Consider the following 72,089-nt stretch of genomic DNA (forward strand, 5'->3'; position numbering starts at 1 on the left):
AATAGAGGCTATTTGCAGTTAACCATATATTTAACCTGTTTTTTGCCATTACATTATCCTTATGAGTCCTGAATGTTTTGTTGTTAGTTTGAGCATTAAACTTTAACTTGTAATTTTACCTAACTCTTTTGTTTTGAACCTGGAACTTTGCGGGACAGTAGTGATTTTAGTCTCTATTCCGTAACATAAATTTGGCGACCTCTTATCAGGATATTCAGGATATTATCATAAGGATATTGCTTGATATTTTGTGACTGTGATTTATTCATGATGTCTACTATTACTACACTTGATGAAGCCAAAGATTTTTTGTCAAATGTGCAAACAGTGTGTGATGTAGAAAACAGAACAAAGAATGAACTTAATCTTGTTGCTCAACAATTGGGAATTGTTGTTCGCTCTCATCATTCTAAAGATCAAATTGTTGACATGATTAATGAAAGCTTGTTTAATGTAACTCCTCCAGATGAGCAAACGCAGATTGAATTAGCTAAGTTACAGCTAGCCCTGCAGGAGGCTCGTGTTAAGGAGGCTGAGGCACAAGTTGAAATTGCTAGAATTCAGGCAGACCATGAGTATCGCATGAAACAATGTGGAACTGGATCATCTAGCTCTGATGATTTTGATGTGGCTAAAAATGTTAAACTTGTCCCTCCTTTTAATGAATCTGATTTAACAAAGTATTTTCAGTTGTTTGAGAGGGTAGCTACAGGTTTTAATTGGCCCAAAGAGTATTGGCCAGTACTCCTTCAAACTGTTCTTACCGGTAAAGCTCAAGTAACTTATGCATCTTTGCCTCAGGATCAATCTGATAATTATGATGTAGTTAAGAGCTTGATTCTTAAGGCCTATGAGCTTGTTCCTGAAGCCTATAGGGTAAAATTTAGGACAACTTATAAGCAAGATAAGCAATCCCATGATGAGTATGCAAAAATCAAAGAAGATCTGTTAGAGCAGTGGTTAAATTCTAAGAATGTGGATTCTGATTTTGATAAATTTAAGCAGATGATTTTCCTGGAGGACTTCAAAAGGTGTATTAATAAAGATGTAAGCCTATATCTTGATGAGAAAAGAATAGATAATTTGTCTGATGCTGCAGTTTTAGCTGATGAATATGTTCCCACTCACAAGAGATATTCTAAAGAAAAAGGGAGAGTAAGTACGTTGCCTCTACTCAGAGTACAGGTAACAGGAAAGAGAATAAAGATGATGTTTCTCAGGAAGTAAATACCAGCTTCACCTCTAGATTTCAGAAAAGTAAATGTACTTACTGTAGTAAGCTTGCTCATACTACGGAGAAATGTTTCAGGAGACAGCGTGATGTGAACAAAAAGGAGTCTTTAAATATTCAGTCAATTGGTCTAGTGTCCACCCTTGAGAGTTCCCAGAATTCTTTAACTGAGTTAACTGAACCTGCTTTGAGGGGTAAATTAAATCCTCATGATGAAGCTTCTCTTTTGATCAGTAACGTGGGTGACACTCTCAAGAGTTCATGTCCTAGTTTCCTGTCTGATGGTTTTGTCAGTCCTCTGGACAGTAATGACAGGAAATCAGTTAAAATATATCGTGATACAGGTGCTTGCCAATCCCTTATGCTGACCAGTGTTCTAGGCTCTAATGTTAATTCCTCTGATGAAACTGTAATCTTACAAGGTGTAGGGAATAATTACTTCTCTGTCCCTCTGTGCAGAGTGAATTTAGAGTCTGGTTTTGTTTATGGTTCCGTTATGGTTGGGTTGGTTGAGACACTCCCAATGTCAGGTGTAACTTTCTACTTGGAAATGATATTGGTGGAAGTCAAGTGTGTCCAGCTCCTCAGTTGTCTAGTGAGCCAGTGGCTGCGTCCCATGATTGTGATGTCCCTGATGTGTTCTCTGCATGTGCTGTCACTAGGGCTAAGTCTAAAGTTACTGGTGACTTAGAGGATAATGATGATGATGATGTTATCCTAGCTGACACTTTTCTTGCTAATTTGGACCACTCACCAGATGAGGCAGTACCCCTTAGTGTTGATAATTTGTCTCGTCAAGAGTTGGTTGAGTTGCAGGTTGCTGACCCTGAGTTGAAAGGTCTAGCTAATTGTGCTTGCAGTGAGGAAGAGTCAGCCAGTGCTTCTACTTGTTATTATATAAAGTCAGGAGTACTTATGAGGAAGTGGAGACCCCCAACAGCATCAGCCGACTGTGAATGGGAGGTTGTACATCAAGTTGTCATCCCTCGTGTTTGTAGGCAGGATATCATTAAAGTGGCTCATGATTCCAGTTTGGCAGGACACCTTGGAGTGAGGAAGACTGTGGCACGCATTTTGAAACACTTCTACTGGCCAGGTATCTTCAGGGATGTTTCCTGGTATTGTAAGTCTTGTCACACCTGTCAAGTTGTGGGGAAGTGTAATCAGACCGAAAAGGTTGCACCTCTAGTTCCCATTCCTCCTTTTGAGGTGCCATTCACCCGTGTGTTGGTGGATATTGTGGGCCCTCTTCCTAAGACTTCTTCAGGATTTTCTTATGTGTTGACCCTGATTGATATAGCTACTCGTTATCCTGAAGCCATTCCACTTAGAAATATCTCAGCAAAGAACGTGGTTAAGGAAATGCTAGGGTTCTTCACCAAGTTTGGTCTGCCCAAGGAGGTACAGTCAGACCGGGGAAGTAATTTCATGTCAAATGTTTTCAAGCAGTCTCTGAAAGAGTTGGGCATCACCCAGATCACGTCTTCAGCTTACCATCCCCAGACCCAAAGAGCGTTGGAGAGATATCATCAAACACTCAAATCGATGCTCAAGAAATACTGTTTGGAACATCAGAAAGACTGGGATAAAGGTCTTCCATTCGTTGTGTTTGGCGCAAGAGATTCTCCAAATGAATCACTGGGCTTCTCACCTTTTGAACTACTGTTTGGTCATGAAGTAAGAGGACCCCTTAAGTTACTCAAGGAATGCTGGCTGTCGGAGAAAGATGACGTCAACCTGCTGGAGTATGTGATGAAGTTCAAAGAACGGCTGTCCACTGCTTTACAGCTGGCGAGAGAGAATTTAGGAGCTGCTCAGGAGAAGATGAAGACTTGGTATGATAAGAAGTCCAGGTTAAGCCACTTTCACCCAGGAGATCAGGTTTTGATTCTGCTACCGGTGCATGGGCAACCTCTTCAAGCCAAGGTTAGTGGTCCTTATTTCGTGGAGAAGAAACTCAGTGATGCCAACTATGTCATCGCCACGCCAGATCGTAGAAAGAACAAGCAACTTTGTCACATCAACATGCTAAAGTTATATCACAGGCGGGACGAAAATAATCCAGTCTGCACTGTAGCTGTTCCACCCGAGTCTGCAAGTGAAGTTCTCCCATGCAGCATGAGCCTGAGTGATAGTTTGGGGAAGAATCCTGATATCATGAATGATCTCCAGACTAAGCTTTCTCATCTACCTCCCGAGGAAAGGCAGGAATTTTCGGCATTACTGCAGGAGTACCCGCAAGTGTTCCGTGCCACTCCAGGAAAAACCACTGTGTTGATGCATGATGTCGATGTTGGAGACGCAAAGCCAATTAAATAGCCTCCTTACCGTGTGAACCCAGTGAAAGTTCCTCTCATCCAGAGGGAGCTTGGCTACCTGTTGGACCACAAGATGATTGAGCCCTGTCAGAGCGAGTGGAGTTCTCCTGTCACTCTAGTCCCTAAGCCAGGTGGGTCACAGTGGCTTTGCATCAACTACAGACGTGTTAATCAGATAACCAAAACAGACACTTACCCTCTCCCTTGCGTGGAAGATTGCATAGACAAGATCGGAAAGGCTAGGTACATAAGTAAGTTTGATTTGTTAAAGGGATACTGGCAAGTACCTATGACTGAACGTGCTAGGGAGATCTCATGTTTTGTAACACTAGGAAAGACTTTTGCATGTTCTGTAATGCCATATGGTATGAAGAATGCACCAGTCACATTTCAGAAGCTCATGAATGTTGTAACAGAGGGTTTGGCAGGGTGTGTTCTTTATATTGATGATGTATTAATCTTCAGTGACAACTGGAAGGATCACCTATGCCATGTCAGTAAATTTCTTGAGCGTTTGGTTCAGTCTAATCTTGTAGCTAATTTATCAAAGTGTGAGTTTGGTCAAGCTAAAGTTCAGTACCTTGGGTACGTAATTGGTGATGGACATGTTGCACCACCAGGAGCTAAGGTTCAGGTTATAAGTGATGTTCCCAGACCTAAAGGTAGGAAAGAGCTACAAAGATTTTTGGGAATGGTAGGTTATTACAGGAGATTTGTTCTTAACTTTTCAATTCTTGTATCACCACTTACAGACCTACTGAAAAAGGGAGTTAAATTTGTCTGGACAGATAACTGTGAATCCTCTTTCAGCAAACTTAAAGCTATCCTATTAAGTCAGCCAGTGCTCCCTACTCCAAATTTTGCTAAGCCTTTTAAGATGGCTGTTGATGCAAGTGATACAGGAGCTGGGGCTGTTTTGCTGCAAGAGGATGATCAGGGTACTGAACACCCTGTATCTTACTACAGTAAGAAGTTCACTCCACCTCAAAAGAACTACTCAACTATTGAGAAAGAAGAGAGAACCTGTATTTTTTTTTTTTTTTTTACACAGACCTACCGAAAAAGGGAGTTAAATTTGTCTGGACAGCTAACTGTGAATCCTCTTTCAGCAAAGAAGTGGGGGACGGAGGGACGTTGGTTACAAGATTGTGACAACGTGAGTTAACTTTTACCTGGTCGTGGTGTAGTGGTATGCTGCCTGGCTCTCACCTGAGAGTCCCGGGTTCGATTCCCGGCATATTGGTAATTTCTCTGATGATTATTGAGAAAGAGCTTTTGGCCTTCATTTTGGGTTTACAGCATTTTTCATTCTATTTGTGTTCTGGTTTTCACCCCATAGTCATTTATACCGATCATAACCCACTGAAATTCCTTAGTAAGTTTAAAGATAAAAATCAGAGATTGACAAGATGGAGTCTACTTTTTCAGGAGTATTCATTAGATATACAACATGTCAAGGGGAAAGAAAATGTTACTGCAGATTGCTTATCTAGACTTTAGACAGATTGTTTTAGAGTAATAAGAAATTTCCTTTGTAAATTTCTTTTTCTTTGTGGGGAGGTGTTACATAGCCTATGATTTCATCATCCTTTGTGTAATTCTAACGTACAGTATGCTGCATGTTTGATCACGAGCGTGTTCTACCTCACTCCCCCCTTCTACCCTTATAGTAGAGTAAGTCGTTCTTTCTGTTGTTCAGAGCAGGATTGTCAACTCTTTGTCCCCATGGCTTCATTTGCGCATCCTTCTTACAAGTTGTATCAAGCTCTGCCGGCCCCTATATAATGAGCTCAGTCTCTACATTAATTGCCACTTAGATCTACTCCTCATTTTGCTCACATCTCTGTCCTCCCCTGTACAGTTGTTATTATTGTGAGTGCTCATGAAGTCTCCAACCATCTAGCAGCTGTGTAATTTGAGTATAAGTGTTATCGCATTTTTTCCTTGTACTGTATAGCATAAGGTGTTGATTCGTAGGCCTAGTGAGGTTTTTGTGATTCATGTATTTTTATGTCAGTCATTTTTGATAATATTTTGTGTCTGTAATAATATATCTTACATTCACTGAGTATTATCCGGTTTTCTCATTTTATCAGGGCTGACTTAGATAAATTTACTCTTGCTAATTTCGTGTTAATAGAGGCTGTTGCAGTTAACCATATATTTAACCTGTTTTTTGCCATTACATTATCCTTATGAGTTCTGAATGTTTTGTTGTTAGTTTGAGCATTAAACTTTAACTTGTAATTTTACCTAACTCTTTTGTTTTGAACCTGGAACTTTGCGGGACAGTAGTTATTTTAGACTCTGTTCCGTAAGAATTTATATATATATATATATATATATATATATATATATATATATATATATATATATATATATATATATATAATTAGAGAGAGAGAGAGAGAGAGAGAGAGAGAGAGAGAGACTGTATTCCGTGCTGATTTTACTCCAAAATTTGACAAAACGCAGCTTGCCCTTGATCATCATACCATGTGCTCTTCATCCTGTCAACCCACCATCACTATGCTCGGCCAGTTTCTTATTTCTGCCATCCACCTCCCTGTGCCTGCAAATTTCTCCTCAAGGGTATAATCACATGCTTTGCTAGTCACATAGTATGCCAGCCTCACACGTCACATACTCTGCCAGTCTAACCACAAACATACTCTGCCAGTCTATCCACCAACATACTCTGCCATCCTCACACTGGCAGTATAACCAACAACGTACTCTGCCAGTTTCACCACCAGTCACATACACTGCCAGTCTCGCCAAGTCATATACTTTGCCAGTCTATCTACCAACATACTCTGCCAGTCTCACCACCAGTCACATACCAGTGCATTCCCTCTCATTACCTTCAAACTCCCTCTCATCTTGCCACTATTCTTTTGCCTCACCCACATCTTCGCTCTCTTCCCTCACTAACCTTACACCTGTTCGCCTCTTCCAGCGTTTAACGCAGTACCTCCCAGCGATAAAATGACCCCCAATCAAATACCTGAAATCGCCAAAGTTGTCCTAATTAGCCATTGTAATTAAGCACATATGATTGGCCTCATTATGCCTCGGTATTTGACTGTAAGTTATACCGGCCTCATCTGCATATTGATTTCTAAAAGCGATAATTAAACGAGCAGTAAGGAATTCCATGAAAACCTGTCTTAAGGCAAAATCTTAGAGACTTGTTCTAACAACAAAAAGAGAACATGGAGAGCAGGAGGGAGGGAGAAGGAAAGGGAGAGGTATAGGGAGGGGAAGAGGAAGAAGTAGAGAAAGGGAGAGGCGTGAGGGAAGGAAGACGTCTGTTGAGAAGGGAAGAAGGTCGATGCACAGGTGAAAGTGGAGAAAGTACATGAAGGAGGACTGACTGTGCAATATTGGTGAGTGTAGACAGTGGCTTGTTAGATGAGGAAACCTGCCAATTGAAAATGTGTAGAAGGAAGACTAGAAACATCGTTCAGATGCTTGTAGCTTCTTTTATTCAGGAAATTAACTCGTTGATTGATTATGTGTGTGTGTGTGTGTGTGTGTGTGTGTGTGTGTGTGTGTGTGTGTGTTTGAGAGGAAATGAAACAAGTGTAGATAGCAGCTTGGGTGTAATAAATACTTGTTTATAGTAAAGGTAAATACAGAAGAGTTGGTGTAAGGTAAACAGTGACCCAGTGCAGATGATTGATGACACATTTATGGAAGTGAACAGAACGTTGTCTGCAATTTATATGAATCCGATGGACACATGTCAAAGCAAACAATGACGCTGTGACAAGGATACATGGAACAGCAGGTGGATTGTTTACTGTATGTAGCACTGAGCACTGGAAGCCGTGACAAGACACTGCATTACCCACTTCACTGCGGTTACCTCTCTCTCTCTCTCTCTCTCTCTCTCTCTCACACACACACACACACACACACACACACACACACACACACACACACACACACACACACACACACACACACACACACACACACACATTCATTAGAGAATACACATCTCTGAAAGACAAGTGTACTATGTAGGGTTAGCGTACACCTCGTAGTTGTATGTTTGTATGTTAAGAAAAATGATGACTTACTTAGAACAAAGAAGCTGAAAGTCATTTTTTAACAACAAAGTTGTGTTCACATTAAAGACAAACGTATGACACGTGTGCAACTTTTTTTTTTTCCCCTATACCTGTGAAATATATTCCAGCTGCATTTGCTTCATAATTTGAAAGAAGTATGAGACAGTGATTTATATAAATGGCAGCACAAAGAATAACATTCTCAACGCAAATGTTGTTACCAGCAAGGCAACAAAGAAAAGTGAAACATCGAGAAGAAAACAAATATTAAATCAGACCCAACTTGGATTCTCATCCACTAATGATCAGTTACCAGTCGTAACCAAAATCTGTTTTCTTAAGAGAGACAAGCAAAGGAGAGATCAGAAGCTTTCCATGTCTCTTGCACTTTTTGCAGAAACAGATCTTAGATAGACAGGGAACTAATCGGTTAAGTATATCTTAAGCAAACACATTATAGGCTATCCATATACCACTGTCAGACCTGAACCACAGCTGCAAGACTATAGAAGAGGGTAGCGGTATCAAACAGTCCCATTATACTTGTTTCGAGGCATAGAAAAACCAGAGGCAAGTCTGCCATAGTCTACTGTATATAATTGAAGTTGCTGGAAACCATGGCAACGCTTACATGACAGAAAAACCTCCGGTCACTTTTTGGGTCTGATCCATGGCACTATTTCACACGGTCGTCTCCGACCCATGTCTTCTGCACCATGCCACCAGGGCAACAAATAATTAAACTAGCCAAGAGAGTTGAAAATAACACCGTCCTTAAATTGATCCCTAAATTATGACCGCTAGACTTGTAAGGTGTGAGGGCCTACGGGGAAGATGGATGAGGGGGAGCGGGGACAAGCTTCTGATATGCCCCTACTAATAATGGGCCAGACTCCAGTTCAATCACTTTAAAAGTCTAAGATTTTCGTCCATTAACATATTATTTCATCTGGCTTAGTGGCAGGATCGCACAACACTAAGACATTACATTCTGTCCTTAACACTTTATTTTTAATTATTTTTTTTATGTGCTCGACTCTGGGCATAGGCCTCACAGCCTGCTCTCAAGGCCCAGTAGTCCTCCTACATATCATACACCACTACATGTCACCACTTCGGCGCTAACACCCACCGTCCATATTGAATACATCCCAGGGCTGTCTCATACAGGACTGGCGTATTGGTATTAGCGGGGGTACTTTTACGACATGTCGGCGGGTCTTCTGGAAGATCGGTAAAGTCTGCTTTTCATGTAGTTCAAATCCTTAAACTGTTCCCAGCCCCAGCGGGGATTTGAACCCGGGTCTGGTAGAACCGCAGGCCACCTCTTTACCGATTGTTGTTATCATTCAGCATTCAAGATGGAAAATGACAGTAATAGGCAAAGATGAATTGGGTAAACTATAGCTTAAGCAACCAAATCACAGGCGATCCATATACCAGTGTCAGACTTGTAAGGTGTATGGGTCTATGGGTAGGATGGACGAGGGGAGGGTGGAGATAGAAGGGGACATGCTTCTGCTCTGCCCCCGCCAAGCCCCACCATTGTCCACAGCCAGGGGGGTCAAGTAAGATCACCAGTACTGATAAACTGCCGTCTTACCCAACACCACCAATGACCACTACCTACCAGTCCCTTCACCCTTTTCCCACAATTTAGGTTGGGACAACTCAAGACGATTCTTACTCACCTGAGAGGCTAAGAGCGTAAATATAGGGTACCATTAACCTTTACACAGTCGGGACATTCTTTAAGTTATTCCAGCTGACTCCAGACGATTTTATTCTGCTAAAAATGGATCCCACATGCTTGCAGACTTGTTATTACGAAAAGCTTTGGTCAAGGAGAGAGAGTTTGTGAATCGGAAAATAGTGTTGTTGCCGCCCTTCTTGTGGCCTCAGGTTCATCTGCAATGTGAACCCGGTGGACTGCAGGCTTAAGCTGGCTATCTGCAGTCCGCCATCCTTCCTTCAGTGCATAAGGAAGTATTAGAGGGACGTTTGTATAACTAGGCAGTTTAGTCAGTTAGTTAAGTAGGTGCCACCACATGAAGGCATTTGTTTTCAGCTACAGATAATAGTGATCCAGTATAGCTACAGTTCGTCTAACTTTACTGGTGGAGAGTTTTGTCATTTAGCAGCATATTTCACGTAGCTCAGTGATAACGCACGACATTACTACAGCTCTACATCTTTTCCATAGCACTGTTTCAAGATTAGCATCGTATTTTAATGTTAACATCTTGTTACACCTGAGCTTTCAGGCTCAGAACTCATAATTTGTGTGCCCGTAGGAAAGAAATCCTTGGGAAAGTAAAAATTTGTGTCCTTTATTAAGCCAAATAACCCTTCACCCCTCTACATCTTTTATATATATAGGTTAAGGAGATAAAGAGGGTGAAACCGAAGACAGTGACAGATGATAATAGTATGGTTTAAGTTATACCCCGTTGATCCATCACCTCCCGCACATCCTGCACCCTACTTTTCCCCTACTTCTGGTTGTGTTAAAACTGCGTTTTGGATATTAGCTGAATACCTTTACTTCTATCCCTAGAATATTTTATACTCTTAATACCTTTTTAAGTGCACTGTTTGTATATATGTCAGTACTGCCTCCAGCCATAATATCCCTCCTTTATCAGTTCTCTATTAGTGAGGGGTTAATGAAAGTTAGGTCTGACCTTACCAGTTCGGAAAATTTCAACGCAGCGGAAAAAAAGTCTGTTGGCAGCAAGACTAAAGTATACAGCACGAGATCGTTGCCAAAGGGTCAGTTTAGTAGCTGAAAAGTAACTGAACTGCTTGATGGGAAATTACAGACACAATACTGTTTATCCCACAGGCATTATGAATACATTTTTGTGTGGATAATTTAGCCTGTGAGATGGCGTCCATGGTTTAGAAGGCTTGAATAATGAGGATATGGATATATATGGCCCTTTTTTATTGGCAAACTTGTTGTAGCTCTCCGATAAAGCTCTGTGTTTCCATTTCCTTTTTCCGGATTCCTTCAACCTCATGCATTGCTAGGAAAAAGTGTTGGGCAGATGATGATGATGTTGCAGAAAAATTATTCAGAGGCAAGGTAGCATAAGATGAGTGGGGTTAGTGGAAAGGAGTGGGTGGGGTAAGAAGGTGGTATGTAGTGGGTCAGGGGAGGACGAGTACACCCCTCAAAGATGACATGAGGGGGATTTTTTTTTTAACGTTTAAGGTTTTATTTGAGGTGAGTGGATAGGAGTGAGCGGGCTGGTGGTAGGTGGTGGAGCAGGGTGAGGACTAATACACCCTGTGAAGATGGGTGCTGTAGGGTTTTCAGTATGGTTATGATGACGGTTCATTTCAACACTTTTCCAAACATAGCGACGAAGAAGAACGACGAAGAGGAAAGTCAATGCTCTCCGCTCTCATGTACCTGGCGTCTCACAATATGGTAATAATGGGCTTGAACTCGAAGACTGAGGGTTTAGAGTGTGTAATATTTTCTCTTTTTATTCTTAATCATTCAGCAAACAGACTCTGCCGTCAACCAAGCTGCATCCTTGTCCACTATATACCTTTAAGTGGAAACTATTTGTAACCTTTATAAAACATTAGGTTGCTAATTAACAGGGTAATATCGTATGATGATACCGTAGTAGTAGTAGTAGCACTGTATGTGAACCCTGTGCACGCCAGGAAGCTCAGCGTTGGAACCCGCCATCCTCCTTTCAGGAGGAAGAGAGAAAACCTTAAACGTTAAAAAAAAAATCCCCCTCATGTCATCTTTGAGGGGTGTACTCGTCCTACCCTGACCCACTACATACCACCTTTCAGGAGATTGGCTGGATGGGTTGTGGGGGGAGGGGGAGTTAAGGGACGTTTCTGTATCCGACAGGTCCTCAGTATGGGTGCATCGGTGCCACCGTGAAAAGGCGTCCGACCAGCTCTTTATGATTTCTGTCGTCATCAGGTTAATAATTTCAGTACAATGACTTTTTTTTTCTGATACCTACGAACTATATTATTCAGCTCTGAGGAGGCCTTTGGTACTAAAAGGGGTTAGTAAAGGATGTTTCTGACCTCTCCAATTAGGAATATGTCCACTAAGTGCACCCGACAAAAAAAAAAAAGTGCTATCTTTACAACCCTCTGTCTTACATTTTGCAAAAGTGATCGAAACGCATGAATGGTCTCCAGTAGCGCATATTTGTACATGTCTGCTAATTTAATCAGCACAACATGAAGAAAGAACTTTATGCAACTTACGAAGTAAACACTTCATTGAGAAATATTCGCTGAAAGAAAAACACGGTAAGCAACTGCACTTAATGTGAAATCATCTGTCACGTGTGAAAAGACTTTTTTTTTTTTTTTTTTTTTGAGCGAGTGGACAGTAACATCATGTGAATACAGGGGGATAATTATGAGAGTGAGCGAAGTGAGCGAGCAATGTTTACTCTCAATTAAGTTTGGAAATGAGCGGCCCGGCCTGACCTGGCCAGGCCCTACCTGACCATCACACTAAACAGAAGCTAATAGCTTTACTGCTGTGTGAAGTGGAGTTGAAATTCTTTCTGCATGTGATACTCGTTCAATAAATGTTGTTTAAGTTATGAACTCACCCTTAAATGCGTGGGAGCCCCTTGGAATCTCGAAATTTCCAAGGGGGTGTTCGGCAATCGGTGGGTGTCTCAATTACGAAATACATTTTAAAAGATTACCCGTCGTAACATTATGTTTTTCTTTTGGCATCAACTCTAGCAGTTAAATATCGGAGATTCCGTCTATACTTTTATATCAGAGAGAAATTGTGATGACATGGCACTCGCTCGCTCGTCACGCGCCCACAAAATGTACTTTACTGGTACTGCTATAAAGTCGTCATAGCTTTGAAGAGGCTAGAGATAAACCCTTGGCCTGGCACCACACCATTTTTCCCTACGGCCCACTGTTTAAGAATGCCTGATGGATGGGTCAGTTTGTCAAGGTAACACCCACATCCATCTTACTTAAGTAAGCCACTTACCCTCCATGGTGAGAGACTTGAGGATCCGCGGATCATCTTTGCTTCACATACCCACACCCAAGGCCCATATACACCTGTCCAGTCCATAACGCAGCTACATACACACACGTACCCCACCTGCAAGCATACTTCATGCTTCCCTACCATATACCCCATATTTCTCAACTTCCCCAGGCTACCATCACCTCTGTTTTTTTTCTTTCATTCTTCGTGTTATTTATTTATTTACTTTTCTTTTTTTGCCTTAAAAATTCCCCCACTTTTCCAGTGTTCTCAGATTCCCTCCAAATCAGCTTATATATTCGTTAAGTGATTTATCTCCAAATGGTATATTTACGTTTTGTGTTATTCCAGTTTCAGTGAATTTTTTTAATGTCAAATAAAACGCCTGATAATTTCTAGTCAGTTCTTCGAACTCGTTACATCGTGACTTATTTGTTCAGCATTTTCATTCGTTACTTTCCTTCCTTTCCAACTTTTCAGTACTCGGCGTCATGATTTACACCGATACTTCTAATTAAATTTCCCTTTTCCTCCTTGACACCATTTTCTTCCTTGTTATAATAGCTCTGTACTTTGAATCTGAATGCATACTTTCATGTTCTCACTCTTCCATTTATTCATAGTCACAGTTTTTATATTAGCCAATGTCATAAAACGGGCTTCATAATCTCCCTTTTCATCACTGTCCCCTCGTTCCGTCATGAGAATTCCCTCATCTTGATAGCTTAATTCAGTATATTTTACACTTTTTCCCTCATTCATTTCTTTTTATTCTTAGTCAAAGTTTCTTTGCAACACAAACACGCGTGGATAATCTTTCTCTGTCTTTCATTTTTCCTCATGCCATCCTTTGTTGATTAATTATGATGGTACTTTTTACTTCTTTTTTTTTTAGCTGCCTCCTTTTTCTTAAGTTTCTTTCATACCACGTGAAAGGGATTTATTTACTTTTTTTTGTCTTTTCTAACTCCACCTACCGCTTCCTTCCTAGTTATCAAGATTTCTTTTGTACCACATATAACGCATTTGACAGATTTTCGTTTTTCCAGCTCCCCCGCCTCTTCCTTTCTCTTCCACGCTAACTCCAGTTTGATAAACTTACTCCATAGTGTTTCTTTGTATGATTTTCCCTTCTTCAGTTTCCCTTCTATTCAGCCACAGTTTCTTTCGTATCAGAATAACTTATCAGACTTATCTATTCAGTTCCTCCTCATCCTTGTCTCATTAGCTCAGTATTTTGTTGTTCAATAAATTGATATTTTCACTATGCTCCTTATTTTATGCCAGTTTTCTTTACTGCACTCAGGAGCTTTACAAATTCTTCCTTTCCGCCTAAGTATTCCCTCCCTTCCTTAGACTTTCTTCATCTTGATGTATGAGTACTAGCTGGGAACTTTTTCCTAATTTCCGTGTCCTTCAGCCACAACATTTTTATAACTAATTATGTTTGAAAGTCTCCATTTGCCAGCCCACCCAACCATTATTTTCCACCTTCCTTTTAACTCCGGTCCCTTTTAGTCTGCGACTTTCTATTCCAGTAATATTATCTTTTATGTACTCACCCTTTACCCCCGCTGTTCACCTCAGTTTTCCACAGCTTCGTCTTACTCCCTCACGCTCTCCCCTCCCCACCAGCTTCCTCCCCTCCACCACCACCCACCCACCTTTCACCTTTCATCCATCTTCCAGACCTTCATCTCTCCTCTTCCCCCCCCCCTTTTTTTTTTTTACTTATTTTCACTCGCATTCCAGTTTCATTTGAGACGGTGCATTACTATCTTTTTCCAGTACGGGTTCGTTTAATTTCATCTTAATGGTGAAAATATAACCTTATTCTCCAATATTATATAATTCTCTAAGAATTTATCTTCTCACTTTCATTTTTTACTTGGTATTATTTATTTTAGTCCCTCCTCTCCTCTCTCCCTTCCCCCCTCCTCTTCTCTCTTCTTTCCCCCTCCATGTCTCTCTTCTTACCCCCTCCACGTCTCTCTTCTTCCCCCTCCTCTTCTCTCTTCTTCCTCCTTCTTCTTCTCTCTTCTTCTCCCCCTCCTCTTCTTCCGCCTCTCCTTTTCTCTCTTCTTTCCCACTCCTCCTCTCTCTTCTTCCCTCATCTTTAACTACAATCCATCCGCATCCCTTCCATCTCCAACGTGCTTTCCTTCTCCAGTCGCCTTCACCTTCCATAAATTTACTAATTTTCCATCCCTCATATTCCATAAATTATTCGTCCACACTGAAACGCCGTGGTCGCATTTCCTCGCATCTCATTCTTTCTACAACTTATATTCTTTTTGCGTCTTGCTTAATTTTACTTCCCTCCCCCCCTTTTTTTTTCAGTATCTGGATTAAGTCATATTCCCTGTCATGCCCGAACTTCATCTTATCATCATTTTTGACTCTCTCTCCTTATCTTGTCTTCATCTCCCTTCATCTTACCACAACTTCACGTCCAAGTCGTACTTTTCGATTTGTTCTCGTAAAACGTTTTCCTGAACTTGTATTTTTCCACTTGTGTCGCCTCCATTGATGGTTTAGTAGGGATTTTCTGAGCCATTTTTCTCGTTTTCTCTTTTCCTTCTTTCCTATCCTCCTCCTCCTCCTCTTCCCCCAGCTTCTGCTCCTTCTCTACCTCTTTCCTCTCCTTTTCCTTTTCCCTTTCCCTTTCCCTTTCCCTTTCCCTTTCCTCCTCCTCCTCCTCCTTCTCCTTCTCCAATATTAATTATTTCTTCCTCGTAACCACCAGATCGTCACGCCTGCCGCCGCCCCAGCCTCCTCCCCCGACAAGTTTTAGTTCTCATTTTAAGGTTTTATAGGCAATATACTATTTAACTTCTTTCTCTCTCTCTCTCTCTCTCTCTCTCTCTCTCTCTCTCTCTCTCTCTCAGCTATTAAACTCCACCCCATCTTCCTCGTTTTCCCTTCACCCTGGTACTCTTTACCCACCACGCTTTCATCATTTTCCTTATTAGTCTCCCTGAGCCTCGTTCGTGTCCAGTCCTTCTCCATCACCGCTGATCTTGTATCATCTTACATTAATACGCCTTATCTTTTCTTTTCTTTTTCTTGGATTCATTTTCAGAGTTTTCATACTGTTTTCTATGCCTTATTGTTCGTGTCATTTATAATTTTTGTTTTTTCTTGTCTTTGGTCCATAAAGTTCATATCTCTTCCCCGGCCTTCTTCCATTACTCAACTTTCTATTTATGACTTTTTTTTTTATTCTTTTTCCTTATGTTCCTCTGCACATTCTTATTTCTCGTCTTCTTATCATTATCACATTGATTTTTCTTCGTAAGTGCTTGTCCATTAATTGCATTTTTCCGGTTTTCATTGCTTTAATCTTATATCTTTTCCCCTCAGTTCTGCTTACCTTTCATTCAACTCAGCATGATCATCATTCATTTTGTTACCTAATTTTGACGATAATAAACATCTTCCTCCACTACTATATTTTTAATTGTCTTTTTGCTAACGTCCTGTGTTTTTCTTTTTTGCAGTTCATGCCTTCTTTCTGGTTGCTCTTCACTCAGTCTTTCATTATGTCTTTATTGCACACTTTTCCTAATTAATTTCCTGATGCTTCCTTCAGCTTAATTCCTTCTCATTTCCATATCTCGCTATTCCTTTCCCCCTTGTTCCTCCTCTCTTGCTTGTCATCTCTTCTTCCTTCCTTCCCTCCCTCTTCTGTCCCCTCCATTCCTCACCCTCCTCCTCTCCCTTTCACCGCCCTCCCTTTCTCCCTCACACTTCCTTCTATCGCCCAGTTTCTCTCTCACCTCCCTCCATACACTTCTTACTCTATTTTCCTTTCCATTTTCCTCCTTTTCTCTTCCTTTCGCCATCATACCCTTGCCTTCCTCTCCTCATCCATTCCACAGCCCTCTGTCCTTCGTACCTCTCTCAACTCTCTCCCTTCCACTTCTCTCCTCTCAAGTCTCTCCCTTCAATTATCCTCCCGTCTCACCTGTCTCCCCCCCCCCACACCCACCTCTCTCTCCTTCCCACCAACGCCGTCCAGTGGCATTCCACAGCGACATTGGGAGTCGAGGTTAGGGCTTGTGCATGATCTCCCCCACCGTCCCCCACCACCATTCCCCATCCCCTGACTCCTCACCACTCTATCCCTTATCACCTCCTCACGCCCCTAACCCCTGTCATTACGTCACTACCATGAACCGTTCTCCCTCTTGCATCCCCTTCCCAGGCCCCTCCCTTCATCCTTTACTCCGTATTCTTTTTCTCTCCCTTATCCTGGTACCATCTGTGTACACCTTGATGACTGCTTACTTTTTCACTTGTTTGCCCTGGTGTATCCTTCCCGACACAGTGCGTTTATCTGTGTTTGGTTCGTTTGTATGTGTTTGCCTTCAATTAGCATGTCTTGCCTTGGATCTCACTGCGTCCCAATTGACTTGCGATTCTCCTGGTGTGTTGCTTCCTCGCTCACTGCTGCCTTGGCTTAGAGCACCCTTTACACCATTCATTATTTTCAGATTTTTTGAACTTATGTAGCCTAATCAAGTAGTTTTGAACTCTTTCATGTATTAACTGCTGTTTGACTGCAGTAACTGTGGGTTTGCGTGTTTGTGTTTGCGAGTGTCCGTGTGTATGTTTCTGAGTTTGCAAGCAAGTGTGCGCATTTCTGTGCATGTGTGTGCGCGATTTTGTACATATGTATGTGTTTGTGCATACATACTTGTGCATTTTTGAGCTTGTGTGCGTGTGTGCCCATCCATACGCATACCCACACATTGTCTTAGTGACTGTGTCAGTGTCTCGGCCATGGTGCCTCAATTTTAGTGTCTCAGGGTCTGTATCTTTATCATGTACGTGTGTGTGTGTGTGTGTGTGTGTGTGTGTGTGTGTGTGTGTGTCCTCAGCATAACCATGTTTGTCTTATCCGTGTCCCTCCCCGCCTCTGTCTGCCTCGCCTCGTCCCAGAGTCACACAACAGGTTTCCTAAACGGCAGAAAAAGAATGATGGCGTGTACTTGGTGACGCAGATTGACTGTCCTCGTCTTTCCACGCACACTGTCCACAGTTCCAGTCCAGACGCACTGAAGTATACACGCACAAACACTCACTATACATACGTTTACTCTTCTATTACCCTGAGAATCCCCTCCCCTCACACACATATCTATCTATATATACATAAATATACACGCATGTGTACAACTTCTAAACAAACATGAAAGGCTACACGGTTATAGAAGGAAACATTAGCAGAAAATAAGCCTGCAAGCATGAACAGTGACATCCACTGACACCCACTTATCTCTCACATCCACATAATTGGCTGGCCCACACAGGCATGGCCAAAATGGGCTGACAAACACTAATATGCCATAAACAGTGGTGTGCGCAGGCAAACACACACGTGGTGAGTTTGTCTCAATTGGTAGGGAATATTTCCCTCCCTCCCTCTCTCTTTCTCTCTCTCAGTATCAAAAAGATCCCGGTCCCAAGCAGTGTTTCACAAATACAAAACCTCCTCCTGCCTCTCACATTGGAACCGTGGTGCATTAGTGGCCTCTCAGTCACCAAAGCTATTTTAATTTTGTACTTCAGAGATTTATGGTGGGGATGCAAAAATTAAGACACACATACAAAATATGACTAACCTCAAGAGGCCATGATAGTTTTTGAGTCTTCAGCGTACAGGAAAGGCAGAAATGTGTTGAGACAAGAATATAACGGATTCAATCCTGATTGTTTTATATACAGCTCGGAACCGTTTCAACAGTGTGTGGAGAAGAATCAAACAGGTCTAAAGTGAAAGGTACATTCTCCAGACAAAAACAATGATGTGCAGAAAACTACTGACCGAAGTGTTTGGTCATATGTTATCTCTTATATGGAGGACCGTAAATAAATATAAGATACTGAAGAAGCTCGTTGCTTGACACAGACAGGAGACCCAACACAACAGCAGCTGCAAGAGTGATGACTGTGTGCTGGAACACTTTGCCTATGATTACTTCCAATACATCTTGTCTGTCACAGGAAAGGTCCGGAGAAGGTCACTGAATCACTTGCTATATAAATGAAGAATGACCAAGCATTCTACTATTATCTAGGGCATGTCTACACAGAAATCACAGTCCTTATAGACCACATTAACGTTAAAGCAGTGTTTCTTTTCCTCCTCATTCTTTCAGTCTTTTCTCCTCTTCTTTAACTCCCGCCACAACCCTGCACTTTTATTTTTAACAGCGATATCAGTTATTGTCTTTCCATCTCTTCTTTTACTCTCAAATATTTTCTCTCATACCACAAATAACGTGTTTGATAATATCTCCCATAATCTTTAATCCCTCCCGTTCTCTTTGATGATGTATTACGTCTACTTTGTCTATGCATACCTTTTTCCTTTCCGATTCTACCTGTTATTCTTATTCTGTCATTTAAACAGTAAGATAGCATCTCTCCTCTCTTCCTCCAAGCATTCCCTTCTTCCTCTTTCATCGTTCCGGTTCCTATTTATCTCCAACATTCATTTCATGTGTAGTATCTTTTGTTTTATTTATTCTCTCCCCTGCCGTCCGTCTCTCCATCTCCTCACAACCTCGCCTCAGTCTTCCCTCCCCCCCCTCCGTCCTACTCCCCTTTCTCCCAAGCACCTACCCTCGCACCCACCTCGCCTTTCACTTTTCATTCATCTCTCTACCTTTCATCTCCATTTTTGAAAATTGGTTTTCTCTCATTTCATTGTAAATCGTCATCGTCGTCGTCATCGTTTTTGTTTTCCGAGTCCATTCTCTCCTCAGTTCTTCAACTCTCCTTTCATTTTCTCCCCCTTTATTTATCTCCACTTTTTTTTGTCTGTTTTATCATAATCATACTCATTCACATTCCATTCTAATTCCAAGTTCAGTATAATTATCTGATATCACTTTCAGAGTTCATCCCATCTACTTCTTACCCTCCTTCTTGTCATCTTCATATTCATTTTCTTCCTTACCTCAGTTTAACTCTCAATATCTTACATCTGGCTTATTTCTTCAACCATCCCATCTTCATCTTGCCTTCTTTTTTCATCTTCGTCTACATTGTTTATTTTTTAAATTTTCCATCACCTTCGAACCCTGTCTCATTTCATATTACTTTTGATACTACTTTCCGATCCCTTTTCCTAAGTATGCCCATTTTTTCACATCCAATAACCATTCACACTTCAATATTGCTATTTGACCCCCTACACTAGCCATCGCATCTTCAGCTTACCTTCCATCTTCTTGCATCTTCATCTTTAATACAAACCACATTCCTCTTTCACTCATTTTTGCCTCCCTTCTGTCCTATTTTCATCCACGCTTTGGTGTAGTTTTCTGAGTCTCTCCTCCTTCCATCCCAGCTTCATTGAGCTTTCCCTCCTCTTCCGACATGTTCACCACAAGTTCTAATCTATTCATGTTTTTATTCACGCTTCTCTTCTCCTATTCATTTCCATTTTCCAGTCATCTGCCATCCTTCCATCATAAACTTGCTTTTCATCCCCATCCTTCATTCTATTCTCCCATATATAATTTTCATCCATATTTTAGTCCTACTTTCCCAACCCTTGTTCTGATCGTCCCTCATCTTCAGCTTCCCCTCCATCTCACCCTCGCCTCCTCTTCCCACAACATTAGTTATTATTTCCTCTTAACTACCACATCCTCACGCCTGCCATCGCTCCTATCTCCTTTCCCAGAATTTATTTATGAGTTAGACTTTTAAGGTTTTTATCGGCAGTGTTCACACTCCTCTCTCTCTCTCACTCTTTCTTTCTCTCTCTCTCTCTCTCTCTCTCTCTCTCTCTCTCTCTCTCTCTCCTTATTTCAAAACATTCAGCTCCATCTTTTCTTCCTCGTCTCCCCTTCACCCCGATACTCTTTACCTACCACACTTTCATCATTCTTCCTTATTAGTCTTCCTTACCTTCATTCGTGTCTGATGCTTCTCGTTCACCTCTGCTCTTATCATACTAGTACACCTTCTTCCTTTTTCCCCTAATTTCTCTTTCTCAGCACTGGTACTTCTCCCTCTATTTTTTTTAACTCTTAGGTTTAAATAATTCTTTTTTCCTCATATGGTCATAAATTTCATACCTATCTCAGTGATCATCCATTACTAAACATTCTTTTATAGTTTCTCATTTATTATCATTTCTCCCTTGCTCATCGTCTGTATATTCTAATTTTCTTTCCTCTAATCATTATCACATTCATTTCTCGTCGTAAATACTCTTCCATGAATGTCAGTTGTCCGTATTTTCATTACTGTTATCTTACCTTTTTCAGTCATCGCTGGTCTTTCCTTCATCTTATTTTTTGGATAATAAACATTCTCCTCTTATTTTCTTAATGTCTTTTTGCTGCCTTCCTAGGTGTTTCTTGCTGTTCCTGCCCTTTTCTTGGGGCTCTCGTTCACTCACCCGTTCATTACGCCTTTAGTGTACATTTTTTCTTGCTATAATTTCCTCAGGCTTCCTTTATTTTATTTCCTTCTCCTATCGATATCTCTACCTTTCCCCCTGCTCCTCCCCTCTGCTCGCGTTTTCTACCCCTCTCTTTCCTCTTTTCCTACCCCCTCCCTTCCTCACCGTCCTCTCTCTTTCACCCCCTTCCCTCACTCTTCCTCTCTCTCACCTCCCTCCCTTTCCCTCACACTTCCCTACTCACCTGCCTCCCTCTCACCTCCCTCCATCTCCTTCTTCCTGTATTTCCCTTTTGATTTTTCCCTTCTTTCCAGCTCACCACCTTTCTTCCTCCCTCCCTCTCCCCATCCTTTCCACAGCCCCTTCCCTCTCGTACCTCTCCCTCTCTCCTGTTTACTTCTTTCTCCCTCTCACCTCTCTTTCCTTCCTCTCTTGCCCCCAGCAGAGCCGTCCAATGGCATTCCTTAGCCAAACTGGGAGTCGAGGTCAGGGCTTGTTGTGCGTGATCTCCCCCACACCTCCCCCCACTACCATTCCCCATCTCCAGAGTCCTCACCAATACCCGTACCCCTTATCCCCTCCCAACATCCTACCCTCAACCACATTACCACAAAGCCCTCCCCCCCCCTGTAACCCCTTCATAGGTCCCCTTCCTTCGTCTTTAATCCAGGATTCTTTTCCCCACCCTTCTGCTCTCATTCCCATCCCTCTTCCCTTCCCCGCCATTCCCTCCCTTCTCTCCTCCTTCGGACCCTTTTCCCAACCACCACCCTCCATCGCCTTATCTCGTACCCCATCTCGTACTCGCTATCCAATCCCCTTCCATCTTACTTCCTCCTCCCCTTCACATCTACCCCTTCTCCTATCCCATCTCCAGCCCCCTCCCGTCTCTGCTTCTCCACTATGCCCTCCCCTTCTACTCCCAACCATTTCTCCTACCCCAACCATAGATTAGCTTCCCCGGTCATTCCCCCCTCCTCTCCCCACCTCATCCCCAGACCACCTCCATTCCCCTACTTTTAACCAAAATCCTGGTCTCCGCGCCTTCCAACCCGTCCGACCTCCCCAGATCCTCTCCACTTCCTCGCTAATCATTAACACTCGCGCCCCCTCTCTTCCTCATTATTTTCCCTTAATATCTCCCATCCCACCTTAGAGCTTGAACGTTTTCTCTGCCATCCTCCACCTTTTCACATGCCTTTCCTTTCCTTGCTCCTTCTTTGTCCCTTCCACTAACAACATTTTGGTTCCGTTCTTCTTTACGTTTCTTCATTCTTCGTTTATTTTATCCTTCCTTTATCCCTCCTTGCATCAACTCAATTTTCGTGAGTCTCATTTAACACTTCCTCTTGTTGCTAAAATGGAAGAACTATGTCCGTATACTGAAACTGTGCATCACTGAGGTGACTTAAGTCAGTCATAAATAGGAACATAATTGAACTTAACAATTTCTGTAGGTACGAGCAATTCCTAATCAACTTTTTAATTCCTATTTTCTCTCCTTCCACTCTTCGATGGCTATTATTTCTTTTTTCCTTTTTTTTCCTACCATATGTTCTCTTTCACATTTTCCCTTCTCAACCTGCTTATTTTCCTTCATACAGGTTTACTTTCTCTTTTCCTCCCTCTTCCCACCCTCCAGTCCGTATTTCCTACTTGCCGTACCTTTTCCTGCCTCTCGCCTCGCCTCTCACGCTGTCTAGAATGAGTGAGTGGGTAGGCGTGGGGTCAGCGTGAATGAAGCAGCCTGGCGCGTGGAGTAACATGAATAAGTAATGCGGGTGGTGGCGGAATGGAAAACCCTGGCGATGTGAGAGGGATGATAGAGTACTGCTTGTTGTTGTGAGGTGTGATGTATGTATTAGTGTGAGAGATGTAGGACGCAGTGAATGTATGTATTAGTGTGAGAGATGTAGGACGCAGTGACTGTATGTATTAGTGTGAGAGATGTAGGACGCAGTGAATGTATGTATTAGTGTGAGAGATGTAGGACACAGTGAATGTATGTATTAGTGTGAGATGTAGGACGCAGTGAATGTATGTATTAGTGTGAGAGATGTAGGACGCAGTGAATGTATGTATTAGTGTGAGAGATGTAGGACGCAGTGAATGTATGTATTAGTGTGAGAGATGTAGGACGCAGTGAATGTATGTATTAGTGTGGGAGATGTAGGACGCAGTGAATGTATGTATTAGTGTGAGAGATGTAGGACGCAGTGAATGTATGTATTAGTGTGAGAGATGTAGGACGCAGTGAATGTATGTATTAGTGTGAGAGATGTAGGACGCAGTGAATGTATGTATTAGTGTGAGAGACGTAGGACGCAGTGAATGTATGTATTAGTGTGAGAGACGTAGGACGCAGTGAATGTATGTATTAGTGTGAGAGACGTAGGACGCAGTGAATGTATGTATTAGTGTGAGAGATGTAGGACGCAGTGAATGTATGTATTAGTGTGAGAGATGTAGGACGCAGTGAATGTATGTATTAGTGTGAGAGATGTAGGACGCAGTGAATGTATGTATTAGTGTGAGAGATGTAGGACGCAGTGAATGTATGTATTAGTGTGAGAGATGTAGGACGCAGTGAATGTATGTATTAGTGTGAGAGATGTAGGACGCAGTGAATGTATGTATTAGTGTGAGAGATGTAGGATGCAGTGAATGTATGTATTAGTGTGAGAGATGTAGGACGCAGTGAATGTATGTATTAGTGTGAGAGATGTAGGACGCAGTGAATGTATGTATTAGTGTGAGAGATGTAGGACGCAGTGAATGTATGTATTAGTGTGAGAGATGTAGGACGCAGTGAATGTATGTATTAGTGTGAGAGATGTAGGACGCAGTGAATGTATGTATTAGTGTGAGAGATGTAGGACGCAGTGAATGTATGTATTAGTGTGAGAGATGTAGGACGCAGTGAATGTATGTATTAGTGTGAGAGATGTAGGACGCAGTGAATGTATGTAATAGTGTGAGAGATGTAGGACGCAGTGAATGTATGTATTAGTGTGAGAGATGTAGGACGCAGTGAATGTATGTATTAGTGTGAGAGATGTAGGACGCAGTGAATGTATGTATTAGTGTGAGAGATGTAGGATGCAGTGAATGTATGTATTAGTGTGAGAGATGTAGGACGCAGTGAATGTATGTATTAGTGTGAGAGATGTAGGACGCAGTGAATGTATGTATTAGTGTGAGAGATGTAGGACGCAGTGAATGTATGTATTAGTGTGAGAGATGTAGGACGCAGTGAATGTATGTATTAGTGTGAGAGATGTAGGACGCAGTGAATGTATGTATTAGTGTGAGAGATGTAGGACGCAGTGAATGTATGTATTAGTGTGAGAGATGTAGGACGCAGTGAATGTATGTATTAGTGTGAGAGATGTAGGACGCAGTGAATGTATGTATTAGTGTGAGAGATGTAGGACGCAGTGAATGTATGTATTAGTGTGAGAGATGTAGGACGCAGTGAATGTATGTATTAGTGTAAGAGATGTAGGACGCAGTGAATGTATGTATTAGTGTGAGAGATGTAGGAGACGGGGTATGGAGTGAGAGGGATTGAGTGTATAACCTTTTTCAAACTCGTGTTATATATAAGGTTGTTTTCCATTTTATCTTCACTCCTACAGACACCAAACATTTCACAACCAAACCAGAGTGCATGTTCAAGTAAATAATACGTCCAGACAGTACGATTCCTGGTAATAATTAACTGCCGTGGAGATGTGTATACAGTGACAGTTAAGACCCTCTATGAACGTAACCTCTCTTCACACAGAAGTTGGAATCGGACACATCCTGATGAAGAGTACCTGATCGTGTAGGCTGGATTAAAATAGTGAAAAACGTCCTGCTTCACTGAGCCATTCTGTTTCTCACCGTCTCTGCATAGTGTCTGGCAGTGAGAAACGGAATACCCAGAAAGAGGCTTAGTGAAAAGAGATGTTCTTCTTTTTAGATTCGTTTTTTACATACACCATCAGATCGTCTGCGTCAGAATATATTCGATTCCTGGCTCAGTTTGAACAGGCCGCGTATGGGGAGTCAGGGGGAGAGAGGGAAGACTGGACTGGGTTAGAATACTGCGTGGTTATAGGGAAGGGCGAGATACAAATTAACCTCTTCAGTACAATGATGGCATATATTTTTGTTACTGCCAAACATTTTATGCAAGTTTGGAGACCTGTACTTATAGTGAAAGAGTTCTGTACGATGATGTCTTGTATCATTGTACTATATTTACTGGACTTTTTTGGTTAGTTAAATGGGGCCTTCTCGAAGTGAAGGGGTTATAGTTCAGGCACTTTTCTCATATTGCTCCTCTCAGTTATGAGTTTCATAGTTGCTGTTATTTGTTCCATCCAGTACTAAAACCTGCTGTCATCTCAGGCTTAGGTTTCACAGACTGTGGATCTAGCCTTTAGTTCCTCATATTTCTCTCTCGTTGGTGGGATAAGGTGAGCATCTAAGTAGTATGTCCATTAGTGCTGAGATGGACCAGTCGCTACAAAGCCCGAATCATCTGACGCAAATTGTGGTGTTATGGCGGCAGGTGGATGATCCAATAATGAGGTGTGGCAATTTGTCCAGTTAGCCAACAACAGCTGCCAACAGTGACGGTACCTGCAGATCACACCAATACACTAGCCACTCACTCACCCAACCATCATCTTTTAGGCTAGTGAACATAACACTCGTTCCTAGCGATTTATTATGTAAATTACATTATAATGTTCTCATGAAAGTTATTCCTCTCATGGTTTTACTTACATAACTTGCATAAGTAATAGACAGTGTAATACTTATCCTCCATATGCAGAGTGCAGCCTGTTTAGCCAACGAGAATACCACCATCAATTACAACACCTTGGGTCATGACGTTTCTTGACATGTTCCTTAGCGTCATAATACAGCAGATATGCAAAGATGTTGCTGAATACCCCGGTCTATCGAGCCGATCAAACCCATCGGCCGCAGGCAAGCAACGGTCCCTGCAGGGTCGTCCCCTGCAGTGAACCATTGTTTACATGTAGACAACGCCTCGTCACACCGTGGTGTGGGGAAGTGTGTGGAAGTTTGATTCCTGGATGGACACTGCATTTGCAGCCTTTAAACCAGTTAACAGGGGCACCATAGTAGGCTTCACGTCACCCCATTATTTGATTACGTGGTTACCACCCAGCGTTGTAAATTGTTTCCTGGATTAAAAGAAACCATTTGTTTGTCACTCAGTGAAGAGTGACCTGAAGTAGAAAGAACAATAATAAAATCGACAGAAAGGATGGAAAAAACAGGATGAATAGAGGTTAAACACAGTAAAGTATGACGAAGATGAAGGAAGAAGTAGGCAGCACTACATCACGTAAGTGGATGATGGTCGCCACAACCTACCCCACGAATAAGTAGCTTAGAGAACAGAATAAAATAAAGAAAGAGGAAATGCGCAGTGATTGAAGAATATAAGACTGAGAAGGAGAGTGTTTGAGAGTGGGGTGGTTGGAACATGTGTGTTTTCACAGCCTGCATATTTCGTAATGAAACAAGGCAAAGTTTCGATACGTTGTTACATAGCCTATGATTTCATCATCGTTTGTATAATTCTAACGTACAGTATGCTGCATGTTTGATCACGATTCGCCTCGTGGCTTCCATAGTGACCAAGCTTCCGTGTTCTACCTCATTCCCCCCTTCTCCTCCCTTATAGTAGAGTAAGTCGTTCTTTCTGTTGTTCAGAGCAGGAGTGTCAACTCTTTGTCCCCTATGGCTTCATTTGCACGTCCTTCTTACAAGTTGTATCAAGCTCTGCCGGCCCCTATATAATGAGCTCAGTCTCTCCATTAATTGCCACTTAGATCTACTCCTCATTTTGTTCACATCTCTGTCCTCCCCTGTACAGTTGTTATTATTTTTGTGAGTGCTCAGGAAGTCTCCAACCATCTACCTGCTGTGTAATTTGAGTATAAGTGTTATTTATATTTTTTTTCTTATACTGTATAGCATAAGGTGTTAATTCGTGGGCCTGGTGAGGTTTTTGTGATTCATGTGGAGTTTTTGATGTCAGCCATTATTAATAATATTTTGTATCTGTAATAATATATCTTGCATTAACTGAACATTATCCGGTTATCTCATTTTATCAGGGCTGACTTAGATAAATTTACTCTTGCTAATTTCGTGTTAATAGAGGCTATTGCAGTTAACCATATATTTAACCTGGTTTTTGCCATTACATTATCCTTATGAGTCCTGAATGTTTAGTTGTTAGTTTGAGCATTAAACTTTAACTTATAATTTTACCTAACTCTTTTGTTTTGAACCTGGAACTTTGCGGGACAGTAGTGATTTTAGTATTCTCACTTGAAGTGTTCATTATTTCTCTCTGTTCCGTAACATAAATTTGGCGACCTCTTATCAGGATATTCAGGATATCATAAGGATATTGCTTGATATTTTGTGACTGTGATTTATTCATGATGTCTACTATTACTACGCTTGATGAAGCCAAAGATTTTTTGTCAAATGTGCAAACAGTGTGTGATGTAGAAAACAGAACAAAGAATGAACTTAAGCTAGTTGCTCAACAGTTGGGAATTGCTGTTCGCTCTCATCATTCTAAAGGTCAAATTGTTGACATGATTAATGAAAGCTTGTTTAATGCAACTCCTCCAGAGGAGCAAACGCAGATTGAAATAGCTAAGTTACAGCTAGCCCTGCAGGAGGCTCGTGCTAAGGAGGCTGAGTTTCAGGCCCGTGCTAAGGAGGCTGAGTTTCAGGCCCGTGCTAAGGAGGCTGAGTTTCAGGCTCGTGCTAAGAAGCCTGAGTTTCAGGCAAATGCTAAGGATGCTGAGTCTCAGGCTCGTATTCAGGAGGCACAGGCACAGGCTGAGGCACAAATTGAACTAGCTACGATTCAGGCAGACCATGAGTATCGCATGAAACAAGGTGGAACTGGATCATCTAGCTCTGATGATTTTGATGTGGCTAAAAATATTAAACTTGTCCCTCCTTTTAATGAATCTGATTTAACAAAGTATTTTCAGTTGTTTGAGAGGGTAGCTACAGGTTTTAATTGGTCCAAAAAGTATTGGCCAGTACTCCTTCAGACTGTTCTCACCGGTAAAGCTCAAGTAACTTATGCATCTTTGCCTCAGGATCAGTCTGATAATTATGATGTAGTTAAGAGCTTGATTCTTAAGGCCTGTGAGCTTGTTCCTGAAGCCTATAGAGTAAAATTTAGGACAACTTATAAGCAAGATAAGCAATCCCAAGTTGACTAGGCAAAAATCAAAGAAGATCTGTTAGAGCAGTGGTTAAATTCTAAGAATGTAAATTCTGATTTTGATAAATTTAAGCAGATGATTTTGCTGGAGGACTTCAAAAGGTGTATTAATAAAGATGTAAGCCTATATCTTGATGAAAAAAGAATAGATAATTTGTCTGATGCTGCAGTTTTAGCTGATGAATATGTTCTCACTCACAAGAGATATTCTAAAGAAAAAAGAAAAGCTGAGAGTAAGTACGTTGCCTCTACTCTGAGTACAGGTAACAGGAAAGAGAATAAAGATGATGTTTCTCAGGAAGTAAATACCAGCTCCACCTCTAGATTTCAGAAAAGTAAATGTACTTATTGTAGTAAGCTTGGTCATACTACTGAGAAATGTTTCAGGAGACAGCATGATGTGAACAAAAAGGAGTCTTTAAATATTCAGTCAATTGGTCTAGTGTCCACCCTTGAGAGTTCCCAGAATTCTTTAACCGAGTTAACTGAACCTCCTTTGAGGGGTAAATTAAATTCTCATGATGAAGCTCCTCTTTTGAGCAGTAACGTGGGTGACACTGTCAAGAGTTCATGTGCTAATTTCCTGTCTGATGGTTTTGTCAGTCCTCTGGACAGTAATAACAGGAAATCAGTTAAAATATATCGTGATACACGTGCTTGCCAATCCCTTATGCTGACCAGTGTTCTAGGCTCTAATGTTAATTCCTCTGATGAAACTGTAATCTTAAAAGGTGTAGGGAATAATTACTTCTCTGTCCCTCTGTGCAGAGTGAATTTAGAGTCTGGTTTTATTAATGGTTCCGTTATGGTTGGGTTGGTTGAGACATTCCCAATGTCAGGTGTAACTTTTTTACTTGGAAATGATATTGGTGGAAGTCAAGTGTGTCCAGCTCCTCAGTTGTCTAGTGAGCCAGTGGCTGCGGCCCAGGATTGTGATGTCCCCGATGTGTTCCCTGCATGTGCTGTCACTAGGGCTAAGTCTAAAGTTACTGGTGACTTAGAGGATAATGATGATGATGATGTTATCCTAGCTGACACTTTTCTTGCTAATTTGGACCACTCACCAGATGAGATAGTACCCCGTAGTGTTGATAATTTGTCTTGTCAAGAGTCGGTTGAGTTGCAGGTTGCTGACCCTGAGTTGAAAGGTCTAGCTAACTCTGCTTGCAGTGAGGAAGAGTCAGCTGGTGCTTCTACTTGTTATTATATAAAGTCAGGAGTACTTATGAGAAAGTGGAGACCCCGAACAGCATCAGCCGACTGTGAATGGGAGGTTGTACATCAAGTTGTCATCCCTCGTGTTTGTAGGCAGGATATCATTAGAGTGGCTCATGATTCCAGTTTGGCAGGACACCTTGGAGTGAGGAAGACTGTGGCACGAATTTGGAACACTTCTACTGGCCAGGTATCTTCAGAGATGTTTCCTGGTATTGTAAGTCTTGTCACATCTGTCAAGTTGTGGGGAAGTGTAATCAGACTGAAAAGGTTGCACCTCTAGTACCCATTCCTCCTTTTGAGGCGCCATTCACCCGTGTGTTGGTGGATATTGTGGGCCCTCTTCCTAAGACTTCTTCAGGATTTTCTTATGTGTTGACCCTGACTGATATGGCTACTAGTTATCCTGAAGCCATTCCACTTAGAAATATCTCAGCAAAGAACGTGATTAAGGAAATACTAGGGTTCTTCACAAAGTTTGGTCTGCCCAAGGAGGTTCAGTCAGACCGGGGAAGTAATTTCATGTCAAATGTTTTCAAGCAGTCTCTGAAAGAGTTGGGCATCACCCAGATCACGTCTTCAGCTTACCCCCCCCCAGACCCAAGGAGCGTTGGAGAGATATCATCAAACACTCAAATCGATGCTCAGGAAATACTGTTTGGAACATCAGAAAGACTGGGATAAAGGTCTTCCATTCGTTGTATTTGCCGCAAGAGAATCTCCAAATGAATAACTGGGCTTCTCACCCTTTGAACTACTGTTTGGCCATGAAGTAAGAGGACCCCTTAAGCTGCTCAAGGAATGTTGGCTGTCGGAGGAAGATGACGTCAACCTGCTGGAGTATGTGATGAAGTTCAAAGAACAGCTGTCCACTGCTTTACAGCTGGCGAGAGAGAATTTAGGAGCTGCTCAGGAGAAGATGAAGACTTGATATGATAAGAAGTCCAGGTTACGCCACTTTCAGCCAGGAGATCAGGTTTTGATTCTGCTACCGGTGCATGGGCAACCTCTTCAAGCCAAGTTTAGTGGTCCTTATTTCGTGGAGAAGAAACTCAGTGATGTCAACTATGTCATCGCCACACCAGATCGTAGAAAGAACAAGCAACTTTGTCACATCAACATGCTAAAGTTATATCACAGGCGGGACGAAAATAACCCAGTCTGCACTGTAGCTGTTTCACCCGAGTCTGCAAGTGAAGTTCTTCCATGCAGCATGAGCCTGAGTGATAGTTTGGGGAAGAATCCTGATATCATGAATGATCTCCAGACTAAGCTTTCTCATCTACCTCCTGAGGAAAGGCAGGAGTTTTCGGCATTACTGCAGGAGTACCCGCAAGTGTTCCGTGCCACTCCAGGAAGAACCACTGTGTTGATGCATGATGTCGATGTTGGACACGCAAAGCCAATTAAACTGCCTCCTTACCGTGTGAACCCAGTGAAAGTTCCTCTCATCCAGAAGGAGCTTGGCTACATGTTGGACCACAAGATGATTGAGCCCTGTCAGAGCGAGTGGAGTTCTTTCACTCTAGTCCCTAAGCCAGGTGGGTCACAGCAGCTTTGCATCGACTACAGACATGTTAATCAGATAACCAAAACAGACACTTACCCTCTCCCTCGCGTGGAAGATTGCATAGACAAGATCGGAAAGGCTAGGTACATAAGTAAGTTTGATTTGTTAAAGGGATACTGCCAAGTACCTATGACTGAACGTGCTAGGGAGATCTCATGTTTTGTAACACTAGGAAAGACTTTTGCATGTTCTGTAATGCCATATGGTATGAAGAATGCACCAGCCACTTTTCAGAAGCTCATGAATGTTGTAACAGAGGGTTTGACAGGGTGTGTTGTTTATATTGATGATGTATTAATCTTCAGTGACAACTGGAAAGATCACCTATGCCATGTCAGTAAATTTCTTGAGCGTCTGGTTCAGGCTAATCTTGTAGCTAATTTATCAAAGTGTGAGTTTGGTCAAGCTAAAGTTCAGTACCTTGGGTACGTAATTGGTGATGGACATGTTGCACCACCAGGAGCTAAGGTTCAGGTTATAAGTGATCTTCCCAGACCTAAAAGTAGGAAAGAGCTACAAAGATTTTTGGGAATGGTAGGTTATTACAGGAGATTTGTTCTTAACTTTTCAATTCTTGTATCACCACTTACAGACCTACTGAAAAAGGGAGTTAAATTTGTCTGGACCGATAACTGTGAATCCTCTTTCAGCAAACTTAAAGCTATCCTATTAAGTCAGCCAGTGCTCGCTACTCCAAATTTTGCTAAGCCTTTTAAGATGGCTGTTGCCGCAAGTGATACAGGAGCTGGGGCTGTTTTGCTGCAAGAGGATGATCAGGGTATTGAACACCCTGTATCTTATTACAGTAAGAAGTTCACTCCACCTCAAAAGAACTACTCAACTATTGAGAAAGAGCTTTTGACCTTGATTTTGGGTTTACAGCATTTTTCATTTTATTTGTGTTCTGGTTTTGACCCCATAGTCATTTATACCGATCATAACCCACTGAAATTCTTTAGTAAGTTTAAAGATAAAAATCAGAGATTGACAAGATGGAGTCTACTTCTTCAGGAGTATTCATTAGACATATAACATGTCAAGGGGAAAGAAAATGTTATTGCAGATTGCTTATCTAGACTTTAGACAGATTGTTTTAGAATAAAAAGAAATTTCCTTTGGAAATTTCTTTTTTTTTTGTGGGGAGGTGTTACATAGCCTATGATTTCATCATCCTTTGTATAATTCTAACTTACAGTATGCTGCATGTTTAATCACGATTCGCCTCGTGGCTTTCATAGTGACCAAGCTTCCGTGTTCTACCTCACTCCCCCCTTCTCCTCCCTTATAGTAGAGTAAGTCGTTCTTTCTGTTGTTCAGAGCAGGAGTGTCAACTCTTTGTCCCCTATGGCTTCATTTGCACGTCCTTCTTACAAGTTGTATCAAGCTCTGCCGGCCCCTATATTATGAGCTCAGTCTCTGCATTAATTGCCACTTAGATCTACTCCTCATTTTGTTCACATCTCTGTCCTCCCCTGTACAGTTGTTATTATTTTTGTGAGTGCTCAGGAAGTCTCCAACCATCTAGCTGCTGTGTAATTTGAGTATAAGTGTTATTGCCTTTTTTTTTTTTTTTTGTACTGTATAGCATAAGGTGTTAATTCGTGGGCCTGGTGAGGTTTTTGTGATTTATGTGGAGTTTTTGATGTCAGCCATTATTAATAATATTTTGTATCTGTAATAATATATCTTGCATTAACTGAGCATTATCCGGTTTTCTCATTTTATCAGGGCTGACTGAGATAAATTTACTCTTGCTAATTTCGTGTTAATAGAGGCTATTGCAGTTAACCATATATTTAACCTGTTTTTTGCCATTACATTATCCTTATGAGTCCTGAATGTTTAGTTGTTAGTTTGAGCATTAAACTTTAACTTGTAATTTTACTTAACTCTTTTGTTTTGAACCTGGGACTTTGCGGGACAGTAGTGATTTTAGTATTCTCACTTGAAGTGTTCATTATTTCTCTCTCTTCCGTAACAACGTATACCCTTACCATACCCCCAACACTTCTCCCTTCCCTCTCCCTACTATTCCCCTCACCTCCTGTCCCCCCTCCCCTTCGTTCCACCTCGCCTCACAGTCACCTCATATCGGAGAACAAATGGATGCTAATGGCATTACTATTTTTTTTTTTTATCACCCTACCTTCCAGAATACCTAGGCGGCAAACACTTGTATTTGCAGACAGATTATGACTTGATATAACATTGGTTTTGTGGGTACAAGATACCGTATTGTAGGGGAAGCTCTGCCGGGTCTGCACTTTCACTAACTATTAGTACAACGTAAACAAACACAGAGGTGCCACATTTCGCCAAACACACCACTCGTTGTACCATCGATAAAAAAAGTATCGGCACCCTTTCAGTGTGAAACATAATGATACACGGACTGTGATTTACGGGAAATAACACGGTTATGTCGCTTTGTATCCTTCTTTTGTGTTGTTATTTTACAGATATATTGCTGGATTAGTCAGAGTAACATTGTCCTACATGGTAAATCAACGTTTTCGTGAATGAAACAGGCATGCCAACACTACCAATTGAACCAGAGACGAAGTATTTCACATCTTATCCGACCCCAGGGTGCCGATACTTTATCGATGGTACATGGAGGCAACTGTACAGTATACGGAGAAGAGGATTTACGTTCTTGCCAGTCTACTGCGCCAGGGACATTAACTTCAGCACGAAGGCGACCTGCAATAGTGAGGTAACATCCATATCCCCTGTTGTGATTTTAGATGGACAGTAGGACAAAAAATTGAGTCCACCATTCCGGCCGACCCGAGAACAAAGGGAAGTATTGAAATGTAACCATTCATTTACAGTTCATAGTATGTATTATCATTTCACTTTATACAGAATATAATACATTCAATACATTACTGTATGACTTTGAGTATACTAGATAATAATTAACGCGACTTGATTAGATTTGTATGCCAGCACCGCAATTCATCCATTAGAACAGTTTACGGGCTTGTTAAACGACACACTAATATTGTACACTGAATTATTTATGTCTCTTCTACACGCTAAGGAAACTTGTTATGTTTAGTTCCAAACTTAGGTAACCGTTTCATTGCGGTAAATAACGACGCAGTGAGCAATAACTCAGCAGACCCAGTACTGTGATGTTTTAAGTTATTGGCAGTCGACGGAGTAGTTTCTCCATCACAGACATAAGGAGGCGTAGTTTTGGGGCATTCCTGCTCGCTTGCATCTAGAAAGGGAGTGTGGTGCATTTTACTGGGTATTCTGTTTTATATATATACAACTTTTCTACTTATCTGCTTTAGTTTCTAGATCCCCCCCTCCCTCCCCCACTATTGGGGAAGAGTGTTAAGATAATAGTATCTCTTCAACGCATTAATGTACTGGGTACCATTATATCTTTTTATTTATCATGCCAGCGTGCTATTATCTGCTTGTAAGTAACGAGAGTTCACTACCTCGTAAGGATCGGTTAATCTGCCTGCATATAAATGTCTACTCTGTGTTGCCAGTCTGATTATCAGCCACGTCCTCTGGCGGGCGGGAAGGCAGGCTTGTTTGAGTATGCAAATTTCCATTATCGGGGATGCGTTTGTTTATATTCCGCCGCCACCATAACAAAGGAGATGCAACACGCCACCAGTCGGGTAAAATGCAAACCACATAACCTGACACACAACAATCTTCCGCCATAATAAAAGGTGGAAGGTCAAGGACGGTGTGGTCGTTGTTGGATACGAACCTGGGGTGGGATGCTCCAACGTATTTACCATCGACTTCTTCGAGGAACCCAGATTCTTCTTCTTTGTCTTTTTTTTTTTTTTTTTTTATAGAAATGACAAGGAGTAAAATCTTGCCATGGTTTCTTGAAAGAAAAAAAAAAAGTTAGGAAAGGAAAATTATCATAAAATGTTGGCTACCTGTTTCAGCAGGAAGGACAAGGAAAGGATAATGCAGGACCTTCGTATGTCTGCAGCTTTTCCTGCAAAAACAAATATAAGTTAAGACGGATAATCGATCTTACATATGTTTTAAAATCCCTCCCCTGCTGGGCTATATTTACGCATAAAAAACAGTAGATACACTGTCACTGTAGGGACAAGTGTTCATATTGCACCAAAAATTATGCCCCAGTTTCTAAGTATCAATCAATTTAATAGCTAAAATTTCTCTTGATGCACAAAATTTCAGTTTTAAGAATATGGATAGTCTTCAGAATGTCGCTAAATTAATAACAAAATCTCTAGAACATTGATAGATGTAGTACTACATAAGTCAATATATGGGCTGCGTAGATGGATATCACCAGTTCTAGTGTCACACAGCACAATCTTTCATCTTCCATCAGTGAATACAGTCACCGCTCTTACCACAGTATTGTACGTTGTTCATTCATGCCTCATTGCATTCCCTGCAGCCACAACAGCTTGTCCAGGTTACAGGCGTCCATGCAAACATAGGATCCAGTTCTTCTTTAGGAAGATAATTTTATGGCAGTGGAATCTCTGACAGGACAGTCCTTTTTTGTACTGACTGAGTTAAGCTAATTTTAGTCGTATTTTACAACATCCTCATTTTATAGGTGGATAGAAAGACAGATTGTACCTCATTCTGTCACATCCATTAAGGGTATGGTACAAGCAGCCTGCGACGCAGGAGGGTAGGGGAGAGCAAACTGAACTGAAAGGCCCAGGTTTCCTGCTTGTATTTACCTACACTTGCGCTGACGAGCTGGCTGGCTCTCCAGCCCAAAAATAAAGATCAGAATCCCTAAGCAACTGTGTTCGCTTACAGGAGTTGTGTGGACCCATTAAAGGAACTATGCTGGCTGATTTGTTGTTGTAAGCTGGCGCGCTTGGGGGCTGACTCTTCTCAGAATTGGCAGTTCTAATGATGGAACTCTTGCTGCGTGTGGGCAGGTGCTTAAAGCTCCCTCTCGACAAGGTGTTTTAAAAAAGAAAAGTTGGTTGGAGCTGTTTGCTCACAGTACTACTCGCTCAAGTACCACCTAACAGTGGTATGGAATACAGATAATTGCTACTTACCGATGAGGAGTCTGTACTTTGAAATAGCGTCATAAATAACGCAACTCGAGAATGGAGGGAGGGGAAAAATCCAAGACAAAAGTAGCTTCCGAAGGTTGCGTGAAAACATCGAAAATGTCGAATCATACGAGACACTTATTAGTAGAGCCAAGACTGTTGGCATGTTTTGACAGTTGTTAATGATCTCCAGACAAAACTTGTTAGATAATTGTCTTACTTGGTCGATTAATCTGTCCATCATCGAGCTCTGTGTTGCTGTTATCAGAAGCTTAACGGTTCTGGATATACAAGTTAGTCCAGATATATAAGGCGAAGGAACCAATCACTCGCCTTTCTAGTGGCAGTTTGTGAATTCAAGATTGCCAACATTCTCAAAGGAATTCAGGACAGTGTACACGCAGCTGTAGTATTCGTACACTGACGTACTTCTGTGCACATTGTCACAGTGGTAAATGAGCATGCAAGAATATAGGATGCCAATATTTGTGTGTCTGTATGGTTTGATATTTAACCCATAAAACCCTCTAGAAGGACTGAATCCTCGCCCTCCCCCCCCAAAAAAAAAAAAAAAAAAAAAAAAGGTGTCTGGGGGTATTTGCCCAAGGAACAGTTATACCAGGTAGCTGAATCGGTAGAGGCGGTTTGCAGTCCTAATGGACCCAGGATCGAATCCCAGCTGGGGCAGGGAACTGTTTAAGGATTTGAATTTCCTAAAAAGCAGACTTTCCTGATGTACCAGATGACCCGCCGACATGTCGTAAAAGTACCCCCGCTAATACCAGTACACCAGTACTGTATGAGACAGCCCTAGCATGTATTCAATATGGACGGTGGGTATTAGCGCCAAAGTGGTGACATGTGGAGGTGTAGAAGGACTAGTGGGTCTTGGGATAGGCTACTGCCCCCAAGAAATAGGCCCTGAGCCTTTGCCCAGAGTCGAACACGTAAAAAAAAAAAAAAAAAAAAAAAAAGATGAAATAAGGAATGACACTAAAACAAAACAAAAAAATGTTTGGAAGAAAAAGAAGAAATATGAGGAAATACGGTAGGTCTCCACCACAGTGGTGGGACCTGATAATATACTCCAACTGTGTCTGGAATGTGAACGTTTTGACATATTCATTTGGGGCACTTTAACCCACTAGACGACCAAAGGAAGGATTTAGAGTTTAGACGCAAACTTTAGATGAATCTAGACCTGAGCGATACTTTTATTTTTATTATTATTATTATTATTATTATTATTAGTTTGCATTTCAAGGTGTCCGGTAATTCTTAGTACGTATAACTCAAGCCAATACCAAATTATATCTGAAAGTGACGTGTGATGATATGGATCTGTAGGGATATTGAAGCAGACACAGAACTGAGTTTACAGAACTGTTCAGTAAGTGTTTCAAAATGTATTGCACTGCAGGAATATCTGCTACTTCGTCTCTCCATTTTCAAGCAGAAGGTTTGGAAATATTCTCTAGTAACTAATTATTTACATATTGACCTTCTGTTACTTGTATACATCTTGAAGAATGAACTTTATAGCATATGAAGTACACTGTACAGTCGGCAACAAAAGTCTTGTCGGTTCTCCAGCTTTCCTGTTCATGGTCGTTGATAATCAGGCAGGTGAATCCACAGACACCAACACTGTGTGACTTGTTTGGCTACATATCAGTGTCATCTGTGTCATTTGCTGCGGGTTCACCAGACTGACCTCGAAAATTCATAGAGAGTAGTATGTTTATCATCTGTGTATGTGCACCACACTGTACCCCTTCTAGGTAACAACTAGGCCTGGGATGATAGTCATGATGAAAACTCACTGAACAACGGCCGCTTTTTCCACCCACTCCCGCCAGAAAAGTAAGAGAGTTATTTCATGGTGTGTGTGTGTGTGTGTGTGTGTGTGTGTGTAACAATAACTTATACAGCACTGATCTGATTTGAGCCAGATTTGTTGGAAGCGTTGAGGGTCATCCAAGAAGTAAACTTTTTTTTTCTTTTTAGAGAGAGAGAGAGAGAGAGAGAGAGAGAGAGAGAGAGAACTAGGTCAGACGTCAGGGTAACAGGGCTGGGTCAAAGTTTGGTCTGTCAAGTTGAATTTAGTTTTTATCTGATTTAAGCCAAACTTGGTGGAAAGTTTAACGATAAGATAAGAACGAAGGAAGTGAATTTTGTAAAGAACAGTCAAAGGTCAAGGTCGCAGAGCAAGATCAAAATTCGAACCATGTGTCTGTGTGTGAATAAAATAACTAAATCAGTTTGACAGGATAAAACATAATTCGACCCGTCTCTTTGTGTGTGAATAAAATAACTAAATCAATTTCCCAGGAGAAAAAATCGACCAGTCTCTTTGTGTGTGAACTAAATAAGTAAAACAGTTTTGATAGGACTTGTTCCAAACCTGGTGTAATGGTTGAGGATCAGCCAAGGGGTTGACCTATAGCTTTAAGACAATAGATCAAAAGTCAGGGTCACATGGCAAGGCCCAGCTTTTACACGATTTTTAGCAACCTTTGTGGAAGAGTTCTGGGTAAGGCCAGAATACAGGATTTCGATTTTGAAAATAGATTAATGTTAAGATCAGGAAGAAGCGTCAGTGTGATTAGTTTCAAACCGACTTTGACCAAACTTTGTTGAAGAGGAGGTTCAGAGCAGAGCCAGGAAGAAGGGAGTCGATTTTGAAAACTATCTGCCAAAAAAAGGGGAGGGAGGCATAAGGTAACAGGAACAGGCTAAAGTTCGGTCATAAACTTCAAAAGTTTTGGTTAGATTTGGACCCACACTGGTCAGGGCAACATGATAAGTCAGTTTAAATAGTTTCGGACCAGTTTTAACCAAGCTTTGTGGGGGGGGGGGAGAATCAAAGTAGAGTTACGATAAGAGATTCGGTTTTGAGAACTTTCCTCAAAAAGGGCAGAGTCACAAGGCAAGGTCAGATGTTTGGCCCTGTGACTCTATAACTCAAAATGTTGTGATTCGATTTGGACCATCCTTGGTGGAAGGATTGAGGGTCAACCAAAAATGAATTTGAATTTGATAACCATAATTGAAGGTCACAGTAAGAGGTCACCTCACACAAGTTGGTGGAAGGATTAAGGGTCAGGCAAAAGCGAAATAATTCTATTTGTATAGAAGTCGGCCGAAGGTCAGGGTCACTGGACAAAGTCAAGTGTTCGGCCCTGTGATCAGTTTGTGGTTGCAGGTCTCTCTCTCTCTCTCTCTCTCTCTCTCTCTCTCTCTCTCTCTCTCTCTCTCTCTCTCTCAGACGTATATATTCAGTTTGAGGTAGACCTGTAGTAGGGAAGATGGCACTGGAGATTATTTCTGATCCTTCACTACAGGACTCTCTCTCTCTCTCTCTCTCTCTCTCTCTCTCTCTCAGAGGTATATATTCAGTTTGAGGTAGGCCTATAGTAGGGAAGATGGCACTGGAGATTATTTCTGATCCTTCACTACAGGACTCTCTCTCCTGAGCTGAATAAAGTTGTCTGGGAACAGCACAGGTACAACACAAAGGCGTCAACGTACACAAAGGCATCAATTAATATCATCTTCAGTGTCTCCAAGCCAGTAAAAATAACTGGCCTTAAGCCCGTATTCTGACTGACTAAGAAGTATACATAACACCTTTTTATAAGCGATTTATTTTGCATCATGCCTTGTCATATGGTCACGTATGTTATAGATGCAAATTGTGCCGAAGCTAAAGGACATATAAGAACTAACAAAACAGTAATATTGTGTAACATGCAAAGAAAATCGCCAACGAAGAGGTGCTGCGAAGTCTTCAGGGTTAACGTAAACCTCATACGCCACATAGTGCTGGACCAGAACATTATCAGAAAAAAAACATCTAGTCCACATCATACAATTTTCCATAAACTCTTATTACTATCATCAAGGTGATGAAGAGGGATTATGACTTCACGCTGTGGCATATGTATGACCGAGCGGTGGAGCTGCCTGGTTGTACAGACATCCCCAGAAATGATGATGGCGGACTGTAGAATAAGAGCACTTTTGGTCTGCAGTTTACTGGGCTCCCGTTCAGATGAGTCTGGGGTTGCAATTATTATTATTACGACCAAGACGAGTGTATGAAACACTTCAAGTAAACCCAATTTGCTGTTACTGGCACATGAGGCATGATATCACCTTATTATTCGAGTTCTTACATTATCAACTTCCTGTTACAAGTGCGTCTGCCATTTGAGGACTTGTAAACTAAAAATGAAGGTTGAAGTGAGGGAGGGTAAGCAAGAGAGTAGGATCGATACAAGAGTACTAGTAGACAGTGGTATGGTGTAAGTTTTGGTTATGGTAATAAATAGATAAGGTTATTGGAGGATTAGGGAGGGAGTTGGATAAACAGAGTACAAGATAGTGATATGGTAAGACAGATGCAATGCCAGATGGTGAAACAAAAGATAGAGGTAGTAGGTAGTAGTACTGGGTTTATGTTAGGCTGCGTGGTATCAAGTATATTAGGAATTTCACGGGGTGTTTGAAGGAGAGTAAAATACATACAAGGTACAGACGGTTTAACAAAGACAGTGAGAGTAGACAGTAGTATGGTGTATATCTGGTTACTTCACTGTGGTAGAAATGTGTTGCCTTGTAGGGGCACCGCTTAAGGATGGGTTCGAACTTTATTTGACACAAATTATTCGATCATGTAGATCGGAATGAAAATTTGCACAGCCCATTATTTCACTGTGCCACGTTCTGGACAAGCCGTTTCTCAGTGCCAGGCAAAATGCAGGTTACAGTGAGAAACAGAATGCACAGTATATGTGTGCTATCATGAAATAAATGATGAGATAGTCTGTGTCCGTCTCCTATAGGGGTCACACCCACAGCTGATTTGTTGCATCTCGGTGAAGAAAACTGCAAACACAGCAGGCTTCACTTTGGAGGCACAGAGCTCACTAAGGATTCCATAGTAAGCGTTTTGAGTATATTTATGTTAATTATTCGTACATTCACTGTCATTACTATAAGTTATTTGAAGCAGACACAAAGAGCGGCCTTATCTGATTCCTGTGCCCTTGTGAACGTCACTGGGCGTCCGTCCCGCACACTCGGTGGCAGTCAGACGGGCTCGAGCAAGTCCATTGTGTCCCAGAATATGAAAAGGAAAGTTTTGGATTAATACCTATCGACTGCACGAGGATCACTAAGACAGACACTTAATTTGATTAAGTCTTGATCATTGAACAAAATCTACAACAGTGGAAATAACATCCGGGAATACATGGGAACAGAAATCTTTGTCCAGTATTTCGTACCTGCATCTTTCCTAAACCCACCAGCTTTAACTGAGCCTTGCAACTCCGTATCTGGTCAGCAGGGACAAGGGGGAAACATTCAGTGTCCAGCAGTCTGACCGGCCTAAGATTGGAACTCATGCATGATACACATGTGGGACACTCAACATTTAATGTTCTCCAGACCACGACATGCAACAGTCTCTTTGCTAATCCATGTACTTGTTTTATTTCTAGGTGTGAACAGGCTAGTATAAAGGGAACTGAACTCACCATTTTAGTAGAATTATATATGGCACCATTGTTAAACTAACCAGAGTCGCCCACCCTCAAGCCTTGGTCGCGTGTCTGCCTCTCACAACACCAGCACAGCCCGCCATCTCACTCCTTATCTCACTGTAACCCCGATCATCACCTGCTTCAACTCAGACGTGTGCAAATATGAACCTGCTGGAATGAGGACCTAGATTGGTGGGTTACACTCAACAATGCCTCTAAGTTTTTTACTTCTGATGTGAATTGGATAGAAGGATTATAATTTCACTACCGATAAACTTTAGCTGGGATGTAAGTTAAATAAAAGGATCATCATCAGACTGTCAGTAAATCTTGGCAAGGGATGCTAGACAACGGATCATCCCAACACTACATGTAAATGCTGGCTGGGGATGTGAACTGATGTATGACGTTGCTGGATTGAAGACCTAGTTTTTCTTCCCACCCCCGCCCTTCTTCCTGTTCCATCAGTCCTTAAAAATTTTGAGTGTGGATATAACTTAAGGAAACAGTATAAATTTTGGCTAATGAGGTTAGATTAATGGGTGAGGTTAGATTAATGGGGTATGCTCACACTGCTTGTAAGTTCTAGTTTATGATATTGATTAAATAAATGGAGCATAGTCGCGTTTCCTGTAAATCTTGACTAGGAATTTCAGTTGGATGAGCAGATTATAACTCACATTGCTTGGTAGTTTTGCCTGCACATGTATGCAGTTGTACTAAGCAAAAATTGGTTGAATGATTTTTCTCATACGGTATTCATTCCTCGGGTCGTTTGCCTCAATTGACATATATCAGTGGGTACAAAAGAAACTAAACGCTGAGGTATTCGGTCATGTGTGTGTGTTTTTTTTTTTTAAATAACAGAACAGAGGAAGGAAAAACAAATGAATAAAAAAAAAAATCCATACACCAGATTACTGGTGTCCTCTGTTCATAAAGTATCCTGTTAGACTTGAACAACTGTAGATTGTTTGGAGAGAAACAACTCTGGGGAAGCGAGTTCCAGAGAGATGCAGTACGGGGAATGAAAGAATTCTGATAGGCAGAAGTTCTGCAATATGGCTGAGTGACATTCCAGTCATGAGCGGTACCAGATGCCCATGTAGCACAAGGGAAGGCATGGAGAAGTGGCGGCATGGACACAACTTCGTCTGAGCATTTGCCGTAAAAAATATCTGTAAAATAATGCAAGGGAGGCAACATTCCTTCTTACTTGTAGGGGAGGTAGTTTATATATAATGGTAGGGTTGTTAATTATTCTAACAGCTTTGTTCTGAATTTTGTCTAGTTGTTTTAATGCAACCTCTCCACATCCATTCCACAAGGGTGAGCAATATTCAAGCTGAGAGCGCACATGACTCTTATAAATTACAGCTAACTGCTCGTCAGTGAAGAAGTTAAGGACTCTGTACATTAAACCAAGTTTCTTTGAGGCGATTTTAGCAAGTGATCTAACATGAGAGGTCTAGCTGAGGGCACTGTTAAGTGAGACGCCGAGAATGTGGAGTAAATGGAGAGTCAGAGACAGAGCAGATGAGTGGATGACAGTGAGATTGTTGGGAGAAGAGGAGGGAGACTGACAACGAGGTGGACAATGAATGACTGAGTGAAGGTGGACAAGAGCGGGGTTCTTAAGAGGAGTAGGAGGAGATGAGGGAAACTGAGAATGAGATGACGATAAAACGTGGTAGGTTATGTAAGGTAAGATCCTTGGTTTGTTACGTGAAGAGGGGAAACAAATTTCTTGAGGTGCATTTGTTAAGGCCACCTCTCTCACGATGTGGTGTCAGGCAGTAATAAATAGATATTAATGATTTCGCAGTAACGGGAGTAGTTTAAATTGAAGAACTATACCCATATATTGGTATTGTGATTATTGTGAAGATAAAACAATTTCGGCCTAACTTAGACTCTCTCCAAGTAAGAATAGCCACAGTTTCATTGTGAGTATAGTTTCTTCCAATTACTAAAGTTCCAAGGTCGTTCCTTTACTCTGCGTTCAACAAAACGTGGTTAATCACCTGAGCCGCGGAATTCCACGGATCTCGAGAACATACGACACAAAAATTGAAAGGAGGAACTGACATGTCCTGCGTCACGGTTTGTGGTGACGACCGTGTGTGTGTAAGGAGGTTAGTTATGCGAATGAGTCTTATATCTGCCTTATAAACATTATGGATTTTACCTCTCCGTACCTTGGGCGATACAGTCGCCCGCCTTTGCAAGGCGAAGCGATAATGTTTTTGCCTGCCTCTGTGTGTGTGTGTGTGTGTGTGTGTGTGTGTGTGTGGTGCTTTCCTTGTGGAAAGATTGCTAGGCCTCATGGAACAGACTTGTAAAGTCTCCAACGTAGAATACAAGGCAGGAGTGAAGTCCTTCAGTTCTGATGTAGCAAATGCTTCTTCATTTCAATGACCTTTTTGTGGAAACTGACTGGGAGTTGACCTGGTGTCCTGGCAGGAGCAGTATCGTATGACAAAAAAGAGAAGCTTCACTTAGCTGGTGTCCTGGCAGAAGCAGTATCGTATGACAAAAAAAGAGAAGCTTCACTTAGCTGGTGTCCTGGCAGGAGCAGTATCGTATGACAAAAAAAGAGAAGCTTCACTTAGCTGGTGTCCTGGCAGGAGCAATATCGTATGACATAAAAGAGAAGCTTCACTTAGCTGGTGTCCTGGCAGAAGCAGTATCGTATGACAAAAAAGAAAAGCTTCACTATGTTTCATGTTTTGAAACACATGACGAAGAACTTTGAAATACTCGAAAGTGCCCTATTGGAGTAACCAAGTATTATTTTCTTCCCCGTCCAACATTAACTCCTTCACGAAGATGACGTCTTTCTCCATTTTAATTAAGAAACCACTCGAGTTTATTCAGTTTAGGGAGTCAAGTTCATTTGAAATGTTTATTTCAAAGATTTAAGTCTATCACGCGGGCGGTATATGATCAACAGGTTCACTATCGTTTAATGGTGAGGGTTAGAAGCACGGATGGATGGAATCATGACAGAAACTAGTAGTTAATAGATGAAGAAAAAATTACAGGGTGATAACGTTCCGAAACACGTACGGTAATGACCAAAGTTTCAACTATACAGTGTTTATATTGCTACTTGATCCTTCATCACCGAAACAAGATCATTCACCTCGGGGGTAACGGGACATTGTGGCAGTCCTGCTCAGTTTTAACCCCATATTTCCCAGAGCTCATGTGCGAGGAATTTTGTGGTGCTAGGCGTACCGCCCTCCGTCTGTCGGCTCATAGTCGCGAAGCTCATACGTCCCTACCCGGGGGTTCCCTTCTTTATTACATTTTGATAATGCCCAGTTCCGTCCCATATCGGGGACGTGGGGCACAAAGAGGTAAAAAAAAATAATTTGAATGAAATTAATGAAAGTTTGTAATTATGTTGAAACCAGTATGACAGACTGTGAGTCACGAAAATTAAAGAAAAGGTAAGACAGATTAATTTTGAAAAGATGTAGAAAAATAATAAAGCAGCTTTAGTGTAACTAGGGGGTATGTGTATAGAATTATAAGAGGCATAATTATGGTAAAGTCTTTCTTGTAATTAAGAATCAGTTTTAGAGCCAAAGCCGTAACATTAACTTTTTTAAATGGTACTTTCGTGTTTCTTCCGTACGTTATTACTGAACCGAAACCATAAATTCAAGGCGTCATCTCTTTCGAATACTTTTTGAATCCCTGTATTGTTAAAATTTATTCCACGACAAATTGCCCTGATATAATATACGGTGTTAAAAAAATAACGATACCATATCCACTGGGTTATTTAATTCGCTTAGTTATTTACCTGGCTCCAGTTAATAATGGAAAGCCCCAACTGAAGCCATGCAACTAGTCAGTGGTAAATCTTGTAAAGTAGATGAGTATTCCGAGCAGACCCACCTCCACCACAGTCACAGCTGACCTACTGCTCTGTGAACCCTCTGATATTTACTGTGCCACTGCAAATATTACTTTCCTTCAAAATTATTATTCCTTAACCCTCTTACATTTACTGTACTGCTGCAAAAGTAACTACCTTTCCCTCAAAGTTTTTATTCCTTACACTGCAATATTTGGCTTTCATTGATATCAGCGTTTTCCTCAATCATTTTCAGTTACTTGCGTCATTCACTAGTCATATATGTCCTTTGTAATTTTTCACGGTATTTATTTCCGCCCCTTACTTGATAGATTTCTAACAGATTTCTATATGCGACTCAAAAGTTAACCGTATCCCTAATGCAAGAGTTCGCCTAACAACATAGTCACTTTCTCTCTCCCTGTGCCTACTCTCATAGCAAGGAACATTTCATACACGAACACCAATGAAACCCTCACCCTACACCTTTTCCGGAAAATATTATCAGTCTGTGGCAATATTCACTTGAGTACCGGACTGGCAGGCCACCTTACCCACTGAGCTACAGCGGTGATTTAAGGAGCCTAGAGTTAATCATCATAATCACCATCATCACCATCGTTGTTGTCGTCGTCTCATCCTTAATGCTTATCTACAAAACGGCATAAGGTAATATTCAAATACAAGAGAAAATTGTTTGGTATTTGCCTGTCGAATGCACCAGGATTATTTAAGGTAACACTGAGTTTTTGTTCATTCCTAATATTTCCCTAGAAATCAACCCGTAACGGTCTAATATGGGTACAGGTTACAAATTGTAGTGGTGGGTTAACATTAACAAAGGGAAAATGAAGTTGTCGGACAGTATGGACGGCTCAGTAACAGAAACAGACATAGAAAGCGCTTAGCAGGGGGAACTACCAAACATAACCGGTGAATCGACCATATAATAATTCACTGATCATATGAGCCTTCGGATTCCTGGCTCCACCTCATAAGTATTGTTACGATTCCATTACACGTGCTGTACAGTCACCGAAGTAATTAAACGAGATGCCACGCTTGCAACACGCTGCAATATTACTGGTTTATTTAGTAAGATTTCACAGGATTTATTGTGATGGCGTAAAAGAATTATTTACCGAACTAATGAAACAAGATTACAGCCATTCAAACCTGCTGGAATATTACTGACCAGTATATCAAGATCTCATTAGGTTCTGACAAGGCTTCGAGGGCGGTGTACAAAAGCTGAAAACAGCAACTGTACCTGTGGCTCATGTATACATCGGTCTTCGTAGCTTAGTACCATCCATAATAGTAACTGTCTCCCAAGCAATTTTCCTGTCATCATGCCTATTCCTCCCTTATACTCAAATTTCTGTTGAGCTAACTTGTTTGCTGCACCAATGTTCATATCAGTCTTCCTCTTTACTTAACAAACCACCTATTATTATTCTTCCTGTCAGTCTGCCTACTTTCCTTTCTGCCTAACCATCAACAATTAACCCCACTAAACACAGATCTCATTCATTCTTGTTTATCATCTACCGTATCTATCCCCATTCTCCCTGTCTCCCAGGTTACCTACCGTACCTATTTTACCTCCTAAGCCATCTCCCCACCTACCAAGTTAACAACCATCATTCTCTTTTAACACAGTTGTTATCCATTCTACCACCTCGTCAACCAATTCCATCCTCCCTGTTTTTCAGCTGACCTGCCTTCCTCCCCATAATTTCCACCATCCATAATTCTGTCCACCAGACAACCTACTCTCCTGCCTGCCAAAATGAAACCATCTCCATTGCTTAACACAGGTGCCCTCCATCCTAGCATCTCGGCCATCAACCTTATCCGCCCTGCTTACCAGCCTAGTTACCTGCTTACCATTCTGCCTACTAAGTCACATATTGTTGACCCTATCAAATCACAAGCCTACTTCTTACAACTGCTATCCGTCGTACCACTTTAACCATCAGTCCCAACCCAGCCACACTACCCATCACCCCTATGCTTAGTACCTGTTAGCACCTACCAAACTACCAGCCATTTCCCTCACTTATCATAGCTGCCACCTTTCCCAGAGCCACTCATATCTACCCCATCCTGCCTACCATGCCATCTCCTTCTTCAACCAAACCATCAGTCATCACCCCTGCTTGGCTCAGCTGTCACCCTTCCCACTCCCTACACCTTTCAGTCACATCTTACCCATCGAATATTGCACCGTCCTTCCAAACCACCAACAAACTGTACTTACCCGCTTACCTACCGAATCAACAACTATCTTGCTCATTAAACTAAGCTGCCGCCCTTTCCACCATTTCACTTACCAATTTTATGGTACCCATCAACCCTACTCGACCCACCCACCTGTCGTCTCAAACACCCACTGCCTACCGCCCTTACTTACTTACCTGCCGACCTACCTACCTACCAAACCATCAGCCATAATCCCAGCTTACCACAGCTGCCATCCATCGTAGCACCTCACCTATCAGCTCCATCTTCATCATCTTACAGTCCATCTTCCTGCCTTATCTACTAAAATATTTACCATTTTCTGTCTACCAGATCAGTATCACCCCTGTTTAACACATTTCGCCCTTCCTACCATCTCATCCTATCAGTCACATTGTTCTTGTCACCCCCTACTTAACACATCTCACCCTTCCTACCACCTCAGCGTATCAACCACACACACCCTATCTTCCAGTATTCATACGGTATTCGCCTACCTATCTGCCTACCTGCCCCATCCTCACCCTTCCTACTGTGTCATGAACCAAATCACCATCCATTACCTGCACTTTGCACAGTTAACACTATCAAGCACCGAACCCATCAACCCCATCCTTCTTATCTCCAAACGTACTTAAATAACTTATCTATCACACCATAATGCCTACTCTAGCACATCTATCATCCTATCGATCATCATATCAATCCTATCTTTCCTGTTTCTCTCTGGCTGCCTACCCTCCTTGCTCCCAGTTCCCCTACCTATCCTCCTACCCACTAAACTACCTATTCTCATGCCTGTCACACCAGGCACCACCCAAACTTAACACATCTGTCACCCCTCCTACCACCTCAGCTATCAACTCCAACCTCCCTGTCAAATTAGCCACCATCTCCCCCACCCACCCTTCCTACCACACCACCTTATCTCCCAGCCTACCCACCTGCCTGCCTGTCAGCTGGCCGTGTATATGTAAACCCTGCCTCTGCCGTTCACCTTTACCCATATTAGTCTCCATCAATCTGTGTGTCGGGCCTATTGATCTTCACCCTCCTTCCTTCTACTCTTATAATCAACACATTTATCTTGACGGATTAATCTGTGGACAAACAAAGCCGCTCTGCCTGTGATGTTCCTGGTTTATAATTGGCACCCTTAGAATAGCCCCGACCTTACAGCCCATCACTTGTTATTTATCAGGTTGCATAATTGTCTTCCATATTTCGCTAACTAGCCTATTTTTCATACTTATTGCATTTTAACCGAATGGACTGCTCTTTGCAGAAGCCATAGAGTTTCCCATTTTTAAGCATGATTATCTATAGACACAATTTTAACCCTAGACCACTAAACTTAATGCCTGTTACAGTGCAACTAAACATGGGTATATTATACCTGAGTTTGGAAAAAAAAAAAAAAAAAAGATAGTAAATACATACTTTTACTAAACCTGTCTCATACACACTAAGTTACAGACGTCTTAAACTTACTGAAACTAGTAGGAACTCTTAATTGAGGTATACTAAGTATATCAGGTATATTAAAAAAAAATAAATCGTTTAGTGCTAAACATCGCACAATGTTACTGAAAAAAAATTGCCCAATGAATACTGAACCACTAATTTTCTTGAATCCTCCCTAAGACCCTCTTGGGATGTCTGGCTCTGCTCCCAGGGGGTCGCCATCCAACAGAAAAATGCGCAAACTGTAGGAAAGAGATGGGAAAAAATACACTTTCTTTAGTACACACAAAAGAGTAATCACTCAATAAAAATGTTGTTTTCTATTATGTAACCACCTGAAACCAGCTGTAAATGAGTACTGAGATATCTATAATGACTAACAAAATAAAACTAATGGTTTCAGGTATATTCCTGGAACATTATAACTTGTACGGAAGAAAGATGTAAGCAACGCCCTTCTGTAGTACACAAACAATGAATATTTTTTCACTATAATGCTGTTTTCTGTTATGAAACGACTAATAAAAATAAGGGTTTCAAGTATGTTCCTTGAAACTTACCTCGGTTTATACGCAGTCACTGCAAAGGGAGTAGTAGTGGCTAGGGCAGACAGGCTTCTTACAGCCGTGACACCTGAAGCGTGTCTTCTTGTCAGACTTGGACTGACGTAGGTGGCAGCATACCATGGACCCCTTCATCTTTTCAGCCACCTCTCCTCCAGCTGCACCCATGACAGAAGGGTTGAGGGCGCACACTTGTCCAATGATGTCCTTCACATGCCTGTGCTGCGTCGGGACATTGAGGCTGATGCTGTGATGAGCTGCAAGGCCAAGTCGTTCATGTATTTTATTTGCGTCATTCGTCCGACTGCTGGTGTGCCAATGACAGCTGCGTTGATCATCCCAAAGAAGATGCACAGTCGCCACCTATTAGTCCTCCTGCTGCTGCTGTAATGGGCACACATTTGATCAAACGTGTCTACCCCAACTTTAGTTTCATTTAAAATTCATTTACTTCTGGCTTCCCACTGTCCACATTCACTGTTGGCTGTGTATGCATTGATGAGAGGAGCAGGACATTCTTCGTCTTTGTACGCTTGTTAGGGATGTGCGACACGAGTGTCATGTGCTTGGTGTACAGGAATGCTGAGCTTCCTAGGGTTTGGGACGCGATATTCTTCATTGCATCGGGGATTTCCTTTTTGTTCCCCCTCACTGTCCCCATCATTGTCATGCCACAGTTATGTAACATGTCTAGGACCAAAGGCGCAGACGTGAACCAGTTGTCTGTGGTGACATTGTGATTCGTGTTTGGTAGCAGAATGTCAAGTCTTTGGTGAACATGTGGCCAAGTTGCATCCCATCTCTTGGCCGAGTCCCCGTTTTCCCTAGGTAGGGGATGGCATTTAACATATACTTGCTGTCTACATCGTTGATCATAGGGATTTTGATCCCATACTTGGCTGGCTTGTTTGGCATGTACACCCTAAAGGGGCATTTACCCCTAAAAGCCAACAGCTGCTCATTGACAGTCAGGTGTTGGTTGGGTGTATAGTGTTCCTGGCAGCAACTAATGAACTTGTCCCACACACTCCTGACAGGGGAGAATTTATCAGTGGCCCACCTCTCCTCTCGCCTGTCCATGTTGTCAAACCTCAGGCAATACAGCAGGAAGGAAAAACGTCCCTTGGACATTGCTGCCCTGTAGAAAGCAGTACCTGCCTTCGGGCACCAGAACTCCTTCGTGTCCAGGTGATTATCTCGCCTGTACCCACTAAAGATAAGCATCCCTAGCAAGGCACGTAACGCTGCTGCTGTTGTCCTCTGCACCATGCTGGTCTTCTTCCTGTACTTGATAGCCACATCATCAAATTTTCTTGTTAGTGTACTCCACCACCTCATTCACAAGTTCGTCAGTGAAAAATAAATGGAAACACTGTTCTGGAGTGGTGGCCTAAGCAGCTTCTTGTGTGGGACCAGGCCTGGTGGATATCACAATATTTCTTGCTGCTGTTCATGTTGTTGCCACACATAGCCTGATTTACTTGACACTGTTGCTGTGTTGAAGGTGACAAGCATTATCCTACTGTCGTCACATCGTCTACGTCATTCCTGGCTAGCAGCAGGAGCAGCAGTAGCAGCAGGAGCAGGAGCAGCAGCAGGGTAGCCAGAAGGAACAGCAGTAGGGTTGGCAGGGTCAGCAGTAGGGATGGCAGGGTCAGCAGTAGGGGTAACATGGGAAGGAGGAGGGGTGGAATAGATAGGAGGAGAGAGGGAGGGAGATAGCCTGGAGGGCGGTCGGCGGTACTTCTTGAAACGACCACATGTTCCTTTTGTCTACTTGTGTCTGGGAGGTACGTCTTCCCCAAACTCACTAGATTCTGATTCACTTTCATCAGGTTCTGCAACATACTCAATGTCCTTGTCACTATCACACAAAGACTCCAGTTCCAATTCACTATGAGTACCAAATAAAATTGTCTCATAATCTTCCTGACCAATAATGTCCTGCTTTCTGTTTGCCAATATGAATCACAATTAAGTCAGTTTACTCAGAAAGCCTGAAATGGAAAAATTTATAACTACGTCATCAGTCACAATAGTTTCACTAACACACTGTTACTAAACTAGGGTATGGTGAACCCATAAAATATTTCACTTTGTCCATCAAACTAGGGTACACCCTACCCCAAGAACACACTATTACTAAACTAGGGTAGGGTGTACCCCCCAAAATATTTCACTTGTCCACTAAACTCAGGTACACCATACCCGAACATGTGTTTCAGCAAAGAACCGAGACGAGAGTGGTGCAATGTAACCTACCTCTGCAAAGGCACAACAAAGACTGAAGGTACTGAGACACACAGCACACTGGCCTGAGGGGAACCACCTGAAAAGCGTGTTACGTCACTGGCGTTGGTTATATTTTACCCATGTTTAGTGGTCTAGGGATAAGGCTAAAGTCATTGCCATTACATCTGCCTCATTTGTAATGCTCTTCCACAGGGTAATAGCCTACCCGTTCCTGCCACCCCCATTATCCTTTGGTGATTCTGTGACTTGTCTGGTGTGGGTTACTGGTCTAGTTTGAGTGAGTGTCCACACTGGCTTCTGCATGTGGTGCCATAAACAGTGCTGGGTTTGTATTCTCGCCAAATTAGACAGTTATCCATTTTTCCTCTAGCTTTTCTCCAAATTTCTTTTTGATCCCCTATCTATTGTGTGTTGTTATGGATGGAATATAGATTTTTAATGAACAGATAGCAAGACAATGTCAAATGTAATATGCAAACTAAATCCCTAAGGAAAAGTGTGTAGAAAGCACATGAGTTCCTCAATCAAATTTGCATGTTATCCATTTGTTCCTTGTTACTCTAAGTGCTACTATGCAGCTCAGGAGCGACAAATTGAAAGTGCTGACTATAGCTTACACTGGTAGAGGATTGTCCAAATATCTATCTATCTATCTATTGCCAGACGCCTCAATCCCGTTTGGGGTGGCCACAAACAAATCGCCTCCAAGTCGCCCTGTCCCCCGCCATTTCACTGCCCTGCTCCCAACTCACACCCCCCTCTCTCATATACCTCTCCACCCCATCCCTCCATCTCATCCTCGGCCTCCCCCTCCCTCTTCCCCCCTCCACCTCACTCACATACACTCTCTTCGTCAGTCTTTCACCCTCCATCCTCTCCACATGGCCAAACCACCTCAGTGTGTTCCTCATAACGCTTCCTATCACATCCACATCCACACCACAACGCTCCTTTATATCCTCATTCGTCAGCCTGTCTCTCCACGTGACTCCACAGGCTCCTCTTAAATAACTCATTTCCACTGCTCTCACTCTTGACTTGTGTCCTTCCAACAATGTCCAAGCTTCACTTCCGTACGTTATAGTTGGTATCACAATACTGTCATGTAGTAACTTCTTCACTTCCATGCTAACTTCCCTGTTTCTTATCACTGCTTTCAAAGAACCAGCAACCTTTCTTCCCTGCTGTACCCTTTCAAGCACTTCACCCTCCAAACCTCCATCCTTACTCATCACACTACCGAAGTACTTAAACGTACTCACATTTTCCAATTCCTCACCATCCAACCTCGCTGTACATTCACTAACTTCAGCTCTCTCAAAGACCATCACTTTACTCTTCCCTACATTCACCTTTAGATTCCGTTTCTTACACACTCTCTCAAACTCATCCACGAAGCCTTGCAGCTCCCCTTCGTCTTCACTCAACAACACAGTATCATCTGCAAACAACAGTACAGGGAGTTGCCAAACACTATCCTCTCTCACCAGGGCCACTCCAACATCCACTACCCTACCTTGTACCTCTTTTATTACCCCATCCATGTACAGATTGAACAACCATGGAGACATGACACATCCCTGTTTCAAACCAACTTTCAAAGAGAAAAATTCACTTAGTTCACCATCCACACGCACTGCAGCCTTCGCACCATCGTACATACTCTTCACAGCATTCAACAACTTCCCATCTACTCCATATATTCTTAACACTTTCCACAATCCTTGTCTATCCACCCTGTCATATGCTTTCTTCTGTGAATATCCTGCACACACCTTCCACGTCCCCCATCTGCTCCAATTCATATTTGGCCAATCGTTCCTCCACTTCTCTCTTATATTCTGCCTTTTTCTCATCCTCTTGTAACCTTTCCACTCTCCTTGCAAATACTCATTCTTCCCGTCCTTCCCTTCTTCTATTTCTCCATCTTATTTGGATCTTGATTCTGGCCACCACCAAGTAGTGGTCAGATAGTCCACTCTCCCAACCTCTATAAGTTCTTGCATCCATTACACATCTTAGCATCCTTTCATCGACACACATAGTCAATCATTGCCTTCTTTTCATTCATTTCACCACCCACCCTTCTCATGACTCACCATGTATACCTGTGGATCATTTTAACCTGAAGAGGGTATTGGCTATCACCAACCCCCTCCCAGCACAAAAGTTCACTAACGCACTGCCATTCTCATCTATCTCAGCAGGCACATCCCCACTCACCAACTATTCCATCCACCTTCACATTCCCTACTTTACCATTCATATCACCGATCAAAAGCACTCTCTCATTCTTTCCAAACTTTTCCATGCACACTTCTACATTTGTCCAGAACTCTTCTCTCACTCTGCTTGCACGATCTTGCATTGGCGCATACATGCACACAATCGCCCACATCTGTATTCCAACTTTCAATCTTACCCACGCAATCCTTGACCCAACTGATCCATACTCTCTTATGTTGTTCTTCCATCTTTTACTCACAACTATACACACTCCTTCTTTTGCCCTCTCATTCTCACCTACTCCTGCACATATACCCCATCCATACTCCCATTCTCTCTCACTCTCACCTCACCATTTAGTTTCACTTACTCCACATACATCAACTTTTGCACCCTCAAGCACCTGGACAATCTCTCTTTCACCTCATCATTCGCACCCCTTACATTCCATGTTGCAATTACCATGTCCTTTGTCCGGTCCTTGGTCGTCATCTTTTGATCAGCCCTTGTCCGAGGCTTCTTGTTCGACTTTTTAGTTAGTTATTTTCCGGGGAGGGGCACTAACCCTCCACCAACCCTTTTAGTTGCCTTTTACGACAAGCAGGGATACTGGGGGAGTATTCTTGAAGAACCCCCCTACCCCCAGAGGGTATGGAATTACCAAACAACAGCTTATAAAATACGCCATGTGATTCAAAGCGCTATCGCCACCAGCATACGGTGCTGTGTGTGACTCAAACCAGGTGACTTTTTGCTGTTTGATTTTGCCCCACCTTCGTTACCACGCTTGGTTCACTGACTGTTCCTGGAAGCTGACCTCTCCTCAGTCTGTCTTTCCCCTGCCTCTCCCTGACACCCCTCACTCTCTTTCCATCCTCCGTCCCTCCCTCTCCCCGACACCCCTCACTCTCTTTCCATCCTCCATCCCTCCCTCTCCCCCACATCCCTCACTCTTTTTCCATCCTCCGTTCCTCCTCTAAAGAAGTGGAGGTGGCAGAACTTCGTCTCAAATCTTTACCCATAGTAGTTATCTGCCTGAATGACCATTGTGCAGTCTGTAGGGATAAATGTGTTTTAACTGACCAGCTCACCCTACCTTTCACTCACACTAGGATCCCTCTCTCCCTTTTCCGTTTATACCCCCATCGATTTCCCTTCCTCCTTCTTCCCCCCCCCCTTCACCCCTCCTTCCTGTGTGTGTGTGTGTGTGTGTGTGTGTGTGTGTGTGTGTGTGTGTGTGTGTGTGTGTGTATTATCCCATATCAACATAGCAGAGGTGTGGGTGTAACATATTAATCCTCCAAGCTCGCTGTCAACACCATACATACATTTTTTTTTTTTTTTTAACCCCAGACCAAAAAAGTAACAATCATTTCCGTGCCAACAACTCACTCCATCTTGTCGGGCTACTGAAAGCCGCACATCACCACCACCCTTCAGCATTGCCTTACCTGTACACGCCATCAGAAAACTATCTTTACACAGGTGATCCATGGTTTCACATTGAGCGCTGTTGCTTATCGCGTTCTTTCTTTAGGCGAATATTTCTGAATGAACTATATATCTGTTACATAAAGTTCTTTTTTCTTGTCGTATTGATAAAATTACTAGCCATGTACAACAATGAGTAGTTATTAGAGCGTATTTTCATGAGTTTGGACCACTGTTTCAAACTGAAAAGACGGAGGTTGTAAAGGTAGCATTTTGATGGAGTGTACATGTGTTCGTGTATTATAGTGAGGTATCTTCTTTTCCCCCCGATTGCCCAAGCACCGTCTGGGTCAAAGGTTCATTACCACGTTATTGCTAATATACAGAGCCATTGTTCGCTATGGATACACAGGTTTACCTGGACTTAATCAGACCTAATTTTAGTAGTTGTACACACATTGTCAAGTCATGGTAATTGAAAAGTACATCTTCCCTATGCTTACTGAATGGCCCTCAGCATTAACAGTATTATAAGTGTGTTACTAAAAATTTTTTCCTCTCCTACACTGGCCATAATATTATTTGTTAATGGATTTTAGTATTTTGATGTTAGTTGGTTTCCTGGGCCGACAACGGGCCTTTTGTTAAAGGTCTCTTTTACCTTAGTCTGTTCGTTATCTAGGTCTGGAAAGGGGGAATGGGTGACTGTATGCCGAATTCTACAGAAATATTCCGGTGCTTTCTTTGTTAATTAAGGTTGTGTATGTTGCTGATTTTTACTTACCGGCGATTTTGGATAAATCCTTGACACTTGTTCCTTCACCGGAAATCCTCTTCCTTACCAGTCAATTCTTCTTTCTCACACCTCCTTCTGAGTAGGTGACAAGCTACCCAACACGTTGATGCATTCCGTGTTAGTTACGCTGATGTGCATACATTCTTGTCAGGTGCCGACCACGAGAACCTTTAGACAGATCCTCTTTACCCGAGTCCATTCGCACCTAGACCTAAATTGTGGACGGGGAGTTGTAAATTGACTCTTTGAACTCGTTGTGTAGGGGGATGTTTGATGAGCTATTTTCTTGTCAGTTACGTACCGGACATTCTTATTAACTCCCTTCCCACACCTCATTCCCCCCCTCTCCTACTCCCAGTTCTCATTCCAGTAACAACATCCAACAAGTTTCAGATTCTTGCAGAAGTAGAGGAAGAGCCCCATGAGGCACGGGTTGTGGGGGACTCTATCATCTGTGGTCAGTTGGTTGAATTTTGCGGTAGGGCACCCTCTAAATGAAAGAGTTTTTGTATCCCAGGTGCAGGAGTAGACGATGTAACGGAGGCTGGGGATGATGTTTTTGAGAGTGCGGAAAATGATAGCCTAGTTATCATTTATACAGGTATAAATGATGTCGTATGGACCTGATCAGAGGAGCTGATAGAGAAGTACAGGAGGAGGATTCGATGCTACAAGGAAAAGACTAACATCTTAATTCCAGGAATACTCTCAAGGATTGGTACAGGGAATTCCTTCTTCAGTAAAGCATTTAGTATAAATAATAGGATCAGGTCACTTTGCCTGCAGGAAGGAGTTGAGTTCATCGACACATGGAACCAGTTTTACGAGCAGCGAACACCATTTGCAAATGATGGACTACAGAATGCCATTGATTCTGCCCGTCTCGGTCGTTTGCTTAGCGATGCTGTAATTTTTTTCTGGAGAAAAAACAAGAATCAAGGGAGGCAAATGCAGATATCATATGATATGATGAATCAATAAGTAATGGAAGCTTCACACATCGGAAAGGAAAACACATTAAAGCTCTTCTTGTAAATGCGCGAAGTTTACCTAATAAATTTTCTGATTTAGAGGCCTTTGTCTTTACTGAAGTTTATGACGTAATTGGCATAACAGAATCGTGGCTAAATACTGAACAAAGAGATTTTTTAGCAGAGTTTAATTTACCAGGCTATCACATTTCCAGTACTGAAGGGAAGAATCGAGCAGGGGGCAGTGTGTTGTTATATGTTAAATCAGGATTACATCCAGTCGTAATTACCAAGACAATTATTGAAAACATTGACACTATTTAAAAATCAGCTCAGAAATGCATCTTCTCATAAAATCACACTTGGGTTAATTTATCGTCCACCTAGTCAGCTGCTCAACATCGATAATGAAATCTACAATCAAATTGCCGAAATACCTTGTATGCAAAGCACTGTAATATTTGGTGATTTTAATTTACCAATTCCAAAATGGGGTGAAGCGTTATCCTCACACACAGGGGTAGACCTATATACAAACATGCAGAAGTTCTTTCTATCAATTTGTAAATTATCCGACACGTGGAGCTAACATCCTAGATCTTGTCTTAGTCATATCAGAAAATGTAGTGAGTAATGTTATTGTAGGAGAAGAGATTAGTATAAGTGATCATCGCACAGTTACATTTAACATTAACATCAGTGAAGACAAGGTCAGGGCCAGTTGCGAGAAAGGGCCTGACTTTAAGAGGGCAAATTTTAAGAAATTAAAGTCAATTGTTGGTGCAGGTAACTGGCATCCTATTGCCGAAACTTTAGATATCAATGACGCATGGAATTATTTTACAGAAACTCTCAACAACGCTGTCAGGATATGCATTCCAATGTGCAACAGAAGACCTGCCAAAAATTCTAAACCCAAATGGTGGAACTCCGACATTAAACACTGTCTAGAAGCAAAAAATCTTGCATATAAAAAGTACAATACCACAAAGAGTCAAAGTGATAAAAATAAAAAATACGATGCCCTTGGACGGAAAGCCAAGAAATTAATTTAAATGCAGCAAAAAAACCTTGAGGCACATATTGCAAGTACCAGTAAAACAAATCCCAAAGAATTTTTCAGTTACATAAGAAGCAAAAAGGTAATAACTCCGACAGTCGGTCCCTTAATCACAGATAACGGTGAGCACACGACGAAACTATGATGGCGAAAATTCTTAATAATTTCTTTGCGTCAGTATTTACAGCAGAAAATATACACACAATTCCTGCTGTTTCCCCCATTCCTATAGAAGAGGACAACATCATCACTGACATTACAGTTAGTGATTGTGACGTACTAGCAATTAGCATATTAAAAGATAATAAAACACTAGGACCGGACAAAATATCTCCACGTGTTTTGAAGGAACAACAGAATGAAATATCAGAGCCCTTATCTGAACTTTTTAACTTATCAATTTAGAGCAGTAAGGTGCCACATGAATGGAAACTTGCTAATGTAACCCCAATAATCAAAAAAGGCAACAGAGCACAGCCAGAAAACTACCACCCAATTAGTTTAACATCAATGATTTGCAAATTGCTAGAAACTATTATCATAGACAAGCTTGTGAAACACTTATAATCAAACAGTCTCATCAAAGATTCTCAGCATGGTTTTCATAAATAATTGCACTTGCCTCACGAATCTACTGGACTTTTTCAGTGATATACTGAGCATGTATGACAACACTAAATCAGTTGATGTTGTTTACCTTGATATTCAAAAGGCTTTTGACAAAGTTTCACACAAAAGACTCCTTCAAAAGCTACAGGCACATGGTTTCAGCGGCAGGGTCCTTGGGTGGGTTGAAGATCGGTTCACCGGACAAGAGCAAAGAGTTGTAATAAAAGGAAAAGAGTCAGACTGGATAAATGTTACAAGTGGGGTGCCGCAGGGTTCAGTGTTAGTTCCTATTCTTTTCTTAATATATATCAATGATTTTGATGAAGGATTATGTTGTAAAATTTCAAAATTTGCTGACGATACTAAAATAACAAAGCAGATACAGCACTGCAAAGACAGGCAATTCAGAGAGATCTTGATCGACTGTTTAACTGGGCCCAAGTTTGGCAAATGGATTTCAATATTAATAAATGCAAAGTGCTAAACATCGGCAGTAAAAATGTAAGAGCTAGTTCTAGCATGAAAAATGCCCGACTTGATAGAGTAAACCATGAAAAAGGCTTAGGATTTATGATAACAAATGATTTGAAACCACGCAAACAAGCTGTGAAAAAAGCCAATAAATTGATTGGATTCATAGGTAGAGCATTTGAATATAAATCCGATAATATCACCCTCATTTTGTATAATTCCTTAGTACACCTGCACCTGGAGTATTGTGTTCAGTTTTGGTCACTGTATTATTAAAAAGATATGGAAAAGCTTGAAAGAGTGCAGCAAAGGATGACAAAGATGATACCTAGATTGAGAAATAAACCGTACGAGGAACGTTTAGAAGCCCTGAATCTCTTTACCCAAACTAAAAGGAGGTTACGAGGAGATTTAACACAAGTATTCAAAATATTCGAAGGACATGATAACATGGCTGTTGATAAATACTTCACAGTTGATCACTCGAATTATACTAGAGGCAATAGGTATAAAATAATTGGCAAACGATTCCAGTCGCATGAAGCTAGGCATTTTTTCTTCAATAGAGTTGTAAATATATGGAATAAATTGCCCACCAATGTAGTAAATTCTAATACAGTACTGACCTTTAAAGGACGCCTCGATAAGTATTTATCGACTAACCCCCATCTTAATATGTTTACTCCTGAATAAAACGCTTGTGTATGTATAATTTTTTTTATTTTATTTTTTTATTTTCTTTATTTTTTAGAGCCTGGATCAATTTATGAATGCAAATATAGTATATGCACAGAATAGGATATGCACAGATAGCCCTGAGTTAATGGTCACTACTCATACAGTAAACCTGTAATGGGCTGTGGATCACTGAGGGTCCCTGTTAGTTACGTCACCACCATCGGGATTTTTTTAATGTACCAGGGGTCACTGCTTCAGGAGGTGACTTGTGTGCTTCTCCTGCATGGGAAAGCTCCTAGTCTCAGTGGAATGAACGGAGCTGGAGCCTGATTGACTGCTGCCTACCTTAATAGCGCCAGGCAAGGCTGCTGCACCACCCCTGAACATCCACACTGTGCACTGTGCAATTTCCATGCTGTTTCCGGAGACGCCCCGTTAACTCAACATACCCGTACATGTTGTCATGCATTATTTATTATTCGATTAATCATTTTACTTTACTACTCTCTCCGTCAGGTTATTCATACATGTTGCTTATAGATAAAGTATTATAGAAAGTAACTTTTCCATTTCAGTCTTTCCTATAAAAATTCCATGTCAGTTTTTCCATGCTGCTTGGTGGTTTTTCTCACTTTTTCCCACCAGTTTTAACTGGAGGGTTTGGAGGTGGGGGGAGCCTTCTTGTTTTACTATCCTTATCCTTCAGCATGTAGAGTTAGATCTCGTAGTCATAGTCTACTCTGTAACAAACAGCCTCGAAAGGACCATAGGGTCTGTTGCTGTTTAGTTTCCTTTGTACTCCCTTCTGCTTCCCTGCCCCCTCTCCATTACTTTCCTCTCCTCCCTTCCCCACCCCCCTTCCCCACCCCCCTTCCCCTTCCGCTTTGCTCTCTGCCTTCCCCTCCCCTGACCCTTCCCCTCTTCCTACCCCTCCCTATTCCCCCCTCCTACCCCTCCCAATTCCCCCCCTCCTACTCCCCCTCCTACTCCCCCTCCGTCATCCTTTCCCTCCCTCCCCTTCGCCATCCGCTTCCCCTTCCTTCCCCTTCCCTTCCAGCAGCCAGCACCACAGGGTCCCCGTCATCCTGTGTTCAGTGGCGGTGCTGTCCGTCAGTGTGAGCAGCGCCTTATTGCACCGTATTTTCGTGTAATATGAAGGCTCCATAGCACCTCCTCACCAATTTATTTTTGTATAGGGTGCGTTAACTCCTGCCCTGTGGTGAAGTCTTATATTTTATTCTTGCTGTCACCACACTTATTCAGTCAGGTTATGACACAGTTCTCGCAGCAAAAGAGTTGAAGTTGCTGGTAATCCCTTCACTGCTGGGGGTCCCTCCTAATCTAAGTAAAATTGTTCGGTGTTGGTAATACTGAAGTACATAATACGTCACCTGAGTGAAGTCGTCCTTTTCGTCTACGATATTTATACAAAGTAAATTATTATTTACGGCTAGTAGTGGTGCAAGAGAGAACAATTAAGGTGTCATATGCAATATAAATCGCCAAAGGAAGATATGCCAGTAAATTACCTAACCTCAGGAGAAACCTATACTTTGCTACCCTCTCATCTCAAATGCCGACTCGCGTGTCAGTCAGGCGAGAAAATTGGGCGGTAAGGCACAACAACAGTCTGGTAAGACAACACTTAAGTTACTCAATAAATTCAAGAGTGTGTAGAAAAACAGATAGTTTGGAAGAAACTAATGGAATACAGTACATGAATGTTAAGGATGGAATATTATGATAAAATAAAAATCCAGTGCTCCCACAGACACTATCCTAATACTGATCTTCATTAAAAAATTAACCGATCGTGTAATATTCATGGCCATTTCCGCAACGCCTATTGACGGCAAAAATTTATTGAAGCAGAAATTACCTCTCCCGCCAAAAATTACTTACCTGGGTGAAATTGGTGGCAGCAGGATATGTTGAGAGTGTGGAGGGGAGGGATGAGTGAATGAAGTATGGAAGGAGGTATGGAGGTGTGGTGAGGGTGGGGTGTGGTGTAGGTGGGGATGGGAGAGTATCAAAGGAGGAATAGGGTGGGAGATTGGTGTGGGGTGAGGTGTATTGGTATTGGTGACCGCTGGCTGGGTGATGGTCATGCAGGCTGGGAAGCCGATGGTGCTTGGGTTATCAAATCCACCTCGCTACTAAACTAAATCATCTGAAGGTTGGAAGAATAAATGAAAAACATCTTATTCAAGACATTAACCCACTCCGTCCCAGGTCGTCTTTAATATTTTATTCCAGATATCCCATGGGATTTTATTCTGTTCATGAATTTCAACTCTCCACTCAAACCAACCACAGCTCCTACCATTTGCCATGCTGACCGCCGTACTTGTAATGGATCAGTAAGTATCAAGTGTGTGCGGTGTAGTAAGCCATCAGTGCCGTGACGCCCTGATGGCGTCACTGGGATCACAAGAGCAGCGCAGCCTTGTTACACCTCAGCCAGTCCCCACCGCCACAACACGGCGGCCGTCACAGCTAAAAATAACTTCTTGGTTCATTAGCTTTGCCAGCCAGATAACCATGCACTGATTCGTCTTTCGGGCGGTCGTGGGTTTCACTTCAGTGCTCGGGTAGGATGGTTCTGAGGACGGCACGTAACAAAGGAGATGCACGGCTTGGACGACGTGTAACAGCACAACACTGCCTTTGGAAGACAGGGGTGGAACACTTCTTGTGCGTCTAATAATGTGGAGGGGAAACTGTAACAATAAAATGAGTTAAAGGAGAGGTACCCATGGTTTAAGGACGAGGCAGCCTGGAGTTAAGCCGCAGCTGTGCCTGGATTAATATTTGAAGATCTAATATGTGTACACACCTCCAGCTGCAGAGGCGGCAAAAACAGTAGTTAAAACACGAAGCTAATGCAACAACACTGAAGTCTGACAGCGATTTAATGAAACACCAGCCAGGTTTTCCAGCAAAGGGACAAGGCAGTTCATCCTAAGTGAAGGTAATTAGCAGAAGGTGGTGGGTTTTAATATGGAAAGGTATGAGCTGGAAGGATGTAATGGGAAGAGAACAGTGGTGATGAACTGAACCTGGCCTCAGACAAGCCGTGATAACCATCAACGGCCAGATAAAAGTGAAGGCAATTAACAGAAGATGGTGGGTTTTAATATGGAATGGGTGGGAGAGGGAGGGACGTTAGGGAACAGGGTAATGATTGGTGGGATGGCAGGGTGATGAGACCGCCACTTAACTCCCGGGTAATAGGCTTCATCAAGGCAGGCCCTAAACGAGAGGAGGAGACGGCCAGGCAGCAGGTTCGCATAGCACACTATTTACATGTTTGGCACAAATTTATGAACAGACCTACGATCAGTTCCTTCTTGTAACTCAGACTTTTTTGAAGCTTTATCATTGTCTTGTAATTTCAGTAATGTTGGTTTTATGATATTGTGTTTGTTATCCCCGTTGCTATTGTGTGTTGGCCTATCACTAGCAGAGTCTTCAACGTATATTTGGTGGTACTTTGTGTAACAAATTCGGGTGTTTGTTCCATTTGTACGGTTATCTGAGTAAATCTCCCATTCCTGATAATTTTCATGTCTAGCTGGCAACTCGAAATAACAGACATTGACTTGTGAGCCGACCACACTGTTGGACACAGTTTGTTGCCCTTTGTTGCTGTACATTTAATAGGACACATGAGCATCTAGATATTTAACGATTTTAGCGGTTCCTGCTCTATCGGAAGATGGGGACTCAGCATAAACTTAACACCTGTCTTAACAACCCTCCTGCAGTCGATAGACATAAAATCAACATTGTTACTACCCTAAAAAAAAAAAAAAATCCTAGCCACGGGTAGCGAATGCTGGTGCAAGAGTGAATAATTACTTTCCTGTACCTGTGTTGCTAACCCATCAGTAGTTAACAGCATTTAATAACCAGGCTGATGAGGGTGGGACTGTACTATACGCAGGTACGTAGAAATGACTGGTCGAGTCAGAAAGGAGCGTGCTACATGTAGGGAGGGAGAGGAGGAGAAGGTAGTGAAGGACAGTGAAGCAGCGGGCAAAGGGGTGGGGGACAAATTATAATTATGGACCTTCAAATTTGTATGGAACAGGAGAGGAAGGCAGCGGTGCTCTGCCTGGCACGTCACCTCTGCTCCCGTGCCTCCTACCAGTTCTCTCTTGTCGCAATATTATATATTTTCTTGTTCGATACCAAAGCGCAATATTTTGTTCCGTTCAGAAGTTACAGATGATTCTGGAGAAGTCAGCATTATTTTAAACTAAAAACTCGTGAGTCTTTGACGCTTAACCCTGTCTTGGTTGACAAGATTGTTTTCTTCAGTTATAGAAGCGTGAGGTGTTTATAATGTATCAATGATATTAATCCTCTAATGGTCGGGAATATTCTGGTTTTGTTTTGATGAATTCTTTAGTATTTTAGCTGTCAGACGACTGTATTCAGCCTAGAGTGAGTCATCGGAGCCTGAACGTGTTGAATACTTTGGTATTTAAACTATTTTAAAGGCTGAAGTAACACGGAAGAGACAGCACAGATTGTTATATGCATTGAAGTAGTTAATATTTTCTTACAGTAAGGGCAGCTGAGTACGCACTATATACCTTATACCTGAATAACTGGATTCGTTGTTGAGTGACGAGGCAGCGACAAAATTAAACTCCGTGAGCGGGACGTTAACCCGTTTATTCAGTTTATTCTTGCTATTTTCAGACGATTTTATGCAGCTTAGGGGAGACTTTACGACCTGGAGGGATTAATTATAGTTCTAGTTAACTCCTCCAGTTCTTGAGTTGAATAAAACTGTTGAACAACATCGGTCTGATGGTATTATAATGACACTGCAGAGTGATGTCATTTCCGTGAAGCGATTAACTGCGGCTACTGTAGTTATGGTGATGTTTGTGAGCGAATGAATGCAAATGTGTAGGGCAAGTGGGGAGGATGTAATGGTGTGTGTGTCTGGATATCAAGTGTTGCCGTAGGGACCTGTGTACCTCGTGCGAAGGCTGCCTGAAGTCTGTGTGTATGTTGGTTAATGAACTGTTGGTAGCTGTGTTTCTTTACTGGAGTATTTATAATAATGATTGTTTTCATTCATACTATTATCAGGTAATTTACAACCAAACTAGATAGGAGAGAAAATAAGAAAAAAAACAACAACCAAAAAATTCTGTAACATTAATAAATAATTAACTTCTACGGAGATTTGCGATTCGTAGAACTGATTAACATTTATAGTAAATAATACCAATTACATCGGCAGAGAAATATAGAGTGTGCATCAATCCTGTGCATTAACAGTAATGGACTTTTTTTTTTTTCTTTAACGTTGTGAGGGTAGATTTTTAAGCTTATGATCAGTTCGTTGTCATAGCTAGAAATTGTCTTCTTCTCTCCCTCATTTTTTCTTTTTCACCCTTTCATTCCTGTTCACCTACAGTAGTCTTACCTTCTGTAGCCTTTCCCATTGCACCGTCCTTCACCTTTCCCATCCGCTCCATTCATTATTTTTCCTCTTCATTCCCATCAACATCCCCCCTCCTTATTTTCCCACCATTCTTTCATGTTCCTTCACTGCTCCTGCCAATGTATTCCATCCATTTCATTCTCACTCCCACTCTCTCTTCTCTCCTGCCTTGCATTTTCTTTATATTATCCGTTATGCCTTTCTCCCTTTCCCTTCCGCCTGCCTTCTCTGTAACCTTTAAATCCAGTGCCTCTTAATCCTCTCGCCTCCCTCCCACAATCCTGTTCTCATCAGCCATTCCACTCGGTCATTCATTCAACCCTCACTCTTTTCGTCTTCACCTCATCTTCCTTCCTCTACACTTTCCTACTCCCCAGCCTTAACTTTACATTTCAGTTTAATACACTCCCTCCCTCCCATGTTCTTCCTCTCCCCGCAGGTCATAATGTTTCAGCCTGTACTCTCTCACTATTAACCTCTCCTTCCTGTGTTACCCTTTTGTCCTTTCTCCTCCCTCTCAGTTTTCTTTTCTTTTTTAAATCTCTTCTTCTCCCTTTCCCACGGTCGTCCTCTTATTGCCTATCCTGTATCCTCTCTACCCTCCTCGCATTGCTTGCCCGCCCCCTGTGGCGCCCCCAACCTCGCTCAAGACGGTGACGTATGAACGAGCCACTTAGTACCAAGTCATACCGTAGTTCCGACCCTAAGTGATTAATGGAGGAATTTGTTTGTGTGTGTTGGTGAGAGCAATCACCGCCACACACTCACACGGTGACACTTTGTATCGTGCTAATGGTAATGGTAATGGCTGTGTCGTGTCCTTGGCTGGGTGACAGATGAATTCATTGGACTTCAGTCGCTCTCAGTCTGGAGCTCGTCTTTCTTTTCTGGCTCTTTCTGTAATACTGTGACTGCCAGACGGTACCGTTCAGTATGAGAGAATTTTCAAACTGGAGAGATGACAGAAACCTTCTTTACTCCCGTGGACGTGGCAGGTCTTTGCTAATCTGAACAAACGGTGCCTTGAACTTCGACAGTTTATTGAGCCCATTCTTTATGTCCCCTCATTTTTCTAATGTAAACTCCTTCAGTAGAGATACTCGTATATTATTTGTATTATCGCTACCTCAAGAGGCTTTTATTAAGCTAAGGTCACCTTCTTAACTAAGGAGGTACATGAACTCTATATGCCACTTCAGTTTGAAGTCTCCTTAGTTGAATAAACCCGTCTGATGGCAGTAATAACAACATGAGATACGCCACCAGATTCAAAGAGTTAACATCTTAACGGTGGTGTATTGTATAGTTTGTTCTTACCATTGGACAGTTTTAGTTTTTGTGAGAATTTTGAACTGCAGGGATTGCATGCAGCCTTCATTAAAGCTCATCACGATTAGAGTGTTCTGATCACAGTAAGATCATCTGGTAGTGGCAAGAAAAAAATGGACAACACATCCTTGGGTTGATCGGGTTCACCTTGACCTGGGTAGCTTTTCCTCACTTTTAACAAAATATATGGACGAATTATTCTCTAGCGCTAGTATGTATAATTCACCATTATCCCAATCACACCTCCAAAGATGCTACTAATTAAAATCCAAGAACATTCAGAAACAAAGCAAAAGCACGAAACAAGGAGCACTATCAAACATTGTGCGCCTGAAACGGACCACACATTCGACATCATCCAGGCCCCTAAATCTACTCCAGAGCAGTTCAGTTTAATTTATCCACGTAAAATATGCTTCCTGTTTTAAACTGTACGCTGAAATATGCCAGTAAGAGTTAACTGAGAATGATAGTAGTAAAGTTAATGTGTCGCGGATAACAATAAGTAATATAGAAAATATGTAAAGACGTTATATACACTGCCGGGTACCAGCCCAGCTTAAAATATTTCCATCAGATAAAATCTCAAGTATAATCCACACAGCCTTGGTGAGCTCGGATAAATCATGCCGTTCTTATATGCAGGTAACTCCAAGTAAGGAGGTAGATGCAGCCTAGAATTACAATCCATTAAGGTGTTGATGAGGTGGTCTGGGAGGGAGAAGGTGCAGGAAGGGGCAGGTCATAAGAACACTGCAGTGCAAGGTAGCCATATTTATAAAAGAGTTATTTAAGAGGAGCCTGTGGAGTCACGTGGAGAGACAGACTGACGAATGAGGATATAAAGGAGCGTTGTGCTGTGGATGTGGATGTGATAGGAAGCGTTGTGAGGAACACACTGAGGTGGTTTGGCCATGTGGAGAGGATGGAGGGTGAAAGATTGACGAAGAGAGTGTATGTGAGTGAGGTGGAGGGTGGAAGAGGGAGGGGGAGACCGAGGATGAGATGGAGGGATGGGGTGGAGAGGTATATGAGAGAGGGGGGTGTGAGTTGGGAGCAGGGCAGTGAAATGGCGGGGGACAGGGCGACTTGGAGGCGATTTGTTTGTGGCCACCCCAAACGGGATTGAGGCGTCTGGCAATAGATAGATAGAACTTTTTTTTTTTTTCCATAGCTCCCATAGCAGAAATTTATCATCAAACTATTTTGCTTGTGTGTAAAATTTACCCCTTTATATTCCCTCCAGTTTGATTGTCAGGTGCCTGGTAGCTGTGTGGGTGAAGGTAAAAGTATAAACAAGAAATCTTTTAAGCAACTTATTGTCAGGAAAGCCTAAGAATACCGACCATGAGCTGTGGTGTGTAAGCTGAGTAAGAGGCGCCATTGATTTTGTGTTTAACCGGTCAGACGATAAGGGGGGATGGTAAAGAAGGAACACGATGGGAAGGAGAGGACGAGAGAAATTGGAGGTAAGAAATGAACATGACACAAGAGCTCAAGCTGAGTACAGTGTATGAAGAACATTGCACAAAATGTGGAAAGTACTGAACAGATGATAACCAAACAAGCATTTAAAAATGATTAAGGAGGGAGCAAGGAAACTAGAATGGAATGTAAGAATTGAACATAGAGTCGAATACAAAATGTAACAGCAGAAAATATACAAAGACAACAAAAACACCGAAAAAACCACATGCAGTTCACACCAAGGAGTCCACATTCAAGTATGGATCGTGTGTGGACGAGCAGCGTTGCGTTTTTTGCTTTTTCAACATTTGGCAGTTTATTGGCGAATGACTGGTGCCACTGGAAGGCAACTTTTATGACAGTTTCAAAAAGGTATGACATGCCTTCATTGGCCTAACGGCAGAAACAAACAAACAAACAAACAAAAACGCTTTGCTTCTCTCTTCTTGTTTAGTGCAGTTGTTATTGGTATTTTTCGACTGTCTATGACTCTTTCAGATATGTCAGTCACTGGAAGGCAGTGTTCATGACAGCTTCAAAATGGTATGTCATGCCTTGATTGGTTCAATAGCTCCTTCAGCGAGGAAGTTTTACAAGCCATATGGGGCAAGAACTTTACACACTAAATTTCGGATGATACGTAGTGTTCTTCCTCGCTTTGCTCGCACGAACAGTACCACTGGAGCGAAGAGATGAAAAAATGAATGAAAAGTAAGAGATGAATAAAACTCTAGAAGTAGACTATTAGTAGGAATGACAGAACAGAGATGATGATGAAGGACAAGAAAGGGAAGAGAGTGAAAGAAAGGGTGTTATGAGAAAGGAACTAAGAATACCATAGGCAGGTAAACACACACACACACACACACACACACACACACACACACACACACACACACACACACACACACACACACACACACACACACACACACACACACACACACACAAATCGTCTGACAGTAAGAGTACTAAAAATAAACTAAAAAAGACAACGTCCTTGAAGAATAATATTCTCAGCACATGCAAGGAATAACATAAAAAAAAAGAAAAAAAAAAGAAGGGAAACAAAATATTGCATTGGCGCAGGAGGGATAATGAGAGCACATGTGGGTGATCTTTTGACCCCACCCTACCGCAGGAGGGCATGACAGGAGGAGGAAGGGGAGGGAGGAGAGGGAAGAACAGAATAGATGGAGGATGGAAATGGGGATGCAAGCAATGAGGAGGCATGGGAGAAGGGAAAATAGAAGGGAGAAGGAAGGGCAATAAGTGGAGACATGGTGGAATGAATGAGAGGGGGAGATGAGAAATGGAAGGATTGGCTGCGGGAAGTGATGGGATGAGAGGATGAAAGGAAAGAGGACAAGGAAAATGGCGAGGGAATGAAGAAATGGAAGGAGGGAGGCGAGGGTTGATAACAGGAAGTAGGGGCTGGAGAGAATAAGAAGAGAAGAAAGAGAGGAATGTATGGAGTGAGACAGGAAGTAAAGAGAGGTGAAAGTGTGAACATGCGATAGACAGAAAATGAAAGACAAGATAAAGAAGAGAAAGACGGGAAGACGGAAAGGGGTAAGAACAATAAAAAATGAATGGAAAAAAGGGTAAGAACAAAGACGTAATAAATAAAGTAATGGAGAGAGAGGAAGGAATGAGATAAAAGGAGTGAAGAGAAAATGGAAGGAGAGAGGACACGAAATAAGAAATAAAGAATGGCGGAGGAGGAGGTGAAAGCAGAAAGAAGCTGTGTTGAGAGATAGAGTAAGCAGCAGGGGTCTGACGGATGAAGGAGAGGGAAGGCAGAGGCGGCAAAAATAAAGGAAGAAGGAATGGAGGAAGGGAGGGAGAGTGTAAGCAGTGAGGAGATAGAAAGGAGAAAGAGACAAACGTAAGATCAGGGGGGAAGAATGAATAGGATTGAAAGAGTTGGACGAGGGAAAAACGATGACAACAATGAGGAGGGTATGCAAGGAAAAAAGATGAGGGAGAGTCCTTTAATTGTCATTTAGGTAGCTGCCTAACATCCCAACATCCATTAACACTGTCAAGTCCGTTCAGGTCCATGGTCACTCGAGTCCATGAAGATCCAGTTGTGTGTTTGAGACATAACAGTTAAAGTCTTTCAGGTTGTTTCAGGGTCATTGAGGCCCAGTAGATCGATTCAGGTCAGTACAGGTAGTTTCAAATTAGGCATATGGAACAATGTTTCAAAAGCCCAGACCCTCGGTGCAGGGGGTTAAGGAATATTAACTCAGTCTTGATGGGGTTTGCCCAGATGGGTAGGAGTGGAGGTTGTTAGTGGGTAACGACTGTGAAAGTACACCCTGTGAATATTGGCAGTGTAGATTAGATGGTCATTGAGGCAGTCATGGTTATGATACTCAGCACGTCAGGGTAGAAATGGATAAGGTGGGCGGAGTAGAGTGGGCAGTATAAGCTGGGATGGTAGTAAAGCGTAAAGTGGTAAAGAGTGGGCAGTATAGCCTGGGATGGCATTGAAGTCACTAAAAATAATTTCAGGTAATAAAAGTGAATGTATACAAAAAAATAACAAGCTTTATCAGCGCAATATTTGAGATATTTTGCTTCAATTCTTTCAGGACTGTGTGGAATGGGTGGGATGAACAGAGATGGTAGTGGGTTGCAGGGCTACGAAGGGAAACATACACAGTGATTACCGACATTGTAGGTCAACTTGTAGCCGAGGTAATAATCCTTATAACATTTACTACATCAGAGTTCAGATGGACGTAGTCCATAACTACAATGGAAGTTGTATGAAAAACATTATCGAGTGTAAGAAAGTATAAATCACTTACTTCCCCTGAAGTTAAATGTAATTAGTTAAGAAAAGTGAGATGGGCGTAGAGGAGTGGGTGGGAGAGCTCGGGATGGTCAGGGGAAGGGTAGTAAACACTGTTAAGATGGGCGTTGTTGGCTTGCCGCTATGAGCGTGGGGACGCACACTGGTCTAAAGCAGCAGTTTCATGGCCAGAAGCCTACGAATCTGGAAACATGTTTCACTCTAATGTATTTTTTTCTTAACATTTTAGTAAATTCCACTGCGATACTTTAAAAAATTTGCCTAATCTGTTGTCATAATAAGGTTTCATATAAAAAATTAATTTGTTAAATAGTTTATTTACAAAGACGAAAAGTATTCCAAATACTTATTCATATACTCGTATACTTTCTTCTTTCTCCCTCAGTTACATTTAATCATCATCATCATAATCATCATCGTCATCATCATGGTAATATATATTTGGCTCTCTTAAATGTGCAGTCACCTCAGGGAAGAGTGATTGCTCCGGTCTTAGGTATCGTGCATTTTTATGGGATGTTACCAGTGGATCAGATGATGCAAGTAGCCAGTGAATCAAGTCAATGATGATACGTACTCTTGAGGTCTTATATGTAAGACTCGGTCTAATGTTTACCATACATAATATATTTTCTTT

This window comes from Coenobita brevimanus, chromosome 114 (assembly GCF_032717465.1).
Source record: "Coenobita brevimanus isolate Jiangsu-jjx chromosome 114, ASM3271746v2, whole genome shotgun sequence".
Lineage (NCBI taxonomy): Eukaryota > Metazoa > Arthropoda > Malacostraca > Decapoda > Coenobitidae > Coenobita > Coenobita brevimanus.